Source organism: Arvicola amphibius, chromosome 12 (assembly GCF_903992535.2).
Source record: "Arvicola amphibius chromosome 12, mArvAmp1.2, whole genome shotgun sequence".
In the NCBI taxonomy this organism is placed as follows: domain Eukaryota; kingdom Metazoa; phylum Chordata; class Mammalia; order Rodentia; family Cricetidae; genus Arvicola; species Arvicola amphibius.
Genome location: NC_052058.2, coordinates 153881537 through 153953625, shown reverse-complemented (window position 1 = coordinate 153953625; position 72089 = coordinate 153881537).

Here is a 72089-nt window from a genome sequence, read left to right as displayed (position 1 = left end):
ATGGTGTGAGTGTCCCTTCCCAGACTCGTGTTGGACTGTCATTTGCCAATGTAAAGGCACTGGGAGTTATGTGCATGAAAAAGTGTTTGGTGGGCGAAAGCACCCCTCTCAAGAGTGAGCTTGAGACCTCCATTAAAGGGCTTTTGGAGTAGGTACTGACTCTTTGCCCGTCTGCTTTCTGCCTACTGGTTTTGCAGTGGGGGAGATTCTCAACAGAGACTTCCCAACCCAAGCTTTTTTGTTTCTAAATTAGCCAGTCTGTAGCATTGCACAATGCAGGCTGATGCGGCCGTTAAGCTAACAGTCTCCGTGATTAAATAATAACTAGTCAACTAAAAACACAAGATAAATCCAAAGAATCAAATATACCCCAATGTATGAGGCATAATACAATAGAAAATACAGAAGATTGCTACTCTAAAATAACAGAAACATCATCAACTAGAATCAACACAGATTTCGTGTAATATTTATATCGCAGTTTGAATGTGAAAGTCCCCCATAGGATAATGAGTTTGAAAACTTGTTCCCCAGCTGATGTCTCTATTTGGAAAATGTGCTGAGCATTTAGAAGGTGGAGCCTCATTGGAGGAAGTAGGGGGAACTTCAGAATGTATATAGCCCAGTCCCACTTCAAGTTCACGCTCTGCTCCCTGAGTGCAGATACAATGTGGCCAGCCATCTTTCTCTTCCTCCCCCATGCCTTTCTTGTTTCCTGTCCTGTCTTCCTTGCCATGATAAAATGACCCCTTAAATTATAAACCAGAATAAACATCTCTTTTTTAAAAAAAAATCTTGCTTTTCAAATATCTAGTTGCAACAGTGAGAAAAGCAACGGATACATAAAATTTGTACTGAGAAATGGGGGTGTTGCGGTGATAAACCTGAAGGCGTGGTTTAAAAATTGGTTTGGGGGAGAAACAAGTGTTTGCAGCCTCAGGAAACATAAGTCCTAAGATACCATCAGCAGAGCTTAATGAACCATTCTGGTGTGTGTTTGGAAGACTAGCACGCCAAGAGACTCCAGAAGATGGAGACACGCCTTGTGGTAGTGTCATTCCTTAAGGTTCTGGAGCCTTTGGGGAAGGGGTCAGATTGTGGGAAGGAGTGGATTAGTGGGGGGCAAGACTTGGGGTTTTGTAGCTCCATTCCACTTCTTTACTCTTTATTTGTAACTGCAGAGGCACTGTGGCTGGTTAGCCTCCTGCTTCCAGGCTTTCTCTGCCTGTGACCCTGTCTTCTGCATCATGGCTGAGTGATTCCTCTTTAATGTTAAGCAGAATAAACTCTTTCGCCTTTAAATTGCTTCTTTTCAGGTATTTGGTCGAGAAAAGTAATTAGTACAAGTTATATAAAAACTACAAGTCACTTCGTGTTCTCGGTGAAGAAGAATCATTATAAACGTGGCATTTTATCTCCCAAATTAACTCCAGAGCTCAGTTTCATCCTATTAAAGGCAAATATAGACTACATCATAGAGCTTGACAATCCTGTATCTAGAGACACAGGAAATTCTACAGAAATTCAGAGAAGAAAATGATCTTGGTACTCGGCATTCACTGGGGAAAGGTCTCAAGACTCTCCATGGACACTAAGACCCATGAATGCTCGGGCCATCTTAGCAAAGTGACTCATGTTTGAGTACAAATCATGACTGCCTCCCAGATACTTTGAATTATTTCCAAATTGTTTACAATGTCCCATCATACAGCGTAAGTGTTATGTAGGTGACTGCTCTGCTACACTTCTTGGGAAATAGATGAGGAAAAAAGTCTCTACATGTGCAAAATAGTTAGAAATGTTTTCTCTCCTCGCTTTCTTTCTCTCCCTGCCCCCAGTGTCTCAAGTAGCTCTGGCTGGCTAGACTTGACCTCACCATGTATCTGAGGATGGCCTTGAGCTACAGAGTCAGCCTTCTGCTGCTGAGATTGCAAGCCTGTGCTACCAAGCCTGGTTTATGTGGTACTGGGAATAAAACCCAGGACCTCCTACATGCTAGACAAGAACTCTACCATCTAAGACAGGCTCCTTACCCTGCAATGTGTGTGTGTGTGTGTGTGTGTGTGTGTTATGCCTATGTATGTATGTATATGTATATGTACATGTATGGGCTTACAGTTACATGTGTGCACACTCATGTGGAGTGAGGTTGATGTCAGTTGTCTTCCTTAACCACACTTCAGCTTGCTTACGTATTGAAAAGGAGAAAAGCACAATGAAAGGAATATAAAGGGGTTTTTGTATGAGACAGGACGACATCACAAAACTCCTTGTTGACTTTAAGGGAAGTGGACAGCCCAGTGTATGAGATGATAATGTTGAGCTGGGATCTGCCTCTGACACAACACTCTGGTGACGGGGTGGGGGTTGGGGGAAAGAGTTAGAGCCTGGCTGGGGGAGATTGGCTAGGCCGCTACAGACTTCACACAGATCCTTCAAGTGATGACAGAGGGGATGGTGATGGAGACGGAGAGACATGGAGAGACTACAGAGACAAGCAGGAAGTGAAGCTGATCCTGCCCTACTATGGGGATAGAGATGAAGAGAGAGGCATGGGAACAATGGCTGGGTTCTTGGTTTGTGCAAGAAATTCGGATGGTTTGTAGATGCATGAAGTGAGTCAGAAAACTAAAATAGAAAAATACACATAGAAAAACAGTTCCAAAGTCCAGTTTGGGGCCTGGTAAGATGGCTCAGTGGTTAAAGACACTTGCTGTCTAGCAATCTAAGCCTGACAACCTGGGTTCAATCCCCAGAACCTACTTAAGGGTGGGAGGAGAGAACTGACCCTGTGAAGTTGTTCTCTGACCTCCACGTAGTCACCATAACACTCATGTCCCCCAATAATAATAACCGGCAATGATAATAATAATAATAATATTAATACAGTTAAAATAGGATTGTAAAGTTCAATGTAAGGTGTGTTAGACCGAGGGTTTCTCAAGGACACATTGTCAGCATGATGGGCTCTGATTGACAAGATAACAGGAATACAAGACTACACTCTGAGAGTCCAAGCGAGAATGGAACTCTCTGACCTCGGGGTCATCCTCGACTTTGGATGTGAGATGCCCACACCATGAATGACGTGCAGCCGCGCTGAGATGCCATGGCACCTGTGGGCATCCTTCCTCTGACTCTGAGTAAATCCAAGTGCAGGCTGAGGGCCAGAGGATTCTGAGCATGAGAACCGGGCCACAGGGTTCCAGGTCTACGTTAGCACAGTAGTCGGGGCAGTGGCATTAAAAGCTACCACTGTTTTTCATACCTGTTCATCGCATGCAAATGTATTCTAATCAACATGTATTATTTCACTAGGCTATTAAAAGACCAATAGAGGTTCTTCTTGATAAATAAGTTTACAAAGAAATAAACAATAAATGACTTGTTTCTTTTTATTCGCTTCACCAGTTATGATATTTGAAGAACAACAATGTTTGGAAGAGAATGGAAGAGTGGAGGAGGGTCTGGCTGGCCATCAGTATGAGAAAGAACCACAAGGACCAAGAGAAAAAACACTTTCGAACCTAGTGACAAACTGCAGGTAGTCTCTATCTCCATATAAGAAGTACTGTGTGTGTTTGCATGCACACGTGCACACGTGTGCTTGTGTATGTGTGGTATGTATGCAGGTGTGTGTATGTGTGTTGGGGTGTATATGAGTGCAGGTTTGTATGTGTAAATATATATGTGGTGTGTGTGCATGTGTGTGTATTGTGTGCATGAGTGTGTGTGTGTGTGTGTGTGTGTGTGTGTGTGTGTGTGTGTGTACAGTTACCTGTGTATGCTTACAAACAAAAATGAGGTTAACCTTGGATGTTGTTCCCCACCCACTGACCAGGAGTCCACGGAGTGTGTCAGGACGGCTGGTTAGTGAGCCTCAGGAATCTGCGGTGTCCATCTCCCCCGGATGGGGACTACAGGCACATGCCATCGCATGTCAGTTCTCCCAGTTTTTCATGTGCATCCTGAGAACCATACTTGGGCCTCCATAGTTGTGCAACCATCATTCTTTGATGGAGGAGGGTCACCTGTCTATGTGTCACTCTCATTGGGTAAGTAATAAAGAAAACTGCTTGGCCTGATAGGTCAGAACATAGGTGGGTGGAGTAGACAGAACAGAATGCTGGGAAGAAGGAAGTGAGGCAGACGCCTTAGGCAATCACCGTGCCTCTCCTCTCTGGGTCAGTCGCCATGAAGCCAGCCACCAGGTCAGACATGCTGAATCTTTCCCTGTAAGGTACCACCTCGTGGTGCTACACAGATTACTAAATATGGGTTAAAGCAAGATGTGAGAGTTAGCCAATAAGAGGCTAGAGCTAATGGGCCAAGCAGTGTTTAAATGAATACAATTTGTGTGTTGTTATTTCAGGGCATAAGCTAGCCAGGGGGCCGAGAGCCAGGAGGCGGGAAGCGACCAGCAGCTCCTTCTACAACTTTTTTACTGAGCTATCTCAACAGCCAGGGCCACCATTTCTTTTTCTTGTTAAAATTTTTCTTTATCACTTTATATTATGTCTGTTGGGTGCTTTGCCTGCATTTCTACTTGTGCAGCATGTGTGTTTGGTGCCCTCGGAGTCCAGATGAGGGCAGGTCTCAGATGCCCTAGAAGTTGCGGATGGTTCTATATGGTTGCTGGGAACTGAACGCCGGTCCTCTGCAGCAGTATTCGGTGATCTTGACTGCTGAGCCTTCTCTCCCCAACAGTGCTATTTCTTAACAAGATGCACTCAAAACAGCTTCTGCGATCCCCCTGTCCAATTCATCAGAGCTGCCCAGTGCAGGCTCCAATTCAGACCCATTAATAAAAGCTTAAATTTATCCAAAGAAATTGAAACAAAGTTCTTCCCTTCCCCTGCCATCTCTCATTACTCTTTCTCTTGCTTTTGCCTTCCCATGCAGATGCTCACAAAGCACTTGCCGCAGACTGACTCCCTGGTTCCCTGAACCGGTGGGATTTGGGCAGAAATGCCTTGAGAATTGCTCAGATGCAGCCCAGACCTGGCTGGCTCTGCTGAAATCCAAAACCCATCCATGTGGAGACGGGTACTTTTCTCAACCTTCCCTGTCACGATGGATCCTCATGGTGCCCCCCCCCCACCCCGGCTGCATCTCAGAGTGCGAAGATCTGACACCTGCTTCCTGCCAGAGCCTGCTGCCTCATTTCCATCCCCTGCAACCTAAAATTAGATGACATCGCCAGGAAGATGTTCATCCCAAGAAAAGCAGTTCTACTTAGCAACAAGGGCCCGACTCTGCAGCAACCACTCTGGGAAACCACATCAGGCCTGTATGAGAAGGGGAAGGGGAGGAAGTTGCCTTGGGAAATGGACCACACAAACAGCCAAGTGCCTCACCATCCCTAAATGGGATTCGAGGCCCTTTGTTCTAGGCAAATCCCTCCACCACCCACAGCCAGCTCCATGCAGAGCCTGTGAAGTTATAATTCCAGGTTATACCTCTGCTTTTGCATCATGTAATGTAACACCTGGGGCCAGGTTAGCGCCTCTCCTCTGATTAGAAATTGACAGAAAGCAGCTGATTATAACTCTGCCTGAAATGTCCCTTCCCTGACCCACATATACAATATATATATAGGTGTGTTTGTGAATATGCATTTTCAGATAGATATAGATATAGATAGAAAGAGATGGAGATAGAGATAGAGATAGATATAGATATAGATATAGACATAGGTAGAAACATAGATCAACAGACTGAAGAAACTGAGGGAGTTAGTTTCATTTGCATGTTTTATTTTTTTTTTCCTAATCAAGATGCGTTTTTGGAGGCTGCATTCAATTCCAATTAGGGGAAGCTTTCATGCCTTTTATATCAGAACAACTATATTTAATATCGCCACTCACTCCAAATAGTAATTGGATTTTATAAGGTATGAGGCTTTTAAAGCTACCCCAGGTCTCAGAATCTTCTCTCTGCTGCTAATGAGCCACGCTGGCTGAGTTTGAGGCACAAATGCACTGGCAGGGGCTCCCCAGGCACCGCCGTCTCCCACCGCACCTCTCCTGGTGGCTATAGAGGCATGCGCAGGGCCTTGGTTAATTTTCACAGCCAAGGGAGGAAGCAGTTGGTTTTTCGAAAAACTACATAAGTGATTTGAGGGAATTGGCACACTGGCTTTTTAAAGAATTCAGAATTAGGATTTAAATATAAAGACTGCAAAGAAGAGGGAGGAAATCACACCATCAGAAACATGCTATCCTCTGGAAAATGCTTCAGCTTTTAGGGAAAGGGGAGACTTTTGCAATATTCATTGAGATTATTCATGATGTCGTCCACCTCAGGCTGCTTCCGTGGCTACGAATAAAAATTTCTCCAATGTCAGAAGATCTTTCAAAGAAGCCAGAATGACACATTAATTGTACTAAGAAGATAAAATTTTTAAAGCCAATAGCAAAGACCAGAGAATCCTCTTCTGGAATCTGGGAGCGTGCCCATACACAGCCTGGAATTCTACCAATTCCCCCACATTTCCTTTCATGAGGTAGTCAAGAGATAACATGAAATGTATCAGGAAACATCTTCTGGATTCTGGGAAGACAGTGGAAAAGAAGAGCCAGGAACCTGCCTTGCCACCCAGACAACAGCCCCACTGACAGAGCCTGTCTGCTGTAACCCTGGAGCAATGGAGTCCTTTGAGGGCTCCACTCTTCCAAGGGAAGGCACACATTTTAAACTGCCAACTTCCGTCCATTTCCACTCTGGATGCAGCAATGGCCACTCATTTCCCACCTTCCAGTGCTGCGGGTCACATGTTCCTGGAACAGCTGGTAGGCAGCTTTGAGAAGCAATGATAGATAAAAATAAAATAAAACTGTCCTCAAAACCTGTGTTCTAGCCGGGCGGCGGTGGCGCACGCCTTTAATCCCAGCACTCGGGAGGCAGAGGCAGGCGGATCTCTGTGAGTTCGAGACCAGCCTGGTCTACAAGAGCTAGTTCCAGGACAGGCTCCAAAGCTACAGAGAAACCCTGTCTCGAAAAACCAAAAAAAAAAAAAAAAACCAAAAAAAAAAAAAAAAAAAAAACCCTGTGTTCTGAGCATGGATTGCTACTTTGGAGCCCAGAGGTAAAGATGCTTGGATGAGTGGAAATGTCACACATTTCCAGAGACTTGAAAATGATGCTTTCCTGCTTTCCTTTTTGGGTCTTTCTCCTCCTCCTTTAGAAGGCAGACATCACGGACCATGACACAGAAAAACGAGTCAGATTCAGGAAGATGATGTTCCTCATATGCTGTCTCCCCTATATGGAGCATGGGCTTATATAGATGCACACAGATAGACACATGAGAGCAAAGGGGAAAGGACTGTAGGAGGGAGAAGAGACATGAAAGGGGGAGAGAGGGTAACATGGGAAAAGAGAGAAAGTATCACATTCATATATAAAATAAAGATTTCAAGTGGCTGTGTGGGAGAGAGAGAGGGGGGACGGAGGGAGGGAGGGAGTGGAGGAGGGAGGGAGGGAGGGAGGGGAGAGAGAGAGAGAGAGAAGAGAGGAAGTCAGAATATGAACAATTCTCTGGACAGGAAGGGCAATCGGGTCAGGGAGGCATGAGGAGGCCTGAGTGTGAACTACAATAAGAACAAGGCACAAGGATGTGTGTGTGTGTGTGTTATGTGTGTGTGTGTGTGGTGTGTGTGTGTGAATGAAAATTGTCATCACACGGAAACCCATTATTTTTGTTCACTAACTTAAAAAGCATTAACAAAGCAAACCACTCACACAGAGAAAGAATGAGGGAGTCACTAAGCATGCCCGTGTACAAGATCAGCCACTGAAAAGGCCAAAGATGACCCCGAGGGGCCACTTTAGGCTCTTCTCTTAGCACAAAGATAGCCTTCAACAATCGGAATAAAATCAACTGAAACAATTACTGGACTAGGGGAAGAATTTGACTTCTGGAGTTACAAAATTAAAGTTAAAATGACCATTTTTTCAACACAACAAAAAAAAATCACAGTGCCATAAAAATACCAAATAAAGGCAAGTGGTCAAATGACATACTGACTACTTCTTCTTCTTCTTATTATTATTATTCTTTTTTTCTCTTCCTCCTCCTCCTCCTCCTGTTCCTCCTCCTCCTCCTCCTCCCCTTCTTCTCTCTTCTTCTTCTTCTTCTTCTCTTCTTCTTCTTTCTTCTTCTTCTCTTCTTCTTCTTCTTCTTCTTCTTCTTCTTCTCTTCTTCTCTTCTTCTTCTTTTTGGCTTTTTAAGACAGGGTTTCTCTGTGTAGCTTTGGAGCCTGTCCTGGAACTCTTTCTATAGACCAAGCTGGCCTTGAACTCACAGAGATCCGCCTGCCTCTCCTTCCTGAGTTCTGGGATTAAAGGCTTGCACCACCACGCCCCAGCTTGAACATGCATCTTAAAATGCACCAAAACCTAGATGAAGAAATGGAAGAGGTCAGAAGAGCCTTATGAGAAGAAAAGTGATATATTTAAAGAGAGAAATGGAAACAAAAAAAATCCTGAAATTGAAGTGCAGATTTTTCTAGAGGGATTCAAAGTCAAATTTGAGTACACAGATGGAAGAATCAGCAAATCTGAAGAAGAGACAATTAAATGAGCCTGAAATGAAGAAATCGGTAAGGCATAGGGAGTGAGCAGAGGGCAGAGGTGTGGGGTCTATAACAGTCTGACACCCCCCACTGAAGAAGGGCACAGTTGTCTGTGGGGCCCACAGCAGTCCGACATTCTCACTGAAGAAGGGTAGAACTGTCTGTGGGGCCCACAGCAGCCCCACATTCCCAATGAAGAATGAACTGAGCTATTGGTTCCATGGCAGTCTCACGTTCCCATTGAAGAAGTTCCAGAGAGAGAAAACAAACAAAAGTACACAGAGAGATTGCTTAAAGACACAACTGATGTGGGAGTCCCCTCTGTATGCTGTGAATATCAAGAAACTGTCTTGGCCTGTGATAGGGCCAAAGAGTAGAGCTAGGCGGGGAAAACTAAACTGAATGCTGGGAGAAAGAAGGTGGAGTCAAGAGATGCCATGGAGAAAGACACCAGTCTGCAGCCAGAACCTTGCCAGTAGGTCACGAGCCTCATGGTAAAATATAAAATAATAGAAATGGGCTAATTTAATATGTAAGAGCTGGCTAGGAATATGCTAGTGATTGGCCAAGCAGTGATTTAATTAATACAGTTTCTGTGTGGTTATTTCAGGAATCTGAGTGACTGGGAAACAAACAAGCAGCCCCCTACAACAAATTATATTGTAACTATAATTCTTGCTTGATAACTGTTTTGTTATAGTAATTTTACTATGTTAAAGTTAAAATCTTCCTTTTTATTTAACAGAAAAGGGGAAGTGGTGTAGGAAGTCCTTCTGTATATGTGTTGCTTTTATTGGTTAATGAATAAAAAAACTGCTTTGGACCTATAGCAAGGCAGGGAAAACTAAACTGAATGCTGGGAGAAAGTAGGCAGAATCAGTGAGATGCCATGGAGCCACCAGGAGAGAAAGACACAAGATACCAGCCAGAAACTTGCTGATAGGCCTCCAACCTCGTGGTAAAATATAAAATAATAGAAATTGATTAATTTAAAAGGTAAGAGTGAGCTAGGAATATACAGTTTCTGTGTGGTTATTTTGAGTCTGGGCAGGTGGGGACAAACAAGCAGCCTCCTACAACACACAATGACTGGAAATTCCTCAAATGTAAAGAAAGGCACAGAGGCAAAGATTTAAAAAAAACTCAACAGCCTGGTGGTGGTGGTGCACACTTTAAATTCCAGCACTCAGGAGGTAGAGGCAGGCGGATCTCTGTGAGTTCAAGGCCAGCCTGTTCTACAAGAACTAGCTAGTTCCAGGACAGGCTCCAAAATCTACAGAGAAACCCTGTCTCAAAAAAAAAAGAACTCAACAAACACCCAGAAGGATGAACTTAAGGAGTCACACCAAGACATAGTCTAGTCAAACTGCCAAAAGACTGAGAAAAATCTCAAAAGTGGTAGAAAAAGAGAAATCACAGACAGTTGTCCTCATTAAAAAATTAAGGCATATTTCTCAGCAGCATTATAGGAGTCCAGAGGCAACAGACTTCTATATTAAACAGGTGAAAAACTTTAACAAAACAACAAGAAAAACCATTGTCACCAACAACCCTATGTCTGGCAAAAGTGAGAAGTTGGTGTTGTTAAATAAACAAAGCCCGGGGACCTCAGTACACTAATCCTGCCCTAAATGGATTGCTCAGAGGAGCCCTGCTTGTGACTAAGGAGCAAAGAACAACCAGCTTACTGCGGTGTGAAGAAAGACTTAAGAGGTTTTATAAAGCCACGACTGTAGGCATTTTTAACTTTATCTTTTTCTTTTCAACATGATTGAGGAGACCAAAGCCCTCAGAACAGCTACAAGTCTGAAGCCCCACACTACTGCACCTTTGGCTTGTACTTCCATGCCTATGATTCGACTGGCACCTTTTGAAAGTAGTTATTAATTCATGGTTTGGGACGCATAATGTTTAAGATGTAATGTGGCCTTCTAGAAGTGGCATTGTGACATTAGTGGCTGAAAGGAGCAGAAGTTGAACTGGTGCAGTGCTTTCGAGGGTGACTGGGCCTTTCTCAGCCCAGATGTCAGTCCAGATGTGCTTGACCATCAAGCGCTGGACCATCAATGCTCACCCAAAGTCAACCCAAGGCAGTGGCTCTCAAGCAAGTTGCCTCACATCAGTGATGATTAAAGGCATGGCCCACACAGGTGTTAAAAAACAGTGAAAACAGAAGAAAATCAAGAAAGGTGGGGATTTAGTGGGAAAGGCAAGAAATGCCTAATGGTGGGAAAGGTCCCAAGGAGGAATGGGGGGGGGGGGGCGGACACAGCTATGCTTTAAGGGTTTTTAATATTTTAATTGGCTGAAACTAGACAAAACCTGATATAATTACGATTGAAACTTGTTAATTCTCAAGTTGTAGCTTGGAGCCTGGTGGTGGGGGTGAGGTGACCTGCACACTCCTGGCATGGCCCCTTGGCCTGGCCAGGGAGGTGAACAACATACTCTGCCCACTGACACATTTATAGATGTGGCCATGCGTGTGCTACAGCCCCTCTCTGCCCACCCCTCTCCCCAACCAGCTTTGCTAACTGTTCCCTCAGCTCATCGTGCTGGTCTCCAACCTTGCTTGGATGGTGTCTTGCTGGCTATTAATTATGCCATCCTTGTTCTCATGTTTACGTGAATAGTTTATAGTTTTACCACGGGCCTCTTTCCCTTTACTGCCTATAGAGAGCTAACTCCTGCCTCTGAACTATAAAGGAGCATATGGGTTTTTGGCAGCACTAAAGATAGAGCCCAGAGTCTCACATATGCTAGGCAAAATCTTTACTACTGAGCTACATCTCCTCCAGCCCGGGGGAGATATATTTCATATTATTGATGTTAAGTTGATAGAAATTCAAATTAAAGTGTTCTAATTTTATTTGTTAAATGCAATCCATGATAACCATAAATAGAATAATTACAGAATAAACAGAAAAGTAAATTATAAGAGGAACATTTTACTAGTTAGAGTCAAGTAGATACAAAAGAACAAAAGAGCAAAAAGTGGATGTCATATAGATAAGAAATAGTAAAATGACAGAAATCCTTTGTCAGCAATTACTTTAAATAAAAATAGTTTAAACTCTTAAATTAAAAGACTAAAAATGGACAGCTTGCTCCAATTCTGAGGGGACTTAAGAGGTGAGTGAAGAGTCACATGGCAGAACACCCCACTCTCTAGGACCTCTCCAGTGGGACAAAACCCCGGGCCCCTCCCCCAACTCCCTTGGCTTTTCTCAACAGCCAACAGGAAGTTTCCTGTGGCTGGGCTTTCCCATTACCCCACTCCATCCACCGGACACTCCAAGCTACTAGCGCCACCCCACCCCCAAACTCACCTATCCTCTGCAACCTTGGTGGAACTCTGAAAAAAAAAATCAGTAGCCCTCCTATGTACAAATGATATAGATATTTTATATAGCCTTCCTATATACAAATGACATATAACATAAAATATCTTGGGGTAACACTAGCCAAAGAAGTGAACGACCTATTCAACAAGAACTTTAAGTCTTTGAAGAAAGAAATTGAAGAAGATATTAGGAAATGGAAAGATCTTTCATGCTCTTGGATGGGTAGCATCAATATAGTAAAAATGACAATCCTACCAAAAGCAATCTATAGATTCAATGTAATCCCCATCAAAATCCTAACACAATTCTTCACAGATCTCGAAAGGACAATAATCAATTTCATATGGAAAAACAAAAAAAAAAAAAACCAGGATAGCCAAAACAATCCTGTACAATAAAGGAACTTCTGGAGGCATCACAATCCCTGACTCAAACTCTATTACAGAGCTACAGTAATAAAAACAGCTTGATACCATCATAAAAACAGGGAGGTTGACCAATGGAATCGAATCAAAGACCCAGATACTAATCCACACGCCTATGAACACCTGAGTTTTGACAAAGAAGCTAAAATTATACAATGGAAAAAACAAAGCATCTTCAGCAAATGGTGCTGCCATGACTGGATGTCAATATGCAGAAGAATAAAAATAGATCCCTATCTATCGCTATGCGTAAAACTCAAGTTCAAATGGATTAAAGACTTCTATATAAATCTGAACTCAGTGAACTTGATAGAATAGAAAGTGGGAAGTAGCCTTCAATGAATGGGAACAGGAGATCACTTCCTAAATATAACCCTAGTAGCACAGACACTGAGAGCAACAATAAATAAATGGGACCTCCTGAAACTGAGAAGCGTCTGTAAAGCAAAGGACACAGTCAATAAGGACAAAAGCTGATTGTATCGCAACCGAAGCATTTGTCCATCCCACCAAAGTCCATTCATCATGGCAAAGTTGCCACAGAGCTAAGAATGCAGGCTCTTGGAAGTGGGCATTCTCTTAGACTCTTGACTGTGAAGTTCACTGGGCGCCCTGATATAACTGACTCAGTCTCCCCAATCCTTAGATTTCCTATTTGGAAATGGAATCGATCAAACCCTTAATAAAGAGGCTGCTGGATTCAGTGGTAAGCTATGTGTGCGCAGACAGACAGACAGACAGACAGACAGACAGACAGACTTCCTGCTCCTTACTGGGTGTTCAGTGATTGCTATTTCGATCTGTTGTTGGACTTTCCGGATAGATATGAATAAATATCTACTCACCCCAGAGGGCCCCAAAGACAGACCAAAGAAATAATGTTCCTTAAGTCTAGCTTAGTGTTACCAGTGAGTTACTGGGACCACTCACAGGAGCAGGGGTGAGGGATTACTGACAGGAGCACAGGTTTCTCTGAGGCAGGGGAGTCACTCAAAAGCCCACCCCAGTATGGCGACTCACAAGAGTACCATCCCTGTAGCTCCCTGGATGGCTTGTAGGCTGCTCCGACTACTGGGGCATCTCCTGTCTCCAAGCCACTGTTGCTGCCTACGGAACTTTAAGGAGAGCCCTTGTGAGTTTTGTTTACTTCCTCAGTCTTATGAAAGCCTCCTTCCTCCCTAAATCAGAGAGTGTTTCAATCTAGAGGAAATAACTACAAGACACCATCAGTCCCTTTAATCAAGCGTGCCATAAGAAATCAATCAGGCGCACAAACCCACAGAGTCTGCCTCTTCCCGTCTTTTTCCACAGCGTTCATCTTAGCTGGTTCCTTTCATCTTTATCCGCAATTCTGACCTAAGTACAATCCAACCACCAAGGTCGCGCGGCCTTATAATGTAATTAGCCAGAAGAAAAGTAAATTTGGAACTCAATGTCAATAGTAAAATCTTGTTTAATTAGACTATAAAATAACCAGTTTCCTTGTGGCATGTTCATGTCTACTGGGTCTGGGTTAATCCCCATGCTCTGTAACTAATCTAGGCTTTTAAGAACTAGGTGTCTCTGTCTCCAGCGGTGGCCCCTCCCCACCCACTATTCACCTCTGGGCTAAAGGGATCTGTGTAGAAGGAACATCTGGCTCCCCACATTTCCTGGGACCTGTTGCTCTGCTCCATGCTTGGGCCCACACTCCAACTGCATTGAACTGTTATGGCTCTCCAAGTCTGTCATTTTAAATGGACGTCTCTGTCTTTGCCCACACAGCCCCTCCTCCCAGCAAGTTATTCCATGGCAGCCATTTTCACAGCTTAGCTTCACGGTTGCTTTTCCATGAGATGCTTCCCAGCTTCCTCAGCATTTGACTCAATGGCTGCAACAGCTGAGCGCAGTGTTTGCCTCTTCCTGACAGGAACCGGTGCCTGTTCCTCTCCTTGATCCCAGTCTTCTATATAAGGCTGACAAGAAATTGTGATATTAATGGACCTATTTAGTGCGAAAGAGACAAGGGTGGCAGTCATGGCATAGATTTTTGAAATACCTGGATTTGAATTAAGTTTGGAAACTAATTGAGGTGGGAATTCCCAGTGGACAGTAAGGACCCAGGGGAAGCAGATGGAAAAATTGCAACCTGGTCACATGAGAATAAGGACAGCATAGTTGAATTAATAGGCAGCAATGTGTCAGCCAAGGTTGCAGACCAGCAATGCAGCCCAGGACTAGCAAGACAGACAGCGGAGTTTGAACATTTGACACCTCGTCCTCACACACAACTGGGCAAACAGCCTGTGTACAGCACAAATTCATCTCCCTGGTTTGTGCAAGGAGGCACACACAGAGCATGTGGGTCCTCCAGTCTTTCAGCCTGTGATAGCCCAGGGAATTAGGCAACCTTAGTAGAAATTACTGGAGTCTGTGTCCAAGGTCTCTTTAAGTCCTGTAAAAACTCCCTAGATAAGACTCTGGGCAGTTTCTCCTCCTGAGAGTTTCTCTCACCTTCCTTAATTTCTCACTTTTTCCCCCATTTTCCTTAATAAAATCTGCTTTGACTGTGATCACTCTTTCCTTGTCCACAACTTTATTCCTCATCAACATGGATGAAAAAAACGGGAGCGCCACGGTCTAGGATCGACATTTGGTTAGCGGGGACCCTCCGGGACACTCCAGCTCCTTATAGCACCTTAGCGCTTATGTTGAGCCTGTCTGGGCTGAGAGAGGCCCCTTCTCTCTCTCAAGGATCCACATCAATGCTGTCCAAGATTCAAACGAGATACAGGCTGTGTGCCGTTCCGTGTCTCACCCAGCATCCTGCACAGTCGTGCTTTGGAGATGGGACATCATTTGGGGAGGTTTTCAAAGTGTCACCATGACAGCTCATATCTGTTGTGTGCACACCATCGTGTGTCAAGGACAGGCTGATTGTGCTGAAATCATGGTGCTAGTGAAACCTCAAACCCCGAGGGAAGCCTCAGGTTGAGCTATGGTTTGAGATGCTGATTTCCACACAACTGTGCTTGTTTAAAGTGCATCAAGCAGCCCTTTGGTACTGTGTTCATTTTCTTTTCGGGTATACATGTGTCACTTTGTCTCTACTGACATTGTTAGAAAGAATGCAAACAAAAAAGATCATCTTTGGTTCTGTAGCAGAAACGTGGTTTTGAAAGCCAAGCTCTAAAAATGTGAACCAAGACGGGAGTGGGGGAAGAACCATAATTTCAAGTGCTTCTTGTTTACAAATCAAAGGCAAAGGCAGCCAGCTTTAGTCAATAGAATTTTACTGTCAACTCTAGCTAGGAAGAGCTTAGATAAAATGCTGGAGGGTTTTATACCATAGGAAGAGGTGACATCAGCCCTTCCAGCCCTTTGGGAATGGAGAAAGAATCAATTCAAAGGTGTCAGAGCTCTTATCTTAGGGCAAAAGCTCAGGTAGAGGATCAAACACTCAAGGTGAATAAGGAAGAACCCAAGAATACCGCGGCCATGGCCTCCTTCCTCTGATGAACATAACAGGAGACAGTCTACAGATTCCATAACAGTGTAGCACAAACATACATCTAACATGGATGGACATGGGAAGAGAAATTCTGCTAAGATATAATAAACATAATAATAATAATAATAATAATGATAAAATAAATCATGAATTGAATGCTACTTAGTTCAGTAAATTAAATGATAAAGAACTCATAAAATATGTATATTCATCATGAACAATGATAAAAATTGGAGAGAAAAGAAATTAAAATAGACAAAAATAAAATGGGCCATGGGCATCTGCTCATTTTCATTAGTAACCAGAAAAATAATTATTAAAATCATAATGAGGAAACATGTCACACCATTCAGTCAGTAAGAACTGAAGAGCTGGACAAGTCTAACTGTGAGCAAGGTTTGGATCAAGAGTCGTTCTATGCTCACTACAAAGGGAAGAGATAAAGCTCGGTCATAGACCCATGACTGCAACCACTTTAGAAAACAAATGGACACTATCCAAACAGAAGAAGCATGTATGTATCCCACAGTTCAGACACAGCTCTCTCCTTCCTAAGGCTTTACATACGTGCACCAGGAGATATGGCCAAAATCACAGTGGCGTTCCTTTTGAAAGATATTTTCTTAACATTTTAAGTTATATGTGGTTGTGTGTGTATCCATGCGGGTATGTGCACATGAGTGCGGGTGCCAGAGGAAACCAGAAGCGTTGAATCCTCTGCAGCTGAAGTTCCAGGTGGTCATAGCTACCGCGTGGGTTTTAGGAATAGTACCCAGGTTCTCTGGAAGAGTAGCAAATACTCTCAGCTACTGAGCCATCTCTCAAGTCTTCCCTCACAGTAGCATTCTTTATAGAAGACTTGAGCAAACTCCTTATGTGAAGGACCAAACAGCAAACATTTGACTCTTTGAAGAAGATCATCCAGCGACAGCTTAATTCTGCACTAGAGCCAGGACAACAGTAATTCAACAGTACAGAAGCAAGGGACTACGGCCGCATTGCCACAAAACTTGTTAGGCACCATGAAATTTGAATTTCATATTTACATGTAACTTGAAGATATATCCTTCTTATGTTGTGGGGCAAAATGGTCCCGCTTTACTGGTGGCTTGACTAGACTGAGAATTACCTAGGAGACAACATCTCTGACATGTTCATAAGGGTGTTTCTCAACAGGCTTAAAAAAGAGGTGCAACCCACTCTAAATATGCGTGGTGTCGTTTCATGGGCTGAAACCCTCAAGGAGGAAGCTCAGCTTCAGCATTCACCTGCCTCACTTCCCTGACTGATGATGCCGTGTGACTGGGTACCCCACACTCCTATCTCTGTGCCTTCCCTGCAATGAATGATGGACTGAATCCTGTTTATTCTGTGAGTCAGAATAAATCTTCTTCCTCAGTTTGTTTTCTTGTGGCAAAGAGAGAAGTAACTACTGCACAGAAACGGGCAGAACGTTGTTTTCAAGCCTCTGGTGAAATTGTGTGATTTGAATAAAACAAAAAAAGAAAGAAACAACAAATTTGTCTATAACAAAGAGCTAAGTAAAATTTAACATACAAACAGTTGAAATTACACAATGGAGAAAAGGAATAAATCCACACATCAGCATCAATGGAAGGCAAAACAAAGACCTTTACCGTAAGATGTCAGTCAACAGTGGGTCAGCGAGATGGCTCAGTGGGTAAACCCCCCTACCGTCAAGGTGACAACCCGAGTTTCTCCCTGGGGACCCACAGTGTGACGTGCTCAAGAGGTCTCACTCCAGAGAGTTGCCCTCTGGCCTCCATATGTGGACTGTGACTGCTACACACCCGCTTTAACTACATAAAATGTATTTAGGAGAGAAGCCAACGGTGTTGGAGGGTAACGCTTTCAAGTTTTCTGAAAAGCAGCCACCCGGGTGGAATTCAGTGCATAAGGATTTTATTTAGAGACGAGAGCTTCGTGGGAGATGGTAGCCAGAACCAGGAAAGTCTAGAAGAGCCACCAGTTTGTGTGGGAGCTGACGTCATAAAAGCAAGGCAGGCAAGCAGGAGAGACGACGGAGCAAAGGGACCCAGAGACCCCGAGCTGCCTAAGAAACACAATAGCCTTAATGTCCTCACATAGCCAGTCACTGCCAGTAAACAGAGTGTGGTGCCAACACAAACACCTATTGCTTTCAGCTCGGCTCCTGAGCTCTTGGTTCCAATCTGCTTCCATGTGGATGGATGCCTGGAAGGTGAGTCTCGTGACCCCACCACGGCATACAAAATGCGTTCCACTCAGCAAGCTCCAAAATGGGCAAAATAGAACTATTTCATGGTTTATGCAGAGGCATCGAAACATAAAGATAATCCTCTAAAGTGATAACAAACAGGAACTTGCGATAGTGGATTACTCCATAGGGAAGGGTGGGGACAAGAGTTAATAGGTTTTACACCAGGACTCAGTGTGGTGGAGGGTGCTGGAAAGATCTGCCTCAGCTGGAGGGAGGGCACGTGGCTGCGCATGTATGAGTCACATTTATGTTGCACACATAAATCTTGTGTAGTTTTGTATGTGTGGCATATCACACAACAATTTTTATTGAGAGACTCCTTTTGCATACTTGAGGATTGGTGTGTGAGAATACTCGGTTATGTGTCAAGAATAGTGACCACAAGCATATGAAGACCAGAGCCTACTTGGGAAAAGCTACCTGGTTCAAACTGGGTAGATGCAAGCTTTTTTTTTCTCTCTATTCATTCCTACAGATATCTCGAGACTAGCTTGGAGTTCTTCTAATTCCTGTGGGAAAACATTCTCTTTTTTTCTACTTTTTTATTAAGAATTTTTTAATACAATCTTTTCTCCTTTTACATAGCTATTCCCATTACCACTCCCTGGCATCCTCAAGCTTCCTCCACCTCCTCCCTACCCCACCTCCCCATCCACTCCTCAGAAAGGGTAAGGCTTCTCATAGGAAGTCAACAAAGTCTGGCACTTCACTTTGATGCAAGACCAAGGCTCTCCCTCCTTTTATTAGACTGAGCAAGGTAGCCCTCCAAAAGACTGTGCTCCTAGATACTCGTTCAAGCACTAGAGATAAATCCTGATCCCACTGCCAGTTGCCCCCTAGACTGTCCAAGCCTCACAACTGTCCCACACATTCAGTAGGCCCAATCTGATCCTATGAGGGTTCGCCTCCTATCAGTCCAGAGTCAACTGTTTCTCAGGTCAACTGTTTCTGTGGGTATCATCATCATCATAGTCTTGACTCCTTTGCTCATATTATCGCTCCTCCCTCTCTTGGGCTGGTCTCAGGTAGCTTGGCCCAGTGCTTTGCTGTAGATCTATGTATCTGCTTCCATCAGTTGCTGGTTGAAGGTTCTATGATAACAGTTAAGGTAAACATCAGTCTGATTACAGGGGAAGACCAGTTTAAACATCCTCTCCACTGGTGCTTAGAGTCTTAATTGGGGTCATCATTGAGGATTCCTGAGAATTTTCCTAGTATCACGTTTCTCGATAGCCCTCTAATGGCTCCCTCAATCAAGATATCTCTTTCCTTTCTCTCCCTCACTATCCTTCTGCCTTCTTGAGCATTCCAGTGTTCTCCTCCCCCCTCCCCTTCTCCCTCCCTTCTTCCCTCATTCTAATTTTCTCAGGAGGTCTTGTCTGTTTCTCCTTCCCAGGTGGATCCATGTATGTCTCTCTTAAGGTTCTCCTTGTTATCTAGCTTCTCTGGGATCATGGACTATAGGCTGATTGTCCTTTGATTTACATCTAATATCCACTTGTGAGTGAGTACATACCATGTTTGTCTATATGGGTCTGAGTTACCTCACAGGATGGTTTTGCATGCAAATGGATGGAACTTGGAGAACATTCTCTTAACTGATGCCAGTCAACAGAACTCAAAGGGACCTCAGAGGGAAAGCTTTGCATCTTTCTCTCATGGCTGTGGATGTGGCTAGCCCTGTGGGTCTTCCACCTCCTTGCTCGATAGTCACAGATGGAATGGGTTCACCAAAGGCATACCCACTTTCCTTAGTAATTGAGCCCTGTGTGACTCCTGCCTGTTCTGAAATGACACCAGAAGTTCAAAAGTCGATACCACACTCCTACATCACTTTATGGTCCTACCGGCTTCACGGGGGATTATAATCACTCGGAGGCCTGGCACTGGATGCCAACAGTTAGAATCCAACTTGAAGCAGAGAGCAAGAGAAAAACTTGAGGGTGTCAAAGCAGGTTTTTAAATTCTTAGTTAATGATTGCTCATTGGTAATTGAATTTAAATTTTAAGAAATGCCACATTTTTTTTCAACCACCAAGGGTATTTTCTCTTGATCTACAAACATGTCATGAGATTTAGTTTCTAAGACTAAATCACTATTGCATTCCTGGAATGTTGTAAACTTGGTCATGAATTCAACCCTGCTTCTAGAATGCTGCACTCAATTTGCAAGGTTGCAATCAAGACTTGCTTATTTCCATAACTCAACTTGGACAATTTGTTTTGCAGTCTGCAGGTAGATCCCAGGGCCTCATACATACAAAGTAGATGTTCCACCAAGATACACCCCTGGTATTCTTGAGCAGTGGGGGATATCTCCATCAATTATATTGCATAGGGTTTTAAGAAATGCATAAAGAAAATCCCCATGTATTTCTTTGCTCTGTTTCTTGTACATTAAATTGATAAAACCACCCACCCTGGCCCTCATGTCCTTTCTGAAATGCAAATTTTGACATTGCTGGAAATAGAACTTCAGTTTTTCAGTCTTGCCTGGTACTTCTCTTCTGAGTTCTGAGAGCCTTTCTCAATTTGACTCAAGATTGCAAGACACAAATTTTGATTTAGTCTATTTAATTAAACTTCATAATGTTATTACCCAAACTCTTTGTATTCTTAGTTTTAGCAGCTTAATCTTTCTAATATGTAGGAAAATTGGCTGAAGTCGCTCTTTTCCAGGTTATAATTCTTTTCTTCTTGTGGTCTACTCTTCTTTCTTTGGTAATGATCTTTTATTGTCAAAGAAATGGCAGTAGATGACATGTTATTCATTGGATGAATATTTCTGCCTATCCACAGTGTGCCTCGTATTATCAAGCTAAAATAGCCTTCCATCAATTTTCATGTTTTATGCCTTTAATTAATTAATATATAATTTTTAATTATATATTACTGCAAAAGTGTTTTATTTGTGATTTTTTAAATTGTTTCATGTTAATTCAATATTTTGGATTTACTTATTTGGTCTTTTTAAATTATTATTTCTTTTTTTATTTTTTAGATGAATGTGTCTTTTACAGACAACCTAAAAAGAGATCGTATTTGCTAGATTGTACTGTACTTAAGCCTCAAAGTAAAGTTAATCATTTTGATTTAAGTATCATAGCCTGTTTACATGTACCATCATGAATAACACATACTATACTAATGCCTGTTCTTTCTCATGCTGTGACGTCCAGGAGACATTGTCCCCATTTTTCCTGTTTTCTTACATTTCACACCAGGTTCTTTTCTGTGACAATATGAACACTGGCAGATTTTGAACTTTATGTCCATAACAATGCTTGACTTTTACTTAAGACTCAAAACGTCTTACATGTAAGTTGTAAGATTCAAGTTCAACAGTAGACTTCTAAAACATCAAAGCTCAAAGCTGTAGAGGAGAGCGCTGCTTACAGGGGACATAATTTATTCACGTGCCTCTGTTCTTGCCTTCACTCTTCCTGTGCTCTTGCTAATATTACACAGCAGGGTCAGAAACTTTAGTGCCCGCTTTACACTGTTCTGTTAGCTGTCCTCTGTTTTCAGAGCATAGCAAAGGGACTCTATGCAACTACTTAATTTCCTTAGTCTTTGCTTGAGTAGTACAACAACCCAACTGCTGTCTGTTCTCACTCATTTCTTAGATAATTTGGGGTACTGTTCCTAAGGAAGAGCTCAGCAGGTCTTGCTGTTAGTGTTTTCACACCCATAGGCTCTTTGGTTTCATCTGTCCATCTCCAAAGACAGAGAAGAGAAAACTAAACGTTCAGCAATAAAACTCTTGCTGATATGAAACCAGAGGTGGACCTGCAAGACAGCCTCCCGGGTAAAGGAGCCTGCTGCCAAGGCTGACAGCCTGGGTCCAGTCCCTAGGTCCCACGAGGTAGAAGGAAGGAGTCATTCTTACAAGTTTTTCTCTGACCTCTGCATGTACGCTGTGGCATATGCATGCCCAAATAGCAGACACATGTGTACACACAGATAGATGATAAACATAGCATAGATAGACAGACAGACACATAGATGATAGATAAATAGATAGGTAGGTAGGTAGGTAGATAGATAGATAGATAGATAGATAGATAGATAGACAGATAGACATAGACAGACAGATAAATAGACAGACAGATAGAAAGACAGATAGACAGACAAGCAGATACGTAGATAGATAGATAGATGATAGATAGATAGATAGATAGATAGATAGATAGATAGATAGATAGATGTGATGGGTACACAGAAAGATAGAGGAACAGATGTAATAAAAATAATCTAAAAGATTATGGAAAAAGGATATGGGAAGTGGTAAAAAGATTTGTCTTTCAAAAAAAAATGTCATGTAGAGATGTAGTGTCAACTGTAAACTAAAGAAGGACTTTCCCCCTGCTTGAATAATTACAGGCAGACGTGTAATTATACAGATATATGGAGCCAGATTCAGGTATTTATGTGCATGGAGACAAGTATGGATATAGATCTACAAATAGCACAGCACCAAAGGACAACGGCCTGCCCTCATCTGTTCCAGTTCCACTCAGTTCTTCTTTGGCTTTAGACAACTCGTCTTGTGCAACTTTGTCGCCATTGTTTGTGTTTTCCCCTGCTGCTTAACGTTTTTCTCAACGTCACACTGAGCTCCTTGGCATCTTCTCTTGCTCTTTCAGTTCCTTGGTGTTATCCTTCTAATGCTGGGAGCCTCCCTCAGTTTGGTTCAACATCAGAAATAGCTTAAACCAAAGGAATTATTTTAATAGTTCAAATGGCCAAAGTATGAAGAATCGCCTTTTAAGAAGGAGCAGGAAAGAACCCACTGCCTTAGAAATTGGGCTTTAAAAAAGCCCTAACCACCCGCTAATTCCTTTCACCCCGATGCCAGCTTCTGAGACACCCCCATGTGACTCTAGGGTGGTAAATTTGAAAAACATTGCGTTTCTGGTTATATTACCCACAGGGTGAACTTTGCAACTTGTAATTGCTTTGGGGGTCTATGGTTTCATGTTTTATCTATCAATACCCCTTCTACCCTGCTGAACGTCATGTGCCTCAATCTTCCCAACACCTGCCAATGGGAAGCTTCAGCTCCACATTTTAAAAAGGCAACGGTTCATGTAGAGGCCGTATTTATTAAGATTTCCTGTCATTGCAATGGCACATTTGAAGTTCATTGATTGTAGTTCCCTTTGAAAAGCCAAACTGGAGAAGAAAAAGAAGCCCAAATTTACAATTTTCTTTTCACTGAAATTACCTAATTACACATTTCAAAAATATATTCTGAATGACTTAAAACATCTGTCCAATGGTGGAAGGGGCGCCGGATGTGGAGGCAGCTTTGGGAACCACATCAATTGAGAAGGAATGCAAAACACTGTATATTTTTTTGTGAGTTTTTGCTTCCAGATCTGTTATCAACCATTTAAAAAGTCATTAAATTTTAGATTCCTTAAAAGCCCATCCTGTCACAGTAATTTCCCTTTTCATCAAAGTCCATGGTGTTTTCATCTCATCTTTGACTTCCTGAAGTTTATTGCATTCGAGTCAGATATTTCTCAAAAATGTCTGCTGGTTCCTATAGTAAAAAACATCTCCCAGGGAACACTGCTCCCTGCCTCCCGAATCCCACGTTCTCCTTTTTCTACGTTCAGTCCTTTGATCAGGGAGGGGGAAACTCATTCTTACCGGCTGCTCATAAACCGCATGTGTGGCTTGGCTAGGATCAGCAGTCCTCCCTGCCTCCTATGACTCTGCCCAATTCCAGCCAGCTTCCCTGGGGTTGGCAATGATGTCACTTAAGGAAGAAACGCTTCAGAGAGAAATCTTTCTACTCTGAAGCAGTCTCTACTTATTTCTTTGCCAAAACCTTTTCGTTCAGGTGTCATATTGCAGATGCCCTATCAGCAAAATCCAGTAACCACAGACCAAGAATCAATAGAGAACAGAGATGGAAAAATACAAACAGACAGACAGACCCTCTATAGGGAAAGAATTACCTTTGGTCTCATTTTACTCAAACTGCCTTACTTTATTCTGTGTGGTTTCCTCTGCATTCTGTAAAGAAGTTTTTTCTTGGTCCCTAGCAAGTTACTAAGTAAAAGTTCCTGGTCCCCAGCTGTACTGGATATATGAACCCTTTCTCTATTTCCAACCTTATTCCAGTGAGAAGGGGGAGAGTACATTAAGAGCCCTTCATCTCCATGTATTGTGATTCACAAAATAAATCCACAAAATACTTCAGATGACAGATCTATCTGCCTGAAGTTATTCAGAAGAAATGAGAGAGAAACATTTTTCTTCTGACTGTGGAGAAGGCAGTGGAGGCCTTGGGTATATGTGTACATAGCACAGGGGTGCGCATGCCTGTGTGTGCACGCTCAGCAGCCTGTCCTCAGATGGATAAAGAAAATATGATGCCCATATATAACGGAATTTTAGGCAGCAATAAATAAAAATCAAATCAAAACTTTTGCAGGAAATGGATATAACTAGAAATGATCACATTAAACAGACTTAAAAGAAAAATGATGCCTGTTTTTTTCTCATATTCAGAACCCACAATTAAAATGATTGTTTTCCAGGGGTGCTAGAGATATGGTCCAACAGTTAAGAGCACTGACTGGTCTTGCAGAGACCTAGGTTTGCTTATCAGTACCCACATGGTAGCTCACAATGGTCTGTAACTCCATTTCCAGGGGGATCTGATTCCTTTCTTGATTTCTACAGGCTCCTATATGTACATGGTGCAACACACACACACACACACACACACACACACACACACACAGAAGCTAAAGCATACACTTCAAATAAATAATGAATAAATAAATACTTTGAAAGAATAAACAACGTTGTCACCTGGACATGATTGTGCATGTCTTCTTTAACCCCAGTATCAAGAAGGCAGGAGCAGATAAATCTCTGTGGATTCAAGGCCAGCTAAGTCTACATAAAACATTCCAGGTCAGCCAGGCCTACAGAGCAAGAACTTGTCTCAAAAAGAGCCAAATAAAAAAATAAAATTTTGTGTGTGTGTGTGTGTGTGTGTGTGTGTGTGTGTGTGTGTCTGTGTGTAAGGAGATTGGGAGAAGGGAGGAAAGACTCTTAAGAAAGAGAGAAATTGAAAATAATAGAATACAGATAAAAGGAAAGCAGAGCTAATTGGAGGAAGAAAGTAAATCATGTGGAGGATGGAGGGGACTCAGAAATGGGTAGTTGGGAAGAGGGAAGAACGATATCAAAGTATAATGGCACATATGTATGAAGATGCCTTGATAAAACCCATTAGTTTGCATACTACACTAAAATTTAAATATATTATTCTATCTTATATATAATACATTAAATATATGTTATCTATATTATATATAGATATATATTAACCAAAATAAGATAAAATTTAGATTAAGTGGTCATCATTATTTCTGAATGCCTGAACTTCATTGTCCTTGTTCCTCCTGTCTTTGCTGCAGTGGAGTCTGCCCATCATGTGTGTTGCTTGGCCAAGTAGCCTGGGTGAAGACAGGAGGTATTGCCAGCTTCAAAACAAAGTGATTCTGACGTGGTCAGAGAGCATGGTATACAGACTGAGTTTATGATTCTTCACTCTGAACACCTCTTGAAGAATCTGAGAACCATCTCCTTAGCTTAGTGACAAGTGATTCAAATCCCAGTATAACAGAGACTACAAAAAAAAACACATCAGAGGCAGGGGGTAAAATTCAAAATAAAAGAAAATCATGATAGCTGTGGGCTCTATTTTCTGAAGCTCATCACCAGTGGAGGACATTAGGGATGGAGGTGGGATTTGGTGTAGGAGGTCCTTCTGTCTGTGTTGCTTTTATTGGTTAATGAATAAAGAAACTGGCTTGGCCTATAGCATGGGAGGAGGAAGACAGAGTTAGAGAGAAGCCATGGAGCCACCCGAGACAGATGCTGGGAACTTTATTTTGTAAGCCACAGCCACATGATGATATACAGATTAATAGAAACTGGTTAAATTAATATAAGAGTTAGTCAATAAAAAGCTAGAGCTAATGGGCCAAGCAGTGATTTAATTAATACAGTTTCTGTGTGATTATTTCAGTTCTGAGCAGCTGGGATGAACAAGCAGCTCCTTCCAACAGGATTGCCTTGTTTTGAGATAGGATTTCATATTACAGACTGCTCTAAAACTCAGTAAGTAATTGAGGATGATATGAACTTCTGATCCTGCTGCCTCCACTTCTCAAGTGCTAAGATTATAAGTGTTCCAGGTTGGAGGGAGCAAGCTTCTTGCATGTTAGGCAAGCATTCTACCAATTGAGCTATGATCCTAGCCAATGGTCTTGATGGCAGCAGGATAGTCTTATCAGGAAAACCACACATACCAATGAAAATCTGTGATCTTTGAAACATCAAAACTTACCAGAAATGACATAGGAAGAAATAGAAAATTAGACTATCCTTCTATTAATGAAAGAAATAGCGTCTACGTTTCTAAACCAGTGGTTCTCAACCTTCCTAATACTGCAACCCTTTAATACAGTTTCTCATGTTGTGATGACCCCCAACCATAAAATTATTTTATTGCTATATCATAACTGTAATTTTGCTACTGTTGTGAATTATAATGTAAATATCTGATATGCAGGGTGTTTGATTTGCTATGCCTGTAAAGGCGTCATTCAATCCCCAAAGGGGTGATGATCCACAGGTTGAGAACCACTGTTCTGAATCCTCTCACAAGCTCCAAGTTGACATAACTTCCACAGAGATTTCTTTCAAATATTTAAAAATAGAACACCTCTTTCTCCAAATTTCTCAGAGCCCAGGAAAGGTAGACATATTTCCCAAGTGTTTTATTCTCTTCCAACACACCTTAAGAACAAAACCATAAAACCAAACATCTGAGATAAAAGAAGAATATGAGCTGACCTCCCTCCTGAGCATAGATATGGAAATCAAAATCAAAATATTAGCACATCGAGTTTAGTTATATATAAAAAGGAAAATTAATACATTCTATTCAATTTGAGTTTAAATTCCACAAATACAGTCTTGGCTTAAAATTCAAAAACCCAAATATTAACCATTAAATTAATGCGAGGTTCCATTTTTCCTCTTTAGGTGAGAAAAGCTACATTTGGGAATTGTAGCAATTGTCCATTAAACAAAATGAACTTTTTAGCAAATTGGGAAGCAGGGAAATCTCTTTAATCTAGTCTAAGGAATACACAACGCGAACATATAGTCAACATAGTTAACAGACTGAATTCCATATACTTAAGCCTGAGACAGATGCTGTGTCATGACTTCTTTTGGACATTGTTCTGGAAATTCTGGTCCATGGAAAGTAAGAAAAAGATGAGAGTTCAAAATATTCAGCAGAGTGTTAGAAATGGCGGGGACACACAAACAACACACACACACACACACACACACACACACACACTAAAACAATGTAATGTCATGGAGGGGAATTTCAAATGACCTGAAATAACTGGAGTTATGCATAACCAAGATCTGAGGACTTAATACTTACAGCTATCAGTTCACCTGACTAAATCTGTAATGTCTATGTCGTCTTAAATAAAATCCAGCAAATCTTCCCATGGAAATGGACAAGATGATTCTAAAATGTATATGAAGATGCGGAGGGCAAAAATCTTCCAAGCTGAGCATGAAGACAAGAAGGATGTAATGAGTTACCTGGAATACCTTCCGAGTCCCACAAAGTTCCAGGCTTTGCTGCATGGCTTTAGGCAAAGGAACTGGGGGACCTGAATGGGAGTCACATGGATGATGGCTGAGATGACATCAGACAGCAGTCCAAAATGGATGGCCCTTTCCATCCTGAAATTGGCCTAATCCATAACCAGAAAAGTAAAAAAGAACCTGGATCTGTGTCTCTTAAAGCAATTCTTCGTGGATTATATAGATGCAGTTGTTACAGAGAAAGGAGAATAAGCTTTCAGATCAGTAAATTATGCAGGAGACAGCAAAATCCACACACCTGGGGGCAGTTTATCTTGTTAAAATGTACACGTAGGACACATATACATTAAGGAAAAGATTGGCAAATTTGACTTCAATAATTAAGAGCTTTTGTTTATCAAGAGACATTACTAAGCGAGTGAATTGAAGAGGCTTTCATCCAGCATCTATTCTCATATATATTCCCTAAATATCGGTTGTCAAAAGGGACACAACATGTGCCTATTCAGCCCTAGGCAACCATCTTAGCCAGAACTCATAAAGAAGTTCATTGAAATGGCTAACGAATATATGAAGATATTCCCCTCAGCATCCGTTCTCTAGCACACAGACAGAAAACCACAATGAGATGTCTCTATGAGCAGGCTGCAACCTTTCTTAACATAAGGCCAGACATGGTGGTGCATGCCCTTAATGCCAACCCTTGAAACCTGGAGGAAGGTCTATATCTCTGTTAGTTCAAAGCCAGCCTGATCCACAGAAAGAGTTCCAAGCCAGCCCAGGATACATAGTGAGACCTTGACTCAAAAGAAAAATTTAATGTAATGATATCACTTAATGGAAAAAAATATTGGGGAGCTTGAATTTTGAGAGAACAACTGATAAAATATAAACTGGCATAACCACTTCTTAAAACTGTCAGTTTGTGCTAAAACTCTATAAATGTCTGCTACTGAACCCAGCGATCCCTATGTAACTCAAAAGGACTGCATGCGTGCATACTCCAAAGCACAATGGAAGAATCGTCCATGTACTGTTATTTAGCGCCCAAATATTCACTGACATGAAAGTAGATAAATAAATCATAGCATCACGTATAGCATAATGCCCCACCCTGTTAAACACTGACGAGCATAGCAGTGTGGATGAATCTCTAAACCACAATAGTACGCAGAAGGTGGACCCAACGAAAGCCAAACAATGCAAAACAAATTTGTGGTGGGAAGTGTTCTCATATTGTTACCTTGAGAACAGGGGCACGCTGTCTCCAAAAAAAAGGCACGTTGAATGTAGTTACTATGATCTTCTTTTTCTCCAACCTGGAGCTGGCTACATGAGGTTGAATCCAAGTTTACCCAAAAAGTGAAAGGCAGATTTCAAACCAACCCTAAGATACCTGACACCAGATTCCTGCCAATCAAGACATGGCAGCAAATGTGGGCAGATGATGGCAATGTGGTCCAAAACTTGTTCTGATGACGTCTTATTTTCTTACCTATTTTGGGACTGAAAGTACAGACCCATGGGTAAAAAAAATCCACTGCCACTTAGTGCCCACTTGTCCTAACTGCAGGACCAGATACTTGAAGTAACTACAAGTCTGTGGATTAAAATTGGCAGGACAAGTTTACACCTCCATGTGGGGTGGAGACAGAGAGGGGAGCAGGAGACAAAGGGGATAAATTTCTCTCTTTCTCAAGCACTTCCTTGTAGAATGCAATCATTTCCCCCCCAGAGTTTTTTCAACTCACTAATTAAAACATTCTATCTTTATTATCAGATACTTACTGCTAGCTATTACAACTACATCATTAAGAATGATGCCTGCTGGCTTCGGAGCAGTCTCTTTGGTCCAGACACTGCACTAGGGTCTTTGCACGACTGTGCTGTTTGCTTAATATAATGTCTCCATGAGGAGGCCACAGCTGTTGTGCCCATCATAGAGATGCGAGGACTTGCTTATGCTGAGATTTCTCAAGGACAACCTAGCCACTAAGGAACCCATGGGGGATAATTGTTGGTGTCTGCAGGACTCCAAGCCTCCCGCTCTCTCGTCCACTAAAGCATCGAAGTTGAATATTTCGTCTTCATAAGTGGGAGTCCAGGGATATGAGTTCCAGGTCCGAAGTATCAGGGACTCAGCATGAACCACAAGAAAGCCACTTCCTTGCCAGCAAGGGACGCAGCTTTCTCATCTGTGAGTTCCAACATTTGCTCAGATGCTCTCTGAGGTCCCGTCCCACCCCTTCATCTAATGGCTCCTGAGTACAGAAGAAAGACATTAATCTAAGTCGCTTGCAATATGTTTTTACAGTGTGGTGTGACTATTTTTAGGGCACGGCAGCATAAGAGCTCATTTCATGGAGCCAGTCACAAATTTCCCACAATCTTTGGGGGAAATCCAAGCCTGAGTGAGTCTAATGCTTAATGAGATGATGTAATGCAGGAACATATATAGCGGGGAAAAAATTTTATTAGTGTGAGTAAATGCGCGTTTTCAAGTGAATTACGAGACCTTAAGAAGTCAATGTATATGCCCCAGGGGGGAAATCACCTAAACTTTAAAACAGAGCCTGCAGTGTTCATTTGCTGGCAGGCTGAGAACGGCTCCAAATGGGAATGAAAAGGGAAAATTGTGGAGAACCTTTAACCTTATGAAGAAAAACAGATGACCTCAATATACATATATATATTCAATTAAGCAAATGGAGGACACCTAGTGACAGGTGCACTTGCCGGATCAAGGGGCTTTAGAACAGCTCCAGCTAAGGCATTCCTTTAGCAGGGGCATCCTTATGTGAAGCCTGCTAATGTGAAATCCACAGGATTAATGACTTCATGAATAATGTGCGAGGCTGGTGTGCTATTCAAATAAGGAAGCAAGCACTACCTAGTTCAACGTGCTTATTTGAAGAAGAATAGGAAGAGAATGAGGGAGAGGGAGGAGGAGGGGAAGGAGGAGGAGAAAAAAGAAAAAGAAGAGGAAGAAGAGGAGGAAGAGGAAGAAGAAATAGCAATAGCATGTTGGCAGAAGCAAATCCAAGAAGTATCTTTCTGAGTCATTTAAATTGCTTGAGGTGTTTCCAAATTGTCACACAACTGTCATAATGGATGGCACAGGCATCTTTAGCAAATTCCAATCTCATGATATCTGTTTTAGCACTCAGAATTTTGACAGGGTCTGGGGACTAAGGAGTTTAAATAATTCCATTTTTGTCTCAAGAGCCAACTTTAAGGAGATAAAAAGCAATAGCACAAGGAGAGATACCTTCGGAGAGATGCCCCAGAGAGATGTCCCCAGAGTGATGTCCCCAGAGTGATGCCCCCAAAGAGATGCCCTCAGAGAGATGCCCCACAGAGATGCCCCCAGAGAGATGCCCCAGAGAGATGCCCCCAGAGAGATGCCCCAGAGAGATGCCCCCAGAGAGATGCCCTTTCATCCTGTTCTACCTGTTTTATCTTTACAGAGGCATGCCTGGAATTTTTCAGTCATTAAACAAGAATGTATCCGTGCACAAGCTAAAAATAAACTCAGAGCCTTGACATCTTAGGGAAGAAGACGCAGGGATGCCTGCAAAAGCAATAGAGCATCATGGGGAATGGGGACCTTGACAGAACAAACAATTAGCTCTGCCCCACACTGTAGCACCTGCCGAATGATGTGGTTCAGCGGCCACCGTGAACACAGGGGACAAAGAGACTCAGACACAAAAGGATGGCAAAGTTTTTCATTTCTTCAGTGTACCAAGTGTTGGTGCCCCCAAATGTGGCCTGATGGTTGTTGTTCTGTGAATGTAAAATGCACCCACACCCAAACCCATACACCTGTTTGAATGCTTTGTCCCCCATTACTGGCACTGTTCAAGGAAGATTGTGGAAGAGGTGGAACTTCATTAGAGGAAGTGAGCCAGTGGGGTGGAGCTTGTGGTTTTATAGCTGAGCAGCACTTCCTGTCAGCTTTCTGCTTCCTGTTACATCAAGATGGAGGTGAGGAGGTCCAGTTATACATTCCTGCATGATTGAGCTCCCTTCCACCATGCCTTCCTCTCCATGATGAACTTTATCCTCTCAAATCGGAAGCCAGAGTAATTCTTCAGTCCCTTCTTAACAGGTATCAGGTTGCAGGTGCAAGGAAGGTGACTAACATGTTTCTTCTTTGGAATGTTCCTCTGGGCATCTATATCTTTCTGTTCTGTCTACACTGAGCCCAACAAGAACCACACCCTCCAAGTGTCTCTGACCAGGTACTGCTACGCCAGCTCCATGTCTCCCTAGCTCTGAAGCTGTGAGTCTCTTCTCCCTGGCCTAATCGTAATTGTAAATGCATGAGACGCTTCATTAAGGATAAACCTCTCATTATACTAACCCAAGTCAACAAAATCCCCCAACTCTGAGCAGCCAGCCTATTGCATGACATGAAATAAATCCTCACAATTATTTACTGGACTCCAAAATTATTTATTGAATAAGTAGACTTATAAATTGCTCACATCTTCTGCCTTCTCTGAGCTCATCTTCCAGCTAGAGACTTGGGACATGTTCAAAAGCAACCACAATTTATGGTTATGAACCACAGCCAGTCAGAAGGGCCTGAGGCAGCTTTTGAGGCAGATCCTTAAAAAATGGATGGCCAACAACAAGACACAGATAGGGGAACGTTTCAAGTTTTCTTTTGAATTTTTCCTTTTTCCCTTCTGGTTTCTTTACTTTTGGTACCATGAGAATTTCAGCCTTCTGTGCTCGAGGCTTTCTCTCTGCTCATCAAATAAGAGGCTGACCCACAATGCCCTGCATGTTTGTGAGTCAGAGAGCTGGGGGGGCGGGAAGGGGGGGGGCAGTCCCTGCTCGTGTTCTGCACCAGCTCCCTGCTGCCTTTCACACAGGGTTTAAGCCAGTCAGTCTTGACGGACCTGTCAAAGGCTAGTGATGTTCTCACCTTTATTGTCCAGCCTCCTTGACGCCTCACAGAACTCTAGCTACGCCCCCATTGCTACAGGGTTCTTCTGTGGTTAGAAGGGGGAGGTTCATATCCTTATCATTGGCCTCCAAAGCCAAGTTCAAGTTTCACAATGACTTGAGGGAAGTCATTGTGACCACAGTAAACCCCTGAGCCCTCCTTTAACTGGATATCTGTAGGATATGTGAGATGACCACACAATTGCTTCCTGAAATATGTAATTTCCAGAACCTTCGCTAGCTATTTTAAATGAAATCAGATTTTCCATGGAAAGTTGCTCTTCATGATCAAGAAACACATTCCATTGTGAAGCGCCCTCCCCTAGGCTTTGCATAGATCTTTACTTCATACTACTGAGCAGGGAGTGGAGGAAGGAGAACATGAAGGGATGGGCGCTGCCTGCCTAGGATCCCCACTTTCTTCTTTCCAAGTCATTCTTTTATCTGAAAGGCCACATCTTCGTCTACACAGAGCAAAAGCAGGAAACCTCCACCGCAAGCCCTGGGAGCGTGCTTCATTGAGCATTTAACAAAGTTCAGGTGTGCAGTGACCAATTTCCTCTTCCAGGGAGCACCAAGATGCAGAAGAGAGAGGCTGAGAGAGAGGCAACAGAGTGCCCTCCTTCTGAGGGTTAATGCTGTCAATTTCGGGAGCTAATTGCTTGCTATTTAAATAATTTGAAGGAAGACAGTTGAAAGGGGAGAAAAGTCAAGCTTTAAATTTGAACTCTGTTTTGCAAGGTCAGTCTGTGTTCTGTGAGACCCTATAATCCAGGGGAGAACCAGATGGCCTCCGTGCAGGCGATAGCAGCATCCTGCATCGGGAGTCCAGCGTTTATCGCTGCTCTCCTCCCAGCCAAGATCCTGACAGCTACAATGTAGCTCTGTAATTATCTGGAAAATGTCTGCAACTCAAAATGCAACTCTATTCTCTCACTGTTAGCAGAAACCTTGCCCCGCTGTTTGGGTTCTCTTCTTGCACAGACAGAGCAGACATGAGCAGCCGCCCGAGATAATGCGCCCAGCTTTGAGATTCCTGGATCAGAAGGGATACCGCATGGACGGCCATCTTTCCGTTCACAAGCTTCTGCGGCCAGAGGCTACTTTACTATGTAAAAGAACAACAAGCATGGGGTGGGGGGGAATAACAGTAGATAGGAAGGGGGAGTTGGGGTTTTGCTTTATAATATTGGAAGTTGTGAGACTTGAGCCCATGTAGCCCAGCCAGTCCTTGAACTCCAGGCCCTGCTGCCTCTACCTCCTGAGTGCCTGGATTACTCCAGAATTGGTTTCATTCATACAACTGGGAAAGACAAAGCAGAAAATGCCCGCTGTCCTTCACCTGGCCTCCTGGATCTGTTTCTCCTAGGCATTTGACCTTCTAGAGAGGCACCTTCTCCTCTGTCCCCTCTGGGTTCCATTTTCTTACATACACTTTGCCATGTTTATTCAAACTGTAAGCCTGCACAAGAGGGTCCATCTTCTCTCCCCTCAACCCTGACTGGGCTTCTGTGCACCACTTCCTGAATCTTCCCCGGCTCCAGGCACCAATAACCTCATAGCATTCAAGCCGACCAACTTTGAGGTCTTCTGCCAAGTGAATTCTCTGTTATATTCATTCTGTTCTCATTCTCTCTCTCTCTCTCTCTCTCTCTCTCTCTCTCTCTCTCTCTCTCTCTCTCTCTTTCTCTCTCTCCCTACCCTCCTTCCCCACCCTCCTCTTCTCTCACATAGTCTTATGCTTTTCAAGTCTTCTGCAACATAAACCTGTGGCTGTTTAAGTTTTATCTTTATGAGAAATACACTCTCATGAGTGTGCACCTGCACTTTCATGCACCGTTCTCTCCGTTCCACTTCCCTCCCGGGTCCTCTCCTAGTGCTTTTCCCTAGCCAGGGCTTACGGGCTGTCATACTGGGATCCTATCTTCGCTTGCATTCTCTTTATGCTCTGCACATGTTTTGAGTGGCCTACACCCCCACACACACACCCTGTTCCTCATCACCTGGAAGAGATCTTTCCTCTGAATTCTCCACCTCCAATGGTGGTTTCCCTTCCAGAGAGCATCCCAAAGACACCTGAAGTGAATACATCCACAGTGCAGTCAGGGTCTACGCCATCCCCCTGAAACACACACCCCCATACTATACCTTGTTTCTGTGTGGTCATGCTCTTCTCTTGAGAACCCACACTAAAAAATCTGGTATCGTTCTCAGCTCCTACATTCAGTTAATGCCCGGGTCCTGCTAAGGGCAAGAGGAATTGTTCCCTCCAACACTACTGACTCAGTGTGGGCTCTTGTAACTTCCAACATGTACTATGTTAGAAGTGGTCCCCCATCATGGTGCCTTAGTCACCGACCCTGGCTCCTCCAAACCACCCTCAACATCCCCAAGTGTGTTCCATTAAATGTCCATAATTGGGATCATGTTTCTCTACCTGGGGCTAAAACACTTGAGTTGTTTTCTATCGAGTTCAATATAAGGGATGGTGTTCCTTTACTCTGTGCCATGCCCCTGCCTCACCATCACCAGCTCTGCACTATGCGTGCTGTGCCCTTGACTCTACTCTGCACTGTGGCTCGGATGTGGCTGGCCACCCTCTCTGCTCCTGGCAAAGCCTCTTTCTCTATAATCTTTCCTGTCCTTCCAGGGGCTCTTCCTCTGCTCCCCCCCACTTTCCTTTTAACCTTTGAGTTCACATACTAGGATAGCTGTAGCAAGGTGCTTTAAACTAGGGGAGTGAACTGCCTCTCCGTTCTGGAGACTGGATGTCTGGAAGTTAGATACCTGCAGGAACAATTCCTTCTGGTGTCTGCAAGAGTCTGCTCCCTGCACTCCCCGGTGCTCTCACAGACTCAGACAGTCCTGGCTTTGAGACAGCATCCTCTCTGAACTCACACCATCCTCTCTCCGTGTGTGTCAGGCTCCATTTAATATCCTTCCCCCACACATGAAAATCAAATTGTATCAGGGCCCACCCAAATGACTTCATATTCATCATATTTCTAAGTGAGGTCACACAGGTATTGAGAAAAGAACTTCCTTATCTTCCATCAATTAAATATTCACACATCTATTTGCATAGCCACTCCCCTCCCTTCTGACATCATCACCCCATGTCTTCACTTACCTGGAGGGCACTCTTAACCCAGAAAGCCACAAACCAAAGCTGGGGGAAAAAAAACCCAAAGCATGCATTCCTTGCTGGCTATTGGCCCTTGCAAAGTACCAAACAGCTCCTTCTGTGGTGGCCTCCTGGTGGGCCCAGGACCAAAGAACAAAAAGATCAGACCAAGGTTCATCCCAAAGAGTCTGACACAGCCCTCCATGTCACTCTCAAGAAAGAGGGAGCAAGAAGCCACCAGGGCTCCCAGGCTGCTCATCAGAGCCACCATGCTCCAGTACTGGGCAGAAGAGGAAGAGACAAGTCTAGGAGGAAACCCGCTTTGAAGCAGGACTAAAGCAGCCTGGGCATATGCCCTTACCCAAGGGGAATCTTAAAGTGCCCCTTCTTCTTCTCTCAGATCAAGTGGGAGCCTTCTCTAAAGGCACCTGAGCACCCAGGCAGAGAGAAGGGGGACCAAAACGAAATCACTAGCAGAGTCATGGCATCTTTAGAACAAACAGTACACACTTCCTTGGTTTTTGCTTGTTTGTTTCATTTTTCCGTTTTGATGACTTCTGAGTTTAATCAGGGCTGTTTGCATGAGCCCGGGGGTGGAGGTCTTTACTGGAGCACAGGTCACATACCTGTGACCACACTACTGAAGAAAACGACTCCCCTGAACCCAACAACCATTAACTAACTGCCTATAGCTCCTCGCGGAGGGGCAGGGCCTCCTGAAGCCTTCCCCATCCTTGAAGGAGTGTGGATGAGTTCCACCTGCTACATTGCGCAGGCGCCACAGCTGCCGTGAGTTCCTGAATCCAGCGGCCACGTCCTATCCGGAAGATAGCTTCCCAAGACTCAGCTCCATCGTCTGGTCTTACGTTCCTCCCTTACCGCCCTGTCGTCTGCGGGGTTAGGAGGTAGCAGGATAGATGTCCCCACTTAGGGCTCTGACTCCTTCGGAAGAGAAGGGGTGCCTCATGCCTTGCTGGCTATTGCCCTTCCTCTGTGGCCTCCTGATGGGCCCAGGACCAAGTAACAAAAGTGACCACCAAAGTTCACTCCGAAGATGAGAGTCTGACATAGGCCTCCATGCCACATTGTCACCCTCAAGGGACTTCCTAAGAAACTCCTTAGGGAAAAGAAGGGGTTCCGTCAGAATGGGAGGGGCCTGAAAGATGGAACTGGAGAATGTAATGATGACAATACACTAGTATTTTAAGCATAAAATATTTTTTAAAATAGACAAAGAAAACGATATAATGCTGATTACCTATACTGACTGTGCATTGAGGAAAAAAAGGGAGGCAGGAAATTCTTTAGGCCTTTCCGTGATAACACGTAAAATCCCCATCTTAATAATAGACCTTTGATTAAACTAAACCCACATCTAATGAAGACTCCTTCTCCGGTCATCTGATTAAATTTCTTATTTTCTTCTACCCTTGTCCTGATGTGGCAGGAGATAATGCAACATCCTTGGAGAAACTGTTTGCTCCTTGGAGTCTAGTGATGGGGGAAACATTGAGGGTTTTTTATCATAGTCCAAACAGTGCAATGGCAGGGGGCTCTGCCAGCAGCAGGCACCCCACCCCAACCCCCAGAAAGTCTAGATCCACACCTCACCCCAGGAATGCAAGTTCGGTTCCTGTTCCTGTTAGGAGGGGAGGAGATAAAGAAGCGGCAGGCCAGCTGTCAAACACAGTGGCCTTGAAGACTGTGAGGTAGAGAACCCAGACTTGAGGGCTGCTTGGCTGACCAAGAAGCTGAGACAAGATATCCCGGGGACCTAGGTAAAACCAAATACCACTAGTCTAAAACAAGAAAGAACACATGGTGATGAAAGTGACTCCTAAGGACGTCTGCCATGCTCATTAATCAGTGCTCAGCCACCATCAGAGAAGCTTCCTCCTGCAACAGATGGGAACAAATACAGAGACCCACAGCCAGGCATTCTGCAAAGAGATCTGGGAACACTCAGCCCTGAATGGGAGATCTCCATCAAATCCCTCCCTCCCCTCCGGGCTCAGACAACCTCACAGATGATGAGGTGGCAGAAGAGTGAGAGCCTGGGCAGGACACCAGGAAAAGAAAGTCCTCTCAGAGAGAAAGTCCTGTGGGTTGAAACCTATTATGGTTCATAATGGTAGCAAAATTACATCTATGAAGTTGCAAAGAAATTAGTTTTATGGTTGGGGTCACTACCACATGAAGAACTATATTAAAGGGCCACAGCATTAAGAAGGTTGGGAGCCACTCCTCTAAATCAGCATGATCAAAGATCCTATGAACGAACAGAGACCGATGCAGCATGCACAGGACTGCACAGGGCAGTGCTAGGACCTCTGTGTTTATATTATGGCTTCCAGTTTAACGCTTATATGGAATTCCTGAGTGTGAATGAGTGGATCTCTGGTTCTTGTGCCTTCTTTTGGGTTCTTTTCTCTCTATTTGTTTCTCTTACCCAACTCTGATATGAAAGTTTTTGTTTCATCTTGCTATCTTTTTTTGTTATGTTTTTAAAAACGAATAAATGAATAAAGGTGGCACATGTCTTTAATCTCAGCACTCGGGAGGCAGAGGCAGGCGGATCTCTGTGAGTTTGAGGCCAGCCTGGTCTACAAAAGCTAGTTCCGGGACGGGTTCCAAAGCTACAGAGAAATCCTGTTTTGAAAAAAACAGAAAAAAATGAATAAATGGATGGATGGATGGATGGATGGATGGATGGATGGATGGATGGATGGGTGGGTGGGTGGATGGATGGATGGGTGGATGGATGGATAGATGGGTGGATGGGTGGATGGGTGGATGGATGGATGGATGGGTGGGTGGGGGATGGATGGATGGATGGATGGCTGATGGATGTGATGGATGTGGGTGGTGGATAGGATGGATGGATGGATTGATTGGTGCTCGGTGGGTGGATGGATGGTGGGTGGGTGGGTGGATGGATGGATGGATGGATGGATGGGTGGATGGATGGGTGGGTGGGTGGATGGATAGATGGATGGATAGGTGGGTGGGTGGATGGATGGATGGGTGGGTGGGTGGATGGATGGATGGATGAATGGATAGGTGGGTGGGTGGATGGAAATCTAGCCACTAGGGTAAAGGTTAACAATTGAACTGTCACTTACACCTGCTCTGTGAGGGACAATGTTTTCTCTAATAGAGTGACACGGGGTACATCAACCTCTCCAGAACAGACCATGTTCAGGAGTACCTGGCCAACATATAAGGGACTTGACAGTTTCTGTTCATTTTGTTGTTGTTGTTGTTGTTGTTGTTTGGTTACAGTTTGGTGGGTTTGGGGGCTGCATTTTGTTTTCTCGATTTTGTTGTTCTGTTAAGTTTGTGTTTGTTTGTTTTTTTGAGGAAGAACTTCAAGTTGCATGGGAAGGGAGGGGATCTGGAAGGCCTTGGAGCAGGGGAAGAGGAAGCTCAAAATATATTTAAATTTAAAAATTGTTCTAAGTAATAAAAAGTATAATTAAAAAAAGAAAAGAAGACGGTGAAGGGGCCTCAGGAGTCAGTTTTTGATAAAAGTTTAAGAATGTCATATGTATGAGGGGTGCGTGTATATGACGGTCCATATGTGTATTTAGTACACATGCACACATAGGTGTGCACATGGAAGGCAGAGGTCAACTTCAGACGATTCCTCAGGAGCCGTCCACCATGTTTTAGAGACATGGTTTTCTCTGGGACCTGGGACTGGCTGGTTTGAGTAGGCTGGCTTCCCAGCAAGCCCTCCGGATCTTCTGTCTCAGCCTGCCGGCCACTGGTACGACAGGCATGCGCCCCACACTCACACCTGGGTGCCGGGATCAAGCTCAGTCTCTCCTGCTTGTGCACCAGACACTTTAGCAATGGCGCCATCTCCCCTGCCCCATAAACCAGCCCTTTTGTGGGGCACATACGGCAGCTACTGAACCGCTGGTGACACAGCCAGGCGGATTAAGTCATGATGGACAGTTCATGGAACTTTATACAAAATGGTAGTATGCTTCTCTAAAAACCCATCCTGTCTACGGGTGAACGTGGAGAGAGATCTGGCGCTTAAATAAAGGAATCCCACACTAGCTCGGAACTAAGAAATATACAGGTATTTATTAATAGATAAAACTTACGAATCAGGATTCTCTGCATGAACGATGGATAAAGATGAGATCCAAACAAACCGAACCAGCAAAACCGGGGTCCAAGGGGAAAGGCAGAGAGGAAGATGGCCAGACGCCCTTCCACATCCAGATAGTCTATAAGGCCACGCCCCAGTAGGCGGGAAAGTTGTTAGCTATACACCTTCCTGCAGCATATGGGCGGGCGTGTTAAATTCGGAGTCCCACTGCAGCTGCTGAAAGTTGAAGCAAAGGACCAGATCTAAGCAGGGGAAACAACACTGTGGATATCAGCTACATACGTAAAAGGCTTGGCCTGAATGAAGGCTTAGCAAAGCCCTGAAGGAGAAGAAGAAAGTCATCCTTAGAACCTGAACATTTTGCAAAGCATCACCAGGGCCTTAACATTTCAGACCAGCTCAGCTCCAAGAGAACCCATTCAGAACCAGACAGACGCAATTATAAAAATCCAGCCGGCGAAGACTCAGCAAAGGGAAGGCATTTTAGTTGTTGCCGATGAAAATGACTGAGGACTGGTTTTCACACTCAGAGGCGAGGAAACATCCACCCGGAAACAAAGCTCTTGCACACGTGTGGGAGGGCTCTGCTCCTGCCAATGAGCTGGGGCTGTTCCTGCTCGGCTCACTCCAAATGAAGAGCCGAAGTGGACCCAGGAGAGAGCCATTTCCCGCGGCCACACCTGGTTAGACGTGCCCTTGGTTTCCCCGGTGAAGTTCTTAGCTCTTGACAACAGACCCGTCAGTGCAGGGAGAGAAACTTATTGAGGATCATTACGCCGGCCTTAACTGCTAATGAAGTGAGCCCTGTTATTCCAGAGAATGGGTTTGCTCCTGAGTTCTTTGTTAAGGAGGCCCAAGAGGGCCATCTGAGCAATGCCTCTCTGGCCTAGTTGGGCTCAACTGACAGGCACAGGGAGAGCAGCCATCGGTCGGTCCTTCTTTAGGCTACAGTCACTCTTTCCCGGGTGTCTATCCTGGGCACCTCCGCTTCTCTGAGCCCCAGGTTCACTTTTATTGACAAATGAGCTGAGCCGCATTATTGGAGTCTCCTCAATTGTATGCGATTCCTGTCTCTCCTAGAATAAATAGCTCGTCACAAATCTCAATGGACTAAAACGGCACAATTTCTCCTCCTCCAGATCTCCGGGTCGGAAGTCTGAAATGGATCTCCTGGGCCCAGATCATCCTGTTGGAGTCCCCCAGACTGGGAAGAGGAGCTGGTTCGTTACCTTTGGCTCGTTTCCAGAACATTCCTTGTCTCTTCCAGCAATGTCAGTCTGAGTCCCTCTCCATCTGCCTGCTCTCTGATTCCTTCTTCTGATTTCTTTGCCCAGTTCTGCATGCCTGTGTGATATCACGGGTGCCAATAACTCGGTCATCCCCCTATCTGAAGATCAGCTAGTGAGCAGCCTTCTTCCTGTCTGTAACCCTAACTCTTTACCCTTTGCCGTTCAACCTGGCATCCTCACAGATTCTGAGGGTTGGAACATGGGTACCTTTGGGGCCACTGTTCTGCCTGCCACATCGGTCACACAAACTTATGTTTCTATCATAACTGCCTCCAGCTATCTACTCTTGACTTCTCTGAGGCCTGAAGGATAAAGAGAAATACTTCAGCTTTTGAACACTTGGTATTGAAGAAAGTAAAAAAAGAAGAGAAAACACCAACATGTCTGAGCACATTTAGCAGCTGCCATGATGCACAGGTCATCCCAGAAACTGTTTGTCACACACGGAATCCCACAAAATATGGAAAGGATCACAATTTTCACTTTTTTATTGTTTTTATTGCACTATACATTTTTCTCTGCTCTCTTCCCTTCCTCTCCCTTTCTACCCTCTCCTGGCACTCCTACGTTCCCAATTTACTCAGGAGATCTTGTGTTTTTCTCTTTCCTATTTAGATCCATGTATGTCCCTCTTAAGGTCCTCTTTGATGTCTAGGTTCTCTGGGGTTGTGGATTGCAGGCTGCTTTTACTTTGCTTTGTTTTCGAAAGCCACGTATGAGTGAGTACATACTAGATTTGTCTTTCTGGGTCTGAGTTACTTCACTCAATATGGTGTTTTTTTCTAGACACATCCATTTGCCTGCAAATTTCAATATGTCATTATTTTTTACCGCTGTATTATATTCCATTGTGTAAATGTACCACATTTTCTTTATCCATTCTTTGGTTAAGGGGCATCCAGGTTGTTTCCAGGTTCTAGTTATTATGAATAATCCTGCTATGAACATAGTTGAGTACATGTTCTTGTGGTATGACTGAGCATCTTTAGGATATATACCTATACCTAAATATATCATTTATATATATATATGGGTCTTGAGCTAGATTGCTCCCTAATTTTCTGAGAAATTGCCATACTGATTTCCAAAGTGGCTGTAAAAGTTTGCACTGCCACCAGCAATGGAAGAGTGTTCCCCTTCATTATCCCCTTCAGAATAAGCAGTCATCAGTGTTCTGACAGGTGTAAGATGGCATCTCAGAGTTGTTTTGATTCTCATTTCTCTGATGGCTAAGGATGTTGAGCATTTCCTTAAGTGCCTTTCAGCCATTTGAGATTCATCCGTTAAGAGTTCTCTGTTTAGGTCTGTACCCCATTTTTTTATTGACTTATTTGTTCTTTTGATGTCAAGTTTCTTGAGTTCTTTGTGTATTTTTAAGATCAGTCCTCTGTCCGATGTGGAGTTAGTGAAGATCTTTTCCAATTCTGTAGACTGACATTTTGTCTTGTTGACCATGTCTTTACATTACAGAAGCTTCTCAGTTTCAGGAGGTCCCAACTATTAATTGTTGCTCTCAGTGTCTGTGCTACTGATGTTATATTTAAGAAGTGGTCTCCTATGCCAATACATTCAAATGTACTTCCTACTTTCTCTTCTATGAGGATCAATGTGGTTGTTTTTATATTGAGGTCTTTGATCCATTTAAACTTCAGTTTTGTGCATGGTGGTAGATATGGATCTATTTGCAATCTTCTACATGTTGATATCCAGTTATGCCAACACCATTTGTTGAATATGCTTTCCTTTTTTCATTTTATATTTTTAGCACCAAAAATCACATGTTCATAAGTGGATGGATGGATATCCGGGTCTTCGACTTAATACCATTGGTCCTCCTGTCTGTTTTTATGCCAGTACTGGGCTGTTTTCATTACTGTAGCTCTATGATAGAGTTTGAAGTCAGGGATGGTGATGCCTCCAGAAGTTCCTTTATTGTACATGACTCTTCAGTTATCATGGGTTTCTTACTTTTCCATATGAAGTTGAGTATCTTTCTTTCAAGGTCTGTGAAAAATTTTGCTGGGATTTTGATGGGCATTGCATTGAATCTGTAGATTGCTTTTGGTAAGATTGTCATTTTTACTGTGTTAATTCTATCTACTCAAGAGCAAACTCTTTCCATTTGCTGGTGTCTGCTTCAATCTCTTTCTTCAAAGACTTAAAGTTCATGTCATACAGGTCTTCCACTTGTTTGGTTAACATTATCCCAAGATATTTTATGTTATTTGTGCCTATTGTGAAGAGTGATGTTTCTCTGATTTCTTTCTCAGCCTACTTATCATCTGTATAAAGGAAGGATACTAATTCTTTTGAGTTAATCTTGTATCCTGCTATATTAATTACTAAAGGTGTTTATGAGTTGTAGGAGTGCCCTGGTAGAATTTTTGGGGTCACTTATGCATACTATCATATTAGTAGTAAATAATGAGGGTTTCATTTCTTCATTTCTGGTTGTATCCCCTTGATCTCCTTTTGTTGTCTTATTGTTCTAGCTAGAACTTCAAGTACTATATTGAATAGATATGGAGAGAGTGGACAACCTTGTCTTATTCCTGATTTCAGTGGGATTGCTTTGAATTTCCATTTCGTTTGATGTTGGCTGTTGGCTTGCTGTACATAGCCTTTATTTTGTTTAGGTATGTTCCTGTATCCTGGCTCTCTCCCAGACTTTTATCATGAGCCGTGTTGAATTTTGTCAAAGACTTTTTCAGCATCTAATGAGATGATCATGTGGGATTTTTTTCTTTCAATTTGTTTAAATAGTAGATTATATTGATAGATTTTCATATGTTAAACAATTCTTGCATCTCTGGGATGAAACCTACTTGGTCATGGTGGATGATTTTTCTGAGTTTTTTTTTTTTTTTGAGTATTTTTGCATCAGTACTCATGAGTGAGATTGCTCTGTATTTCTCTTTCTTAGTAGTGTCTTTGTGTGGTTTGGGTGTCAGGGTAACTGTAGCCTCATAAAAAGAGTTCAGCAATGCTCTTTCTGTTTCTATTGTGAACAATTTGATGCATATTGGTATTAGTACTTCTTTGAAAATCTTGTAGAATTCTGCACTGAAACCATCTGGTCCTGGACTTTTTTTTAATGACTGTTTCTGTTTCCTTAGTGGTTCTAGGTCTATTTAAGTTGCTTATCTGGTCTTGATTTAATTTTGGTAAGTGTCAAAAATAAAATAAAATAAAGTCTCTGGGCAGTGGTGGCATATGCCTTTAATCCCTGCACTTGGGAAATAGAGGCAGGCGGATCTCTGTGAGTTTGAGGCAAGCTTGGTCTACAGAGCAAGTTCCAAATCTACAGATGAAACCCTGTCTTGAATAAAATAAAAAATAATAATAATTTTGGTGCAGGTTATTTACCCAGAAAACTGTCCTTTTCCTTTAAGTTTTCCAATTTTGTGGAGTACAGGTTTTTGAAGCATGATCTGATGATTCTCTGGATTTCCTTTCTGTCTGTTGTTATGTCCCCCTTTTCATTTCTGATTTTGTTAATTTGGATATTCTCTCTCTGACTTTTGGTTAGTTTGGGTAAAGGTTTGTCTATTTTGTTGATTTTCATGAAGAAACTACTCTTTGTCTCATTGATTCTTGTATTGTTTTCTTTGTTTCTATTTTGCTGATTTCAGCTCTCAATTTGATCATTTCCTACCTCCTGGGTGAGTTTGTTTCTTTTTGTTCTAGAGTTTTCTGGTGTTCTGTTAATTCACTAGTGTGGGATTTTTCCAGCTTCTTTATGTTATGCATTTAGTACTAACACAGTTTTCATTGTATTTCATAAATTTGGGTATGTTGTGTGATCATTTTTGTTGAATTTTAGGAAGCCTTTAATTTCTTTATTTACTTCTTCCTTGACCCATTGGCAATTCAGGTGAGCATTTTTCTTTTTCTTTTTTTTGGTTTATTTTTTTATATTTAAAAATTTCCATCTCCTCCCCTTCTCCTCCTTCTTCCTTCCCTTCCCCTCCACCCATACCCCCCTCCCTCCCTCTCCAGGCCAAGGAGCCATCAGGGGTTCCCTACTCTATGTTAAGACCAAGGTCCAGGAAGGTGATCAACCAAGCTGAGAAAGCTCCGACAGAGCCCGTCCATGCAGAAGAATCAGAGCCCAGCGCCATTGTCCTTGGCTTCTCAGTCAGCCTCCACCGTCAGCCACATTTAGAGAGTCCAGTTTGGTCTCATTTTCCATCAGTCCCATTCCAACTGGAGTTGGTGATCTCCCGTTAGTTCTGTCCCACCGTCTCCATGGGTGAACTCACCCCTCACGGTCCTGACTTTCTTTCTCATGTTCTCTCTCCTTCTGCTCCTCATCAGGACCTTGGGAGCTCAGTCCAGTGCTCCAATGTGGGGCTCAGTCATTTTCTTCATCTATCGCCAGGTGGAGGTTCTATGGTGATATGCAAGAAATTCATCAGTATGGCTATAGGAACTGGCCTTTTCAGGATCCCTCTCCTCAGCTGCCCAAGGAACTAGCTGGGGGCGTCTCCCTGGAAACTCGGGAACCCCTCTAGAGTCAAGTCTCTTGACAACCCTCAGATGGCTCCCTAAATTAAGATATATGCTTCCCTGCTCCCATATCCCAAGCATCCCATTCCTCCGAGCTCCCCCCATTCTCCCTTTCACGCTTTTCTCTCCCCATCTTCCCTTGGCCCCGTTTCGCCCCACCCTCAAGTTCCCATTTTTTGCCCGGCGATCGTTTACTTCCAATATCCAGGAGGATTACTATATGTTCTCCTTTGGGTTCCAGGTGAGCATTTTTCAATTTCCACGTGTTTGTGGACTTTCTGAAATTAGTGTTTCTGTTAAATTCTAACTTTAAACCTTGGTGATCCAATAAAATACAGGGGGTTATTCCAAGTTTTTTTGTAACTGTTGAGGTTTGCTTTGTTACCAAGTATGTAGTCAATTTTTGAGAAGGTTCAATGAGGAGCTGAGAAGAAGGTATATTCTTTTATGTTTGGATGGAATGTTCTATAGCTGTCTGTTAAGTCCATTTGAGTCATATCATCTGTTAGTTCCCTTATTTCTCTGTTAATTTTCTGTCTGATAGACCTGTCCAGTGGTGAGACTGGGATGTAAAAGTATCCCACTATTCGTGTGTGGGGCTTAATGTCTTATATATGAGGGTGCCCTTGTATGTGGGGCATAGATCTTCAGAACTGAGATTTTTCTCTTGATGGATTTTTCCTGTGACTAATATTAAATGTTCTTCTTTGTCTCTTTTGACTGATTTTAGTTTGAAGCCTATTTTGTTAGATACTAAGATAGCTACACCAGCTTGTTTCTTAGGTCCATTTTATTGGAAAATCTTTTCCCAATCCTTTACTCTGAGGTGATGTCTGTCTTTGAGGTTGAGGTGTGTTTCTTGTATGCAGCAGAAGGATGGATTCTGTTTTCATATCCAATCTGTTAGCCTGTGTCTTTTTATAGGTGAGCTGAATCCTTTCATATTAAGGGATATTAATGACCTATAATTGTTAGTTTCTGTTACTTTAGTTTTTGTTGTTGGTATTGTTATTGTGTATGTTTTTCCCTTCTTTGGAATTTGCTGCTGTGAGATCATCTATTGTCTGTATTTTTGTGGGTACATTTGACTTCCCTGGGTTGGAGTTTTCCTTCTAGTACTTTGTGTAGAGATGGATTTGTGGCTAGCTATTGTTTAAATATGGTTCTGTCAAGAAATATCTTGTTTTCTCCATCTATGGTGATTGAAAGTTTTGCTGGGTGTAGTAGTCTGGGCTGGCATCCAGGGTCTCTTAATGTCTGCTTAACGCTTGACCGGGACCTTCTGGTTTTTATTGTTTCCATCGAGAAGTCAGGTGTAATCCTGATAGGTCTGCCTTTATATGTTACTTGGCCTTTTTTCTTTGCAGCTCTAAATATTCTTTTTTATTATTCTGTATGTCTGGTGTTTTGATTATAATGTGGCAACAGGACATCTTTTGGTCTACTCTTTTTCCTTTGCAGCTCTTAATATTCTTTATTCTGTATGTCTATTGTTTTGATTATAATGTGGCAACAGGACTTTTTTTGGTCTAGTCTATTTGGTGTTCTTGTAAGGCTCTTGTATTTTCATAGGCATGTCCTTCTTTAGGTTGGGAAAGTTTTCTATGATTTTGTTGAGTATATTTTCTGTGCCTTTGAGTTGGATTTCTCCTTTATCTTTCCCTATTATTCTTAGGTTTTGTCTTTTCATGTTGTCCCAGATTTCCTGGATATTTGTTAGATTCAACATTTTCTTTGACCAATGAGTCTATTTCCTCTATCATATCTTCAACACCCAAGGTTCTCTCTTTCATCTCTTGTGTTCTGCTGTTTATGCTTGCATGTGTGGCTCCTGATTGCTTACCCATGCTTTCCATTTCCAGAACTCCCTTGGTTTGTGTTTTCTTTAACACAAACTGTTTCAGTTTTTAAGTCTTGAACCATTTCTGTCACCTGTTTGATTGCTTTTTCTTGGTTTTCTTTAAGGTTTTGTTGATTTCTTCCAATTTTTTGTCTGTCTTTTCCTCTACTTCTTTGAGGGGAATTTTTATTTCCTCTTTAAAGGCCTCAAACATTTTCCTAAAGTTATTTTTAAGGTCTTTCTCTTCTGCTTCATCTGTGTTGGAGTGTCCAAGTCTTGCTGTTGCAGAACCACTGTTTTTTTTGTGATGCTGGGTTGCTCTCTGTGTTGTTGACTGTATTCTTACCTAGTTGTCTACCCATCTTTTCCTCCAAGTGGTGTAGTTGAGGCTCTTTCTCCTGTAATCACGGCTCCCAAGGCCAGTGAGTGCAAGGCTCAGATGGTCACTCCTCAAGGGGTTCTGGTCACTTGGTGCTCTGGAGGTCACTTGGGCCTTCCTTCTTGCTCCCAGAGGTCACTGGGGCCTTCCTACCTGCTCCCGGAGGTCACTGAGGCCTTCCTACCTGCTCCCAGAGGTCATTGGGGCCTTCCTACCTCCTCCCAGAGGCCAATGGAGCCTTCCTACCTGCTCCCAGAGGCCACTGGGGCCTTGCTTGCCTGCTCCCAGAAGTCACTCAAGCTTGAATCTCAGTTCTGCTGCTCGCTGCCTATGCTCTTAGTAGCCCTGGTCCTGTGTCTGCTTAACTACAAAACACAATCGTGAGGTCTACTTCACAAAGCTGTCTTGAGCATTGAAACCATCTCCAGTGCCTGATACATGACTGAAGTTTACTCTCTCATGTCACCAGATCTACAGTGACACTAGTCTCTTGTTTCTATATGCTACGTTCATGCCTGACTCCTGTCTGCACATTCCCTGGCCTTCCTCCTCCTGGTCCCGACCCCCACAGCCTGCTAAGCCTCTCCACCCCTGCGCTTTAACAATGCCTAAGAATCAACGTGTCCAGATCTGACCTCTCCCACCCCACAGTCCACTTAGGCTCCTGTTTGCCTTGTTCCTATTCAGGACACACACCACTGACCCAGTCATTCAGACTGGTGATTTGAGAGCCTTTTTGGCTCCTCCTCCCCTGAAATTAACCACTGAGTTATGATTGTCACAGTGATGGTCCCTCGGTCAGCCCCACCACCAGTCAATCAGGGGGATCTCTCTTACGTCCTACACAGGGCTGATCACTGTCAGGGGCCATCGCCTCCAGCCTCTCTGCCATGACTTACAGTGTTGTAGGCGTGATGGCTGAGCCTGACCATCAACCTGACTAGATCTGGAGTCACCCAGAAAGACAACTCTCTGAGTAGCGGTGAGGGGAATTCCTGGAAAGGTTGAACTAAGGGAAGGACTCGTCCTGAATGTGGGTAGTACCACCTTCCCACAGGCTGAGGTCCTAGACTGAGATAAGAAAGTAAGTGACCCACTGGCATTCATCCGTGTCCCCTCCCCGACTCGGAACGCTATGCAGCCTGCACCTCAGTCTCCCACTACTGTGCCTTCTGCTACCATGGCGGACTCCATTCCCTAAAACTGTAGATCAGAATAAACTCCTCCTTCCTTGGGTTGTTTTGGTCAGACATTACGCCACAGTGATGGGAAAAAAAAAAAAACAACATAATAAGCCACATCACTTTTCTGGCCAAAAGTCTTTAATAGTTACCAGATGCTTCTTCAAGCTACACCCAAACTCCTTCCAACTTCTCAGAACCCTTCAACCACCTCAAACCCCTTTCCTGTTCCACCACCATTCCTATCACTCCTGTGAGGCATTCTACACTGCAGGCAAAGGATCAAGAAACCATGTTCTCCTGCCCTCCACTATTGCCAAGCTCGTTAATTTTGCCTGATATGATGGCAGACATTCCCAGTGTTTCCCCCGAGCCAATGTGGCTTCTATCTAGGTTTACTTGAGTCTGTTAGAACTTGAATGAGTCAACAGGATGCTCATTGGGTAGTAATGGTTAAATACCTTTACAGAACATAAAGGTGACTGTGATACATACGTTTCTCAATGCTTTGCTCGTGTATGCGTAAGATTGACGCTGGTTAGATATTCATAAGGAAGATCTGGATCACTCATACCGGGGCAGTCATCACCACTGCTGGCTTGCAGGCTCCTCCAACTGGAAGGCTGCATGGTTCTGAGGATCAAATCTGTGCCTCCTGTCTGAGTTGGCTCTCCTTTCATCGAGGGAGTTTGCCGACCTGATGGTGCATTGCTATTAGCTATGGATCTTTGCGAACACCAAAGTCCAGAAACCACCCTCTGGGGAGCCAGGCATCTGAGCTGGTTGTATGATTGTCATTTCTAGATTATCATGAGGAAACTGACCCTATAACAAAGTCCCAAACTTATTTTAGTAAGAGAATGCCACCCAGCAGCACATGTGCACACATGTGCACGCACGCACGCGCGCGCGCATACACACACACACACTATAAAGAGGGATTTATTAGCGTGGGTTACACAATACAGGCTAGGTAGCCATAGAGAGGCTTTCTTCATGCTAAGGGAGCAGAGAACATGGTCACTGCTCAGCTCATGAAGCCAGACACTCAGCAATCCTAATCTGGTAGAGAGAAAGTCACAGGTAGTAAGTGGACATTAGAAGACCAGCAAAACTACTAAGTGGCATCAGAGGAGCCTAATGTGCACCCATACTTCCGGTTCCTTAGTATTTGGGCTTAGTATAGGAAGTGTCAACCCCCCCTCCCCCGTAAGCTCAGGTCTTCCCGGCTTGTCCATCTTCCTGGAAAACACCCTCAGAGACATGCCCAGAAGTGTGTCTCCTAGGTGACTCTAAGCACCATCTATCTGACAATGAAAGCTAATCATTGCAGTCAGGAAGGAAGGATGAGGAAGCAGGACCTAAGAGCAGGAGACTATCCAAAAACCAGGAAGGGCCTAGGGCTAAGGATGTATATGGCCCTCTATAGCTAAGTGGAAAAGTTACCCCTGAAACTTACGGCTTTAACACAAGTGTATATGATCTCACAGACTCGGTGGGGCAGGATCTTGCGCATCTCATGAGGGTGTTGCCAATAGGCCAGTGAGGACTTCCGGTATTCAAAGGCAGACTGGGTTCTCAATCTCACACAAGTATTGTCAGCAGGGAGCCTCCACCCTTCACTGCCTTAACCAGGGACCTGAAGGCTCTAGTCACAAAGTCTCTCCACAGGGCTGCTCGTGTGTCCTCATGCTGTGACAGCTGACTTCTCCCAGAGTGATGTAAAGGAAAAGGCAAGGAATCTCTCCTACCATCTTCAGCCTAGTCTCACAGACAGCATACTGTCACCCTTGTCGGGGATGAGTCACTAAGTCTAGCCCACCCTCCCAGGGAGGGAAGGGACTTCACCACTTACAGGAGTGTCTATCAAAGACTCTGAACATATCTTAAAGGAACCACAGAGTGGGAAGGGGTCGGGTATGGATAGTAGCAAGGAATTTTGTGGCGTATATTACTTGGCAATAGAAATCCTCTGTGTTTTATTACTATTATTCTAACCCGGCTGCTTTCAAACCGCCACATCTCTCTGACGTCCTGATGTCACTTCCAGTCCTGGCAATCCATGACTCTGCACTTGTGCGGCGTCGCAAATCGTGTTTGCGTAGCCAGAGCCAGGGAGCAATTTCATCCACTTCGCACAGAGGTCTTGGAGATCAGGAGCCTTTGAAGGCACCCTGCCTGAGCTCACTGACCTCAGTCTGACCCTCCCAGGCTGCGCTGACTGGAGATGCTACAGAGGAAGTGTTAAATGATTTACATATTTTCCCCTGGGTATTAAAGCCATGTAATTTTGAAGCAAGGCATAACTTTGTCCCTGCAGAGACTCCCCCACTCCATCTCAGATAAAAATAAGCAAAGCTGCTTTTAGAAGCTTTGTATACTTCCCCCCCTCCTTCTGACAGCCTTCAAGTGGCAGCGTATGATTTGGTCCCGAGACATACAAAGTGTTTTAATTAAAGGTTGTCTAAAAATACAGAACGTTTCCCCAACCACATCTGCCATTAACTCCTCTGACATTCGGGGCAGCGTAAGTTCCAGAAAGAAAAAAAAAAGAGGCTTTACATATTCAAAGGGATCCGAGTGTGCCTGTGCCGGGCTGTCTGTTTGCACCGACAAAACCAGAACGGGAGTGTTTACAACCAGTGGCCACAGTAATTATAGGCGCTGTGGGGCCTCGCTGCAATTTGTTGCGACAACTCGAGAAACAAGCTTAGAGATGCGGTGGCATTTTTGCTGAATGGCTTGCTTAGGCATTCTAAAAGGAGAAGCAATGGCTGGCATGTTGCTGGACTCGTCCAAAGAGATGGCTTTTCTCAGCCCAGATGATAGCCAACTCTTCCAATGGCCTCCAACATGTCCGTGAGCACCTATGGCCTGGAGCTGCTTTACATCTGTAATGGCTACCCAACGATGAAAATGTACCACATCGGTGGAGGCACCGGTTTCCAAGGAGACCTGCTGTGCCCTTTGGTGTCTCCTTCATCGTGACTGCTCAGTACCTGACGATGGTCAAGAAAGACTTCTGTTCAAAGGGTGCTGGAAAGTGGGGCTGAGCAGTACATATGTCCCAGAGGGAAGGTCTGAGTTCCAATGCTGGCTCCGTGCTTTATTAGCTGAGGGGTATGCATTCACTGCCTGCTGTCCCTACATTCCATCTATGCATCAATATAACTTGGTAAATTCTACTAACTATCTTATTTGAATGAGAATATCCCTTATAGCTTCATGTATCTGAACACTTGATATCCCAAGTTGGTGGCACAGTTTGAGAAAGTAATGGCACCTTTAGGTGGTGGAGCTTTGCTGGAAGAAGTATGTCACTTCTCACTTTCCTGGATTTGAGGATTTACAGCCTGCACCCCAGCTTTATCCTATCTCTTCTTCTTGTATGCAAGTGAAATATGATTATATTAGTTAGGGTTTCTATTGCTGTGAAGAGACATCATGACTGTAGCAACTCTTAGAACAGGAAGCATTTAATTGGGGCTGGCTTACTGTTCAGAGGTTTAATCCATTGTCAGCATGGCAGGAAGCATGGCAGAATGCAGGCAGACATGGTGCTGGAGAAGAAGCTGAGAGTCCTATAACTGGATCTGCAGACAGCAGGAAAGAATGAGACACTGAGCCTGGCTTGAGCATCTGAGACCTCAAAGCCCACCCTCAGTGACACACTTCCTCCGACAAAGCTATACCTACTCCAACTACGCCAACAAGGTCATACCTCCTAATAACACCACCTACTGTGGGCCCATGGGAGGCCATTTTCATTCAAACCACTGCAACGAACCTTCTGTTTTGGAACTGACTGCCAAGCCTCACATTCCTGCCTCTGAGCCTTCCCTTCTAGGATAGAAGCCTCTAGAACTATAAGCCAAAGTAAACCCTTTCTCTCCAAAGTTGCTTTTTGTCTGGGTATTCTGTCAAGAACAACAGAGAAGTATTGGCCACACTTAGAGTTTGTTGATGTGAATTGCATATTGCATCTAACTTAGACCAGTGCTGGTATGTGTGTGTTGAACCAGTTTTCCATAAGAAAAATATGCCTATTTTGAACCTAGGGCCCCAATGACCACTATCGGCGTTAGCCCAGAAGCCAGAACGCACATGCAAGAAGCTGGAAGAGATTCCTACATCTATCCGAACACGGTACAGTTTCCAGCAAACCCATGTGGGCCCAGAACCAAATGGTTCTCTTCAGTTACTAAGGCCCAAGCAAGATGATTCTTCATCAGCTTCTCCAGCTGGGGGAAAAGAGAGCCGGGGACCCTGTGTTGTGTCAGTCAGAAAGGCCTACATGAGATATCTCTCCTCCCCACCACAGTAAGGTTTTCATGGTTCCTCATCTCTACCCTCTCAAGAGCTGCCTGGATTCTCCTCATTCCAATGCTGCTGTCAATAAACACCACAGAGTTGAGCGTCCTCAGCACAGTGTCTCATAAACGCTGCTGAGCTTCTCTGGTGTCATAGTCCACAACAGATGTCCTTATCCCTGTCCTCTGAATGAGGCCCTCCTTTCTGCCCTTCCCCTGCGCAGCCCTCCTGCTTCCCCTCATGACTCCATTCCGTGCTGTCACATTACCACCCTGTATCCCTTCCTTGCGCAGGCTCAGTACTCACAGCTCTGTTATCCACTGCGTCAGAATAATTTTGGGAGCTCAGCGACACCTTAATTATACACTTTAAGTCCGTCCTCATTTGTATATTTGAAAGAGAATTAAAATCCAGGGTGTCTAATACCAAACATGTGATCACCCCTTTGCACGAGGCTCTCTGTCAGTCATTGTGGCTTCAGCAAGTATAATGCTAATAGCAATGATTCCCTCAAACATATGCTCCTTGTTATAAACAAGAATATCCAAATCTCTGTACACAACAAGATGGCAAGACGTCCTATAAATCTGCTTCTGGGCACAAGAACCCTAAAGGCTGGAACCCCATTGGCTCTGTCTTACAAACAAGGAGCTGAGAAATCCCCTCATTTCCCTTGGGCACTGCGTTAGTAAATGTCATGCCGCAGTCTGGATACATCATGGCATCTGTGGGCTCATGTGCTGGAGGCCTGGTCCTCAGCCAGTGTTGGTATTTGGAGACAGGATGGAAACTTTTGGAAATGGAAGCTTGCTAAGCCAAGTGAGTTACTGTGGGCTTTGTCCTTTGCCCCTTCTGTTTCTCTGTTTTCTGGCCACTTTAAGGTATGCAGTTTTTGACAAATACTCCAGATGCAATGATATACTTTACCTTGAGCCCAAAGCACCGGATCCTGCCAATGGCCAACAGATACCTCTGAAACCATGCACAAAATAAAGCATTTTTCTTGAGTATTTGTTATATCCAGAAACCAGGGATACTCTGGCACTTCCCTAAATATGCTCTGGCTGGTTCATCACTAAGTATGATGGTTTGTATCAACTGTCATAGTGACAAGATTTAAGATCACCCTGGAAAAGAACCTCTGGACATTTCTCTGAAGAATTAATTGTCTAGAATAGGTGAGAAGAGTTAATCTAAACTTAGGCATGCACCATTCCATGGGCTGGGGTCAGTGAAAACATATTACTAAGAGCTTAGAGCCAGCATTTACCTCCTCTGATTCTTGACTGCAGATACAATGTGACCAGCAGCCTGGAGTTCCCACTGCTGTGACTTCTGAGCCAAAATGCTCTTTCTACTAAAACTATGGGCCGACACAAATGCTTCTTCAAGTTGCTTCTGTCGGGTATTTTGTCATGGTAATGAAAAAGGTAATTAATACATCCCCTAATCACACCAGTTTAATGATTACTCTTTCTTCAAAACTCAGATCAAACTCACTTTTTTTCAGGGAAAAACACATGCTTTTCCAAAAATATGCATTCCTTTTTTCATTTTACTAGCCTCATTTAATAATCTTACAATCTCATCATTTGACCGATTTCTGTCTCCCTTTCTGATTGGAAGTACCGCATGTTGTCTGGGTTGACCAGTGCATCCTTTTCTAACCGCAAGCATGGAAAATCATTAGCACCTAATGCTGTCTGTTGACTGGGTGAGTGGGAAGGGGAGTGTGTGAGTGGGTGGGTAAATGGATAAATGATGGAGTGGGGATGGGGCGTGAATGGGTGAGTGGGGGGTGAATGGGTGAGAGGGGGGTGAATGGAAGGTGAATGGATGAATGGGTGAGTGGGGGGAGTGAGTGGTGGTGGGGGTGAGTGGGGAGTTGTGGGGTTTGAATGGAGGTGAATGGATGAATGGGTGAGTGGAGGTGAGTGGGGTGAGTGGGGGAATGAAATGGGTGAGTTGGCGGGTGAGTGAGTGAGGGGGTATGAATGGTGAGTAGGGGGTGAGTGGGGGGGTGAGTGGGGGTAATGGAGGTGAATGGAAATCGGTGATGTGGTGAGTGGGGGTGAATGAAATAAACTGATTGAGAGGGGGCGACGGGATGAATGGGTACGTAGGGGTAAATGTGATTGAGTGGGGGGAGGAATGGGTGATTGGGGGATGAATGGATGAATGATTTGGAGTGGGGGTGACTGGGTGCGTGGGGGGTGACTGGGTGGTGGGGTGAATGGGTGAGTGGGGGTGAATGGTGAGTGGGGGTGAATGGGTGCGTGGGGGTGCCTGGCTGACCTGGCTCGTGGGGTGCCTGGATGGGGTGCCTGTGTGCGTGCGGAGTGCCCTGGGTGCGTGCGGTGACCTGGGTGATTGGTGAGTGGGGGTGCCTGGCTTCCTGGCTGCGTGGGCCTCGGGGTGACTGGTGCGTGGGCGAGTCCCGGTGGATGGTTAAGTAGGAAGGTGGATGGGCAGGAGGTGAATGCATAAGTGGGAAGGTGAACGAGTGGGTGATGTGAAGCGGGTGGATGCGGTGGAGTATGGTAGATGGATTACTGTAATATTGAACAAAAAGCGACAGACTAGCCTAGTTCATCGTGCATATTTACCTGACACTACAACCTCCTATTCTCTTCGACACTGAGCTTGCCTTCAGGGTGTGGTGTGGATGTTAAGCACAGTAGTCACGTGGTTTCTGTCAGCCTGAAGGAGGCTGGTGCTGACTCCTGAGTGCAAGGAAGAAAACTGGAGAGGAAACCGTTCAAATCCACGACGGGAGGCAGAGCAGAAAGCACGACCTGCTGTGGGCACACGGGCTTCCCGTCACCGCTGCCACACAGTAGCCACCAGGCCCCAGAGGAGGCGTGCTTTCTTAGGTTCCCTGAGTGTTTTTGAAGCTGAAAACACAATTCTGCCATCATTTCCCAGCATTCCTGCTTTCTTATTAATATTTCAGATTATTTCAATTGTATTTGACTCCTTCCCACAGAGGACTCCACAGAGGATACGAAGGGGAGTTTCAAGGCTAGAAAACTCACACAAGGAATATACTTGGCCTTTAAAATGCATTTGGCATCATTTCCAAGCCAGCATTAAGCTGCATTTTAAAATAGCAATTTAAATGACCTGCTCCTTTTATTAATCAGTGGTCATTTTTGTTTTGCTGCTCTATAAAAAAAAAAACTTACATCATTGTTAGAATTATTAATTTCTCCTCCTCAGCAATGCAGCTGAGAAAGTTCTTTAATGCACTTTAGCTCACAACAGTTGCTGACCATCTAAATGTCAATCATCAAAACATTTGCTTCTCCTAAAAAAAATGTTAATAAACTATAAATACCGCAAGTGGAAGCTGCTTCTTATTTTAATACGCTCTCAGCTCTCTGTACACTTTCCAGAAATTACCTCTGAGAGGGAGACAAAGCAGGCTTCAGATGGGTGTTGAGTCTCTGAGGTCAGATAAGTACAGTGAGAGCGCAGGAGAGAGACCCCACTCTGACAGAAAGCGTGAGTTCATTTCCTCCCTCAGCGTAAAGGCGCACATCCACTTCGCTGCTAATAAAGACAACAGCAGGGCGACAGAAAGCTCAGCTGACATGAATAAAAGATGAAGTCATGCATACTGGATGGCAAAATGCCCCAGTTAAGAGAGGAAGAACATGTAGTCTGAATACATGCGAGCTTCCGCCAGCGGCAGGAAGACGGGTCTGTAGGTGTGAAGCTGAACTGCGCATGTGTGAGTTCCGTGACCAGCCTCAACCAGACTTCTGGGGACCGCTGCTGGGAAGAGTTGGCGTTTTAAATACAGGAGGAACGGAATACTGGCAAGCGGTGTGTTCAGTGTGTAGTATGGGTTTCCTTGGGGAATTGTGAAGTAATATCTACTCGCCCCAGATAGAGCACTAATGGCAGATGAGAGAAAGGACTCCATCTAAGTCTCGCTTAGTGAGCTGGTGAGTATACTGGGTTACTTTAAGGAACGTGGGTGACTGGAAAGCCCACCCTAGCATGAATCGCATCCCTAACTGCATCCCTGGAGCTCTCTGCACAGTGCTAAGGCTGCTCAGCCAATCAGAGCGTCTCCCCAGCAACTGTCGCTGCTTCTAAAACTTTGTTTAGCCTCCTTGTGAATCCTGTAAGATTCAGGAGCTTCTTCAGCCTTGTAAGTCTCACTTACTTCCTGTATCTCATGAGCCTCCTGCCTCCCTCCCTCCAGGAGACAATGTTTCAATTGGGGATAAAATGGAGAGACGGCAGCAAGGGTTTCTTTGTGATGGGGTGGGTGAGCCAGGGTTGAAGAAGCCTTTTCAACAATTGGATTTGTTTCAAAAAGTTCTGTTTAAAAAAAAAAAAAGTTCTGTTTTTTAAAACCTTTAAAAAAAATATTTGTATCCTAAAAGCAAACAAGGGATCTTTCCAAAAAGAAAGCAGGATGCAGGTGGGAAGCGTATTTTGTTTCAAACTCTGACATGCTTCCAGATTGAGGAACCAGTTCACACACATCAGCTGGGAGAACTGGGCACCCCCTCATACACGCACACTTTTAAGAGTCAGTTTCCCAAGATGCATACTTTATTCTCTAATGGGAGTCCTCCAGAACCCTTAACTGTAACATTCCAGGATGCGATGGGATCATCTTTATGACTGTATAGAGCTATGGGGTTGAAATTTTCTTTTTGACTCGAATTTTTAAAGACCAATAGAGATTGGTCTTCTGATATTCACAAGAGTGTTTTGTGTGCCAAGTTGTCATCCCAAGCAACTTAATCTACTCTCTCTGACGGCATTCACCTGTTAACCGACCATACTGGGTATCATCTGCCGTGTCTTCAGCACGAATCAGGAGCTAACTGATCAAGTCCTGAAATGATCACATTTGAAGCTGGTCGCCACCACGGTCATCCTCTCTGCTCACCACACACACTCTCAGCCATCTTTACTTCCATGTGTACCTGTGGTCTTGTATCAATCTCTATGACCACAAAAAGATGCATCTGTCTCTGTCTGTATTGTGGTACCAAACTGGAGAGATTTTCCATCGATTCAAAGAAAAATAATGGGAAAAAATCAAACATATAAGATAAAACTCATGATACAATTGAATTTATTTGGGGTCATCTACAAGTGTGTGTGTGTGTGGTGTGGTGTGTGTAAAGTGTGAATGAGAAAACAAATATTTGTTCCAAGTTTATGTCCAAAATCTCAGACTGATTTCAATGAAGGCTTTTCAGTGCATGTAGCTCTGCGCAGCACAGTGTGGCAGGCGAGGGCAGGGACTTAGACAGAAGGGAGTGTATAGCTCTTCCAAGCAACTCCAGAGTGAAGTCTTAGCTGCAATACTGTTGCTAAACTAAAACAGCCTGAAAAAAAGTTGTTTAAGGGAAAGAAGTTTATTTTAGCTCGCCATTTCGACATAGCTGGAAAGTCAAGGAGGCAGTCACAACCAGAGTCAAGAGCAGAAGGTAGAATAATGCACGCAAGCTTGTGCCCAGCTCACCTTCTCCCTTTTTAAAAACACAATCCCATGACATAACCCCAAGGAGGGGTCCTACCCACAATGGGGGTGGGGGACTTCTCAGCTAACAAGTAGGTCTCCATACAGACATGCTCATAGGCAACCTCATCATGTGATCCTTCATTGATATTTTCCCCAGGTGATTCTAGATTGTATCAAATTAACAACTAAAACCAATCCTCACAAGTAGTTCACTGGTACAAAGGGTTACAGCCCATGTCTACTTTGTATTTATAATAATTAATTAAGCAAACATTGGTTTGTATAAAGCAGAGGTTAGCAAATAGAAAGTGTAATGACCATGTATTAAAAGCAGTTTTTTTAAGATTTATCTTCTTTGTGTATGTGTGTATTTGCGTGTGTGTGTATCTCTGTGTCTGTGCCTGTGTGTGTGTGTGGTGTGTGTGTGTGTGTGTGCAGCTACATGAAGAGAGGCCAGAAGAGGGTGTCAATCCCCTGGAGCCTCGAGTCATAAGGATGTTAAGAACTTACTAACATGGGTCTTGTGAACTGAACTTGGGTCCTCTGCAAGAGCAGCAATACTCTTAAATGCTGAGCCAAATTTCCAGTTCTAACATCCAATTTTTTTTTTTTTTTTTTTTTTTTTTTTTTTTTTTTTTGGTTTTTCGAGAACATGGGTTTCCCTGTAGTTTCTAGAGCCTGTCCTGGAACTAGCTCTTGTAGACCAGGCTGGCCTTGAACTCAGAGATCCGCCTGCCTCTGCCTCCGAGTGCTGGGATTAAAGGCGTGCGCCACCACCGCCCGGCCTAACATCCAATTTTTAAAAGGAAAAAATATAGTACTCCTGCTTCCTATGTCTTTGTGAGATGACCACAAGCAATAAGGAAACCACACCACCTACATGTAGAATAGATTTGAAACTTGGACACCCACACTTTCAAGGAAATTTATCATTGAGTAATAGCCATCTGCAGTATCTGACAACTTCTGGTGGACCAAGCAGAACTTTAATCTTGGAAGAATCGCATGGTTTACAGCACACTGAGTGACGAGGAGTTAGGGAGAGCACCCACAGCGCTGATCCTTCACCATGAAACTTCCTGACAATAGCTCTGCTGAGAAAACTCATCAGATTCAAAACTAAGTGGGATATTTAAAATATATATTTATACAGAGATACCATAAATGGATCAAGAAATTGGGAAGATAAATAGCAAAGGAAGCCCATCAGAAGAAAAAAAAAAAAAGTCATCGGTATAGAAAAGTTGAAACCTTTCGTGGTTGATACAAATTGTCACAGCTTAAAACCATCACAAACCAGAAACAAAGAGCTGGCAGAGCTACAAGAAGGTCACACAGAGAAGTGATAGATACAGTATTAACTCAAGGAAGAAGAAAAGTATACATTATCCCCAGACACGTCACAGGAGACAGGACAAGGCAGAAGGGACCTGTCAAAACATAGTAATTAGTGTAAAACTCCCAGAGTGGTCTGAGTCACTGCCCTCATGCTATGAAGAGACACCATGACCAGGCAACTCTTATAAAAAAAAAAAAAAAAAAAAAGCATTTAATTGGGGCTGGCTTACGGTTCAGAGGATTAGTCTATTATCCTCATGGTGAGGAGTACGGCAGCACTGGAGAATGTGTGCGGGAAGTTCTACATTAGGATTGGCACACAGCCAGAAAGAGAAAACATTGGACCTGGCTTAAACAAATGTCTAGGAGACAGTCTCAGAACAATCTTCATGGTTCTCCGGCTCTAGACAATTCTCTCTCACCTCGTCTTTGTCAGGGTCCCCTGAGCCTTCGCTGTAGGAGTTCGTCCCGTAGATCTACCAGCTGAGGCCTGGTACTCCTCAGTCAGTTTTTCTCTGCCGTTTTACCAGTTGTCACGTGCTGTAATGGTTCCCACCTGCTGTAAGAGAAGTTTCTCCAAGGAGGAGTGAGAGCTGCGCTCCCCTGTGGCTGTGAGGATAAACACTTAGAATGCAGTTAGGAATTACCCTGGCCTGGGGGAAGTGGCAGCAGCAGTAGGCCCAGGTGGTTGGGAGGGTCTACAATACAGGCATGACTTTCCTCTTCTTAGTCAGGCCTTGAGGTCCAGCAGCTGTTGGTTGCTGCCCCCGGTAACAGTGACATCATTGCATCTTTAGGAACACCTTCTGTGGAGAGCGAGCCAACATTTTTTAAGAAAGAAGTTACTTGGGAATCAAAAAGCTATTTTTTTCTTCAACAGGAAAAGACACTCTGCATGATTAGGCACCAGGAAGACGCAAATCCAGACCACAGTGAGAAACCATACACACCCACAGGCCACCACGGTTAAAAAGACGGACGTGAAGAGCATTTGGCAAGGATGTAGAGAAACTGGAACCCTCACACATCGCTGTGAAATGGAAGAGCCACTTGAAAAATAGCTGGATGGTTTTTTTTCAAAAAGTTAAAAACAGAATTAGTATTTGACCCAGCCACGCCACTCCTAGATTACTGACTTGTCCTCTCAGGCTGCTGTAACGAAGTAGAATAAGCGCACAGCTTAGAATGAGCAGACCTTATTTTCTCACACTTCAACAGTCTGAGATCAAACTGTCACCAAATTTGGTCTCTGGTAAATAGTCCCCCTTCCTCACTCAAAGACGGTAGAGAGCCAGGGTCTATCCAGGAGAAATGACAATGTGTCCTACTCGCAACTTTGCACAAGTATTCACAGCAGCGTTATTTCCGATAGCCAGACACTAGAAAGAGTCCCTTCCGCCATCTACTAAGTCTGATAAATCAAATGTGGATTAGTTCTACAGTGGGATGGTATTGGGCTGGGAGAAAGAGCACAATAATGATCCACGAGGCAACATGAATGAGTCAGGAAACACTATGCTAATATTTCAAAGATGACAGATACAAAGGGCAACATAGCAAAGTCCACAGAATCAGAAAAGACAGCAGAGTCTCGGGGGCTCTGGAGGGCGGGATGGAAATGGGACTTCGTTTCTTACAGACTCGGGATTTCCTTTGTGGTTACACAAATGTCCTCAGTCCTTCATGATGCCAGCTGCACACTGACTCTGCGGACCATCACTGACTCACGCGGGCGTCATGTATGTGAATCGTATCTCAATAAAGCAATGGATGTTAGTTGTAAAGAACTCAAAATGAGAGAAAGAAAAACAAGAGCCTTCTCTTCGGTGCCTCCTAGGCCCCTGCCTTATAATAACAATCATCAACCTTTAAACGTGCCCAGTGGAGACCATCAATGACCATCTGGGCAAGGGTTTGGACCCGTTATGTGACCCTCCAGTTGAAAGTCAGCTCAGCATTGTATACATGCAATAATTACAATTGAGTTTTGAGAACTGACAGTAAAAGAAATAATAAAAATGAAATCAGTGGGGACTATAACAGGCCACACTCTGAACTGATGACCGCCGCTGATCCTAAATGCCCACCTATTTCCAGCTATGCTGTAATTCTCAATAAAAGGAAGCGATCCGTGTTTAAGGAGACGGGAATGATCGCGACCCTGACTTTATTGCTGTATTTCATGTCTGTGTATCAAGTTATCACACTGAAACCTATAAACATGTGCAATTAAAGATAATAACAACAATAATAAAGTTGGCCGCAGAGACGGCTCTATGGGCAAAGTGCTGAGCTTGGGACCCCAGCACATAGTTCCTGTAAATGCCAGCACTGGGAGCCAGAGACAGGAGGGTCCCTGAGTCTTTCAGGGACAGTCAATCAGACTATCCAGTCAGTAAACTCCAGGTTCAATGAAAAAGTTTTGGAGGATAGTGTTGGTCTCTGGCCTGCACACACACACACACACACACACACACACATATGCACACACACAGAGGCACACATGCATGCATGCACAGACACGTATGCATATATGCACAAAACGGTTTCAAATTATAAAAACAAGTTACAGAGTTCTTATGTTGCTTTTAGTTATCTAAACTAATCTTAATGATCTTTTAGGTTCTTTCACGGGAAACTTTTAAAAGATTTATTTTTGATTACAAATATGGCAGGGCTGGGAATTGTAAGCATGCGTGCATGTATCTTCAGAGGCCAGAAGAGAACACCTGACCCCCTGAAGCTGGAGCTGGAGTTCCAAGCAGTTGGGAACCACCCCATCATGAGTGTTGGGAACGAAACTGAGGAGCTCTGTAAGAGCAGCCGGTGCTCTTGACTGCTGAACCATCTTTTCAGACCCTCAGAAGCAACGTTTTTCAAAATGCAGAGTTGCCCCTCATGAATAAATACAAAAATTCCGCAACAACAAAACCGATGTTCCCCAGGACATGGTGGCACTGGACCAGAAAGGGGACAGAACCAGAGGGAAGCGAAGAAGCAAGTATCTCCACATTCCTACTTCACAGGGAACCCAAGCCCCATTGTACACACTGTCCCTTCCTAAACAGAAAACACACGTGACTTCTTTCTCCCATTATTTGATTTGAAGCCTGGGGTATTCTGCAAGAGGAAGTTTCCCTAGCATTTAAATCATTATCATTATCACCACCAATCCTTCACAAAGTTTCCTTCAAACTGAGGAAGAGGGGATATCAAAAAACCTCATGTTGCAAGGCCAGGTAAGGATGGTAAAATAAAATTACAGATCACTCTCCCTAATGAGCATAGAGCTGAGAGTCAAAGCCATCAAGGAAATCCTAGCGGGTGGAATTTAATGTTACAGCAAATGGAGCCTGCACCATAACCAAGTGATTCGTCCCTAAGACACGAGAACCAATCACCAGGCAGAAGTCAGTAAATACAATGTGCTGCCCTGACCAAAGGGAGCACCACAGCCTCATCGTCCCCTCCAGAGACTACTAAATGTATCTGACACATTAGCACGCTTCTGTTATGAAAGCTCCCAACAGATTGGGTAGGTGAGGAATCTACCTCAACTAAATAAGCTATTTATAGTGTCAGCATGCCAGGGTGTTTTGTTTTTTGTTGTTGTTTGGTTGGTTTGGTTTGAATGGTTTTGACAGTTTGAGCAACATCAGTCACCTACACCCGCACCCTAATCTCCTATAGAATTATAGAGGGAAACACCCTCTGTTTCTTCCCTTCCCTCTGAAGGGAAATCTTCCTCCCTAGTAGGGAGTAGGGAAGTTTACAGGGTCAGGAAACTCACAAAATTTACAAGATGCCTCCTTCCAAGTGCTCGTCCATGCTGGGCTGGGCGCTGGATGATTTAGCTGCCTTGGGTTGGCCAAGTAACCTCTTACCATGTTCCTATAAACAAGCCCAGTCCCTCACCAGCCTGTACATGGGGCATCGTCTTTCAGGTCTGTTATCAGTTCTTTATCTGGGATGAACAGATGTGTGTTCACGTCTCCCCAAGAAAAGCCACACGATTACTAGTTTGTGGAATAGCCCCTAATTTAGATTTCTTTAATATTTTCATTCTTACACTGTAGTTGTAGATTTTGAGTAGAGAAGTCACTAAACGATGGCATCTTTGTCCTATCTTATCAAGTTCTAACATCTAGCAACATGGCGCAGTATAATCCGCACCAGCCTCACCCCCTCTCTATGACAGGGCCTCTCCGGCTTCCTTGTTCGCACTCTCCCTGCTGTTTCCGGATCACAGTCTCTGGGGGTGGGGGGCCAGTCACCCCTATAGGTCATAGTTGCGGCATGTGAAGCTGTGCCCCGCCTCCATGAAGGTTGTAGCAGGCACACAAAATCATGTGGGATTATTTGAGATTTGTCTCTTCCATTTGGCTTACTCATTCCGGCCATCGTTTGTGCCAGTGTGAGCTCACTGGTGCCCATCTGATTCTCTTGGTTACAATCTAAAGTCAGCCTAGTTCCCCCTTGAATTTATTGTTCCAGCTTTACTATTGGGAGCTCTTTTGGTTGAGAAGTAGACTTGTAGAACTCTCTCTCTCTCTCTCTCTCTCTCTCTCTCTCTCTCTCACACACACACACACACACACACACACACACACACACTTTTGATGAACTGAAACTTTGTTACTTTGTGTCACGACAAGATTGACTGGCCTCATTTTATTGGTCCCCTGCTGCAGACCCAGCAGGTCTTTCTCCAAGGAGCCCTGGGGTTTGACTTGAAGAACTGTGTTAGAAACTGGGATGTGGACATCAGATATTAAATTATCTCTTTAAAACTGGTACAGCTTATGCTAACAAATATTGCTATATAACTGGCGTTTTGCCCATTTCTAGTGAAAGAGAAAGTAGTATGTTGTTTCTAGAAAGCAATGTGACAGGTATGGATGGTGTCTTACATTTTTAATGCAGATTTGAGGTCATAGTCTGACACTCTGTTCCTAATAGTGCAAAGCCAAACAAACTTTTAATCCCAACACTTGGGAGGCAGAGGCAGGAAGATCTCTGTGAGTTTGAGCCCAGCCTAGTCTACCTCCCCAATATGAAGAGAGCGAGAGCCAGGGCTATACGGTGAGACCCTGTCTTTAAAAAAAATTTTTAGAAGACAGAAAAGAACAAATAAACAGATAACTTCTGATAGAAAAGTCAAATAACATGGAAATCATTTAAGAATCATTAAAAAGCAAGTCTAAACCACCTTAAATTATTGACTTTTTAAGGCAGAAAATAAAGATATACACACTAATGAATGTAATGAAGAGGGTGACCTGTATGCAGATGAAAAATGTGTGTGTGTGTGTGGTGTTTGAATTTGTGTGTGTGTGTTCATTTGCTTGTTATGTATGTCTGTCACCGTTTTTTTTTTTTTTCACAGAAATACCTAAACATAGAAAAGACTTCTAAATAAGATCATATTGTTGATTAGGCTTGATTGTTTTCTGTTCAAATATTCTTTTTAAAGTTACCCTTAATTACAAACATAAACACAGCACACTTCCGTCATTGCTGGGCAAACTAGCTGTCTGAAAGGCGGCTGCCGGTGCCTGTACTTCACAGATGGCTTTTAACCTTGTGAAATCAACAGCGTGAGTTGCCTCATGGTAAGATCCCTGGGGCCCAATCAGAAGACAGAGCAGACGGTCTCGAATCAGAGTAAACCGGTCGGTGGTTGGATCCGAAGGCAGGATCCACGGAACACCAGAGAGCCCCAGGTAGGGGCCAGCATAGGAGGCTTGGTTTCTCACTCCGTCCCAGACCTCGCTGACTTCTCAGACATAGGAACCCTTTCCCAGATCATGAGAAACCAGGAGGAAAAGAAAACACGGCCGAGACTGTCGCCGACTGTGGGATATGTTGAAATTACAAAGTTAAACAAACTTGGCTTTCAGAAGATGGCAGGCTGGTAATTAATTCGCATAGGACTTCAAGTTCCGGTTTGTTTCTCTCTTCTGCGGATCTGGGTTTGTTTTGGTGGAGAAGTATGTAAGTAATAATTTCATGTCGCCTCCCCCAGCGACAGAGCTAGATCACGTGACTCCAAAGTTTTACCAAAAGCAGCACTTTTATTCTGTAAAGTTGCCAAGGCAACACCAGCTGCTTATGACATCATGTGACTGAGGGGACACAGACTGATTTTAGAAGCCTAAAATTATCACTCAATCTGCTCACCAAAATTCTGAAGCAGCCAAGACAGCCCTGAGCCCAAGGAAAAGCTCCAGAGACTCTGCTCAGTGGAAAGGGTGAGGGCCGATGAATTATGCATTGTTCTCTGCTACTGCAGCCTCAGATCACATCGGGAAAGCATGCCTGCCCGCTGTCCACATATGCTGAGCATGCGGGAGGCATCTGCTAACCTGGTTCCCATTAGAGCGTCGCCGTCACTGTCGTGGACGGAAGTCATTTTCAGCTTTGAGTAAATGGGCTTTGAAAAATTAAAATCTATTTTTTACTAATGTCAAAATCATTTCTCAAATTCTAATGGAAAACATGCTACAGATTAAAAACAAAAACCTAAGAATACGCCTTTCCTCGCCTAATACAGCGTTACGCGGGAACTGGAGGTGCACACTCAAACAGTAACGGTCTTCATATTTCATAAGACTTTATTCTTATTTTGTGTGTATGAGTATTTGGGCAGCAATTGTCTCTGAGCACCACATGTGTGTCTAGGGCCTGCACAGGCTGAAAGAGGTCGCTGGATCCCCTGGAAGTGGAGTTACAGACAGTTGTTAGCCGCCATGTAGGTGCTGGAAATTGAGCCCTGATTGGTATGTTATAAGTCAGTAGTCTATGGATCTTAATGAAAGCCTAAATTTTAGAGGTTTTCAGAGAGAAGTAAATTGGAAAGATGAACTCAAAAGAAGTGTGGTCTAATACTCAATTACTCATGACCAGGCATTAGAAATAGGCACTGGCCTCAACACACAACATCCCTTCCTATGAAACAAGGACATTAAGATGGATAGGAAAAAACCTTCACTAATTGAATATAGATGTTTTACCATTTATTGCCCAGTGTTTGCTAATTTTTTGTTCTTAAAAAGGAACACTTTCAAATTAAGATAGTTTTGTTAAATTTTCTGCATGAAATAATGAGCAATATTATTTCTGAGGAGTGCTATCTAGAGGATAAACACTTTTAAATGGAGAGATTTTCAGCTCCTTGTAATTAGTTTTGCAAACAAGGGGGAAAAGATGGAGCATCCATTATGTGCAGAATGTGTGCTAGGTCCTACAGCGACATGAGACACACAAGATGTCTTCTGTTTTAATGGAGATATGGTTAAAGAAAATGAAAAACACCGTGAGGACCCAGGGGACCCAAACATCCACCCAAGGCAATAGGGATGGGCATGGGATTCAAAGAAGGAGGAGGAGGTGGTCACCATACTTGTGATGGAGTCACCGACAAGACACAGTATGCCCACGGCTGAGTGTGGGTGGGAGAAAGTATTGGAGGGCAGTCCTCTAAAAATGTCACCAGAGAAGTAGAATTACTCATCCAAATGCAGTTTAAACCAGTATCCTCGCCTGAGATACAAGCCAACCTCTCCCGTTTCTGTTTTGGAATATCAGGTAGAAAAGAACAAAGAATTTACCCTGAGTTCCATCAGGTGCCTTTTTCTGTTCTTGCCTGGACTGATCAGGGACGAAAAGAAGGAAGGAGTTAAACTGGGATTCCTGGAGATGCAGCACTGGTCCAAAGAGGTAATAAGAGACCAGAGGAACACGTTCCAGGGCCATGTGTCCCCACCTCCTGATTCCAACTGCGGATCCCTGGCTTCATCTCCACCCAGTGACGACAGCACCCAGCACAACGATTCTCTCCTTGGCCAATTTCTAGTCTTATTCCTCTTAACTCCATTCTGGCCTGTAAAGACTTAAACACAAATACTTCCTAATGGCTCAAGGGCACAACTGTGGAAGGAAAGGAACTGAACTCCCATAAATACCAGTTAACAAACACACATGGAGGAGTTTCCTGTGGGCCTGGCCCAATCCTACTTTCTGCTTTTTATTGTTTACTTCCTTGACCCTGCTGAGCTCCCACAATGCACCCCCATTCCTACCCAGCCATCTCAGAACTGTGGTTCACTGTCCAGTGCAGATTCCCAGAGGAACAATACACTGTAGTGCATTAAAACCTGTCCTTACGGCTGTCCCACCATCCAGCCTCATTACTCTTTGCCGACAGACATCTGAATCCCCTGCCTCTTCCCTGGGGCATCCTCCAGAACCCTATACCTTTTACATCCTATTTATAAACCCCAATTAGAAAATCTTTAGCTCCCAATCCACTCTCTTAACAGAACCTTTAGGCTACAGATGGTCTCATCCAAAACAAAACGTATTTAGAAAAAACGTGTGCTTTGTGGGTCATAGTTCCACACTTGAGCGCTGAACCTACCTCGAGATCATCACCATTCGTTATGAGTGGATAAGCAAGGAAGGTAACCAAGTGTTAGTTGTCGCTGGAAGCAAACGTTTAGCATAATCTGTGTTGGAGGTAAAACACAGCCTTGTGACTGAGGGTACAACAGTCCCCCCGGGAAGCCCCGGAAATGCTGAGCCGTGTTAGCGCGTTATGCCGCGACAGCCCTGAGGAGCCAGGTTGCACACCTCTCGAGCAGGTGGTGAACATATTTTTTTTCTTTATGAAATGCTATAAAGTGATGTGGATACAAATGTTTGGAGAAAATAAAAATGTCTCACTCATGAATTTTTTCCCTTAATTGACAAACATACTCAAATATTTTGGCTAAGGCATGAAGGGTTCTGGTCACATATACAAAAGACTTTAGATTCAAACCATCACCAGTGAGGGCCACTGTGACTGCTTGCAGACAGAGACGTAAAATTAAGCCTTAATTATCCACTCAAGTCATTCATTCCACTTGCCCGTTTTCATTAGAAATTCCTCGTGAAACTCAGAGCTGGCCAGGGCCCCGGAGTTAAACTTTTCATGATAGGCTGGTTTCCTTCAACGCATCTATAAGTTTGTGTATTAGTCAGGCTTTGCTGATGGAACCGAACCGACAGAATCAATCTGTATATATTAAAGGAAGATTTATTAGAGGGATTTACAGGCTGTGATCCAAGTAGGACAAATATGGTTGTCTCCTGACAGGAAGACCAAGAATCCTGTACGTGTTCAGTCCATGGGGCTGACGTTGCACCTGCTCTTCAGTCTATGGTGGCACCCCAAAGACATAAGTTCTTATACCAACAGGGGACTTCCTTGGCTTCTGAGTGGATGAACTTTCCAGAGAGAGTAAGGAGAAAGAGGCAAAAAGCAGAAGTTTTCTCTTCCATGTCCTTTGATGTGTGCTGCTACCAGATTTAGGGTGGATCTTCCTACCTCAAAAGATTCGATCAAGAAAAAAAAAATCCCTCACAGGTGTGCCCAGATGCCTGGGTTTTAATCAGTTCCTGATGACCTGACAACCAAAATTAGCCGTCACAGGTTGCCATGGATAGAAACATCAGAAACCCAGGATCTCAGTGGATTCCAACTGTGTGGGCCTACCCAGTACCATGTGGGTAGTGTGGAAATGGTTCATTTTTTTCTTCCTTAGTAGAATCCTGTGCATACAAAGTCCATTGGTTTCCTGAAGCTAAATTATAGAAAGTATAAGCATTGGGCAAAAGAAGGTAAGCCCAGCTTGAGGAGAAAAAGTGAGGCTCTGGGCAGGAGTGCTCAGCCTGTGGGCTCACATACCATGATACCCTGAATATTGGATATATGCATTCTGATTCATAACAGCAGCAAAATTGAGTCATGAAGTAGCAATGAAATGATGTATGGTTGGAAGTCACTCCAACAAGAGGAACGGGGTTAAAGGACTGCGCCATTAGGGAGATCGATAACAACTGCCCAGGGCCTGGACTGCAGCATGTTTCAGCAGCTGGGCTCAGCTCAGCAGCAGCTCTTGGACTCAATAGGGCATGGAATGGGTTGTTACGTCCCGCTGATAACAAGGGACACAGGCGACCTGGAAAACATCAGGCTGTACTCCCGCAAACTCTGACCAGCAGGCATGTCTTCCTGGGAGACAGTTTGCTGCTGCTTCCCTCATCCGAGTCCATCATGACGGCGTGTTCTGTTTGCCAACATCCATACCCTTCTCCTATTCCTTGATCACTTTCCGTGTCCTAGCAGAAATACTGTCGGCTTTTGAGTTCCAGGGATTCGGGTTCAGGAGCTCCTGTGGGCATGAGAAGGTGACAGACACTCTTTCTTTCTCCCTCTGGTCCTACACCTTCAACTCCACAGTACTCACAACTCAGAACCCAGGCACCAGCTCCAGAATGTCCATGTCTCTTTCACAAATGCAACCAATTTCGAAATCCTTTCTGCTGTCCTCTGTATCTCCCATTTCCTGGGTTCTCATGAGTTCCTGAAAATACCTATCACAACACTAGACTCAGATTCATGAGATCAGACCATCTTCCAGCCCTTATTCCTTACTGGTCTTTCGCTTGTATATCATGATTTCTGATTTTGTGTTTTTAAGGGGTGTGTGTGTGTGTGAGTGTGTGTGTGTGTGTGTGTGTGTGTTTTCTACTTGGTATTTTCCTTTCCTTTTGTCTTTATGTTCTGGTTGGTTTGCTTTTTTTGGTTTATTTGTTTTCTTAATAGCGAAGGAAGGTATGGAGTTGAGTGGGGGTAGGTGGGGAGAACCTACGAGGAGTTGGGGGAAGGGAAGCTATGATCAGAGTAAATTTAAAACAGAGAGACCAGGGAGGGTTCTTTCATCTTGGGTCTTAGGTGAATGGTGGGGCCAAACCCGAGATAGGAACACAAGAAGAAGAGCATTTTTGTCAAATGGATGAGCCTAGAAAGCCAACAGAGTGGGTACAGATCCATAACAAGGTTGAAGATTCACATGGACAATCAGCTATTATGCATCCGGGACTAAGAGAGAGACAAGAGAAAGGGGTCAGTAGTCTACAGAGATCCATAAGAATGGACAAATTTGGCAAAAGCTGTGTTAAAAGTCATGATCTTCTTTTTGGCTACAAGTCATGGGTCCCATAATGCCTCAATCGGATTGTTTTAACACAGTAAAACATTTTAGGTTTTATATATATATATACATATATATATATATGTATATATATATATTCTTTTATCTTAAACTTTATTACTTAAAAATTGCAAAAAAAAAATGTCAAAATTAACCAGAGATAAGGGAGCAAGTGCCCCAAGAATTCACCTGGCCTTCATTGGGACAGCATCAAAACACACTGTCTATTCTAGAGAGCCAGAGTTGTGCAGATCCCAGTGTGACTTAGGCCAGTTGTCTTGGAAACAGGATCTGCAACTATGGCTGGGGAGATAGCAGGAGACACGTGGGACCAAGAGTAAGCCAAACACAGGCCCTAGAAATACCATCTCTACCTCTTACGAAAGCTATCTGGTGTCCATAGATGTGCAGAGCCTTGGAAACTTTCAAAAGCCAAAATTTAGTCTCTTCGACTATAGCAGAGCTTGGGAGCACACTGCTGATGGACAGGAAACCTTGGATCTATCCTTGACCATGAAATCCATGTCAGAGTCTAAATGTTTGCCTAGACCCAAAAGCACCATTCATTCCCAGACTTCTTTAGTGACTTCCATGTCTACTTAGAATGTTCCTGTCACGACACTTTGAACCAAAGGTGGGGCTATGAACCATCCCACCATGGGGCACTTCAAAATTCATATTAGTGTCAGCCCACTGATACTTCCTGTTGGTCCCGTTGAGGTATCGAGACAGTACATGTTTG